The 72,089-nt window shown below is 43.3% G+C and overlaps 1 long non-coding RNA gene across 1 annotated transcript; it reads left to right on the plus strand.

The window, feature by feature from the left end:
* The first annotated feature begins 12,225 nt into the window (after positions 1-12,225).
* LOC114056827 lies at positions 12,226-57,344 on the plus strand. Its single transcript, XR_003571092.1, has 4 exons — positions 12,226-12,329; positions 12,640-12,688; positions 55,649-55,771; positions 57,255-57,344. It is a non-coding gene; the product is annotated as an uncharacterized LOC114056827 (long non-coding RNA).
* The last annotated feature ends 14,745 nt before the right edge of the window (positions 57,345-72,089 follow it).

Genomic DNA, 72,089 nt, shown 5'->3' on the forward strand with positions numbered 1-72,089 from the left:
TGTTTCGGTGAAGGCCAGGTGTGGCTTCAGATACAAGCTCTGCCCTGTTGCAGTCAGTGCTTACACCAGGCTAAAGCACCTTGTGGAGTTGCTGCTCCACGTTGATTACACAGGCAGGACTTTGTTGGCAAGGATGGGCTTGTTGTTATTAGTAATTCATTTTTAGGGAATGAAAAATGTAAATTTTTTCACAAATAGGTATCCTTCAAAAGGGATAATAAGCTATTTTATCACTCCTAGATAGTCTCAGGGGCTATACAACTATTTTGATAGCTGAACTTTTCTCCTGGTGTTTTTGCCTATGTCATTAATTTGCACAGATAGCATATGTGAAGGGTTATGCTCTTGTTTGTGATGCTCACATTGCTGCATCATTATTATACACTTTTAATGTAATAAGGAAAAATCTTTCAGCCATAAAAGAAAAAAAATCTTACAAAATGAGTTTGCCTTCCAGAGAAAAACATGCTGTTGGCAACATATTTAATGTAACATCTAGAGAGTTTGATAATCACTGTGTGTCTGTGATATTAGCATTCACATTGCTTATGGCATTTGCATCAACAACAGGGGAAAAACTATCTTTTCTCAGACTAAAAGTTTAAAGTCGTGGAGTTTTACTTAAAAGTAACGAAGTTGGGACTCCATGTTGAAGTGTCCTATGAGTGAGATTTTTGAGCTGTGTGTTGGCCTTGTAGCTCCTGAAGCGGCATGTGTTACGTGTTAGATTTTGAGTTATACTGCACAGGTAAGTATGGCAAATGGCCAGGTGGATTAACAAATGGAGGAACAAAACCTCCAGAGGAGAGGTGCAACCACTGTACTCTGTAAGGAGGAGATAGTATGGTTTAAAGAACAGGGATGCTTCTCTACTGATGCAGTGTTAGCAGCAAGCTCTAGCTCTTGGCTGTGAAGTTACAAAGGGATAACTGAATCCAGGGAAACTTTGCTGTTTTAAATAAAATGAGGATTTGACCTAAGAAACACAGCATGGTTTTCAAACAGTGTTGTTGTACTGAATTTGACTGGGATAGTTTTCTTCATAGTAGCTGGTCAGGGTTTGTGTTTTGGATTTCTGTTGAAAAAAGGGTTGATAACTCAGGGGTGGTTTTGTTACTGCTGGTTCAGGGCTTACAGAGTCGAGGCCTTTGCTGTTCCCCACCCCACCAGCGAGGGGTTTGGGGTGCATGAAGAGTTGGGAGGTGACACAGCTGGGACAGCTGATCCCAGCTGATCCAAGGGGTATCCCAGGCCACATGGCACTGTGCTCAGCATATAGGGCTGAGGGAAGAAGTAGGGGAGTGAGGTTTGGAGTGATGGCGTTTGCTTCCCTAGTCACCTTTACACATGACAGAGCAATGTTTTCCTGGGGATGGCTGAACACCTGCCTGCCCATGGAAAGTGGGTAATGAATGCCTTGTTCTGCTTTGCTTTTGTGCAGCATTGTTTGACCCATTAAACTGCCTTTATGTCAACACACTAGTTTTCCTACTCTTACCCTTCTCCCCCATCCCACTGAGGAGGAGTGAGTGGGCAGCTGTATGGGGCTGAGTTACTGGCTGGGATTAAACCACAATACCTGGTAGTGTGGAAGATGAAACATGTTTTGTTGTAGTTTGAAAATAAAATCCATCTTCACATCCTAAAGGATGATCCCATCAGATTTCATTTGCAAGCAGAGCCTGACTTAAAGGTTAGTGTGAAGACAGTGGTGAGCACCACACACCTGACAACTTGGTATAATGACATGTGACTTCAGCTTGTGTTTCTCTTTAGAAGATGACTAATGAGTCTTTGTCTCACAGAAGACATTAAAGTACAATTACATTATGTTAGATCAGCTCTCACAACTGCTGAATTGCAGAGTGGTAGGTAGTGGATTTTCTGCAGTGGATTCCAGTCAAACTCCTCCTGACGCAAATGTATGTGATAATTCACCATGTGGACAGAAATGTATGCGCTTTTGTATTTTACAAGGCAGATTTTTCTTATGTTTTTACAGGTTTTTCCAGCTCTGGTAAAGTCTCTAATGAAATTCCAGTCCAGTAGTTGACTCATTAAGGTTTCCCTCAATCCATCACTGTAAAACTGATTATCAAGATGTTGTCTTTTGGTGTTATCAATCTTGAGTGACTTTTTTGGAGATTGATGCACATCCGTTCTTATGACTGGCTCAGATGATATCTGCTATTTATCTTGATCTCCTTTTATTTAGTGTTTTAACTTAGAAGGTTATACTGCCTTTTTTGATTGAATTTTAATGATGAGGTCTTGACTACAAGACAGACCTTCCACAGCTTTCAGACACATTTTACAAAACAGTGTCCTCAGGCTTTCCTTGCTGACACATTTCCAGATTGTCTTTTTCATGCAGTCCCAGAGGGGGTTTACTCCACTCTGTGTGTGCTTCTACCTAGGTGGATGTGCTGCAGCAGTACAACCAGCTTTAAAGAAGATTGGGGATAGGGAAATATTCCACAGTATAAAACAATTATTTGCCAGCTTCCCAGCTGCTGCTAATGGGTCTGCAAGGGGCAAATTCAGGTGAAAAGGAGAGTAGAAGAATCAAGACATGGTTCTGTCAGCAATATAATTGTAAATAGACTGACACGTCAGTGAAATGCCAGGTCAGTTGTGGCCAGTTAAGTCATGATCTGGTTAAGCACAGACAAAACTAAGCAGAAAAAAGTGAGGGGAAAGAGAAATAAGGGAGAAAAAAAGCTTCAGAATGGTAGTGGCAGCAACATAAGGGTCCAGTGATGGGGTAGTTTAGGGCACAACTGAAGCCAGACCAGTTGGGAATGTTTTTGAGGATGGTCTCTGAAAACCTTTGGAAGGGCAGGACAGCAAAGCTTAGCATTAAGGGATGGAAGTGGCTTGTCCCTTAGTGTATTCTTCACCGTGTATATCTGACCTATTGCACATCTCTTTCAAGTCCATTAATTTTTAGGACCTATCTCTCTCTACCTCTCGTATTTGAGAGGACTGTAATCCAGTCTCTGCATTACAGGACTTAAGAACAGCTTTTTAATTGGAAGAAATAAAACTTTAATTTCATTTCCCCCCCCCTCTGCCCCTGGCTTTTTTTCCCCTTCCCCTTCAGTACCTTGCAATAAACTTACCAGCAGGTGTCTAGGACATTAACAGCATCTCAGGTAGCCTTTGTTAAGGATAAAGCTGGGACAAAACTGCCAGTCTCTTTCAGGAGAAACATACTGATGCAATCCTGGACTTCATGCTGGGTGTCTTCCACAAGCTACCACTATTTCTGCTAGCATGGGGGTAGATAACTGCTTGTCTTCGGTGCAGGGGAGCTGTGTCTAGCATATAGCAGTCTCAAGAGGTAACACTTTTGTCTGCATCATTCAGTCTCTTGCTGTGGGTTCCTGTTTATCCCCAGGGAGTCAGGCCACTCTATCAAGGGCCTGGGAAGTGTTCACTGCTTGTTTGTGCTGCAGGACACCATGAGAGCTGCATCTTCATAGATGGGCTCTTCTGCATTTATTCAGGCCTGTGGCAGAGCTCTTACAGTGGACAGAAAATAAGATGTGTTTAGGTCAGTATTTGACAAGCATTTTAAGTATGTACCCATATTTGCCCCCTGTCCCCCCAGTGGACACAGATACACGTGCAGTCATTTATAACATGCTTTCATGGTGCTGTATTCAGAGTTTCTGCCGGTTCCCAGCTGTACTTCAGTATCCAACAGGGATTGTAAATCAGATGATGCATTTTAATGTAGTATAATAGATTTCTGGTGAAGAGCTTTCTTCTCTGTGCCTCCTCAGTGGAGTTATTTGCATTTTTCCACTGTGTCTGCATGTGCACCAGTAGTTCTGGAGATTAACCCTAATCTCTGATTGAAAGCAAAGCAAAGTGACATTAGCTTGTAAAATGGATTCTGTGAGAGATACATGTAATGATTTTCTTTTTTTCCCTTTAGTAGTCAAAGGTAAACTGCTGCTAGCAATGTTATTGGACCTGGATTTCCTTGTTTTTTTCCCCTTCTTTTTTCTTTTTTGTCCCTCTTAAAAGCTTTACCATTCAAAGACATGAAGTTTTAGAGAGCTTCTGGGTCTAATTCACAGATGGTGCATAGTTCCCAAGTGCATCCTTTATGATAAGGAATCAGTGGTTTCTTTGACAGTATTTTCTCAATAAACAGGTTCAGTTGATTCTCTGTGGCTGCTGCCTGAGCTCAGCAACTACTTCTTGGAGATGAAGAAGAAGAAAACACGTAATTAAGAAGCTAGGTACTTTGTGACATCTGTTTGCCCAGAGATAGTAAGTTTCTTGGAAAGCCTCATATCTTACCAGGTCATAGCATTATGTAGCTGTTCTGGGTGATTCATGAAGTTCTTAACGTGTCTTTAGCTCTCAAAACAAGAATCATAATATTTCTTCAACTTTTTTTTTTTTTCTATGGATGTACAGCATTTGTGCCCTCTGTTAGTCTCTCTCCATCAGGCCTCTGGGACAAACTCCAATTATATTATAATATTTAATTCCAAAACATCAAAACAAGCCTCTGTATCACACAAACTTTCTGTTCTTGGCACCCCTCTGGAGCCTGCCCTGTTCTCATGATGGTCATCTCTGCAGGGCAGCTGGAGCATTAATTCTCAGTTTCTGGTTTTGCAGTGCTGTGAGAGCAGGAGCTAGACCTGATGGGTGAGAGGGGATCACTTGCCAAGCACAGACACACTCCAAAACAGAGTCTCAATGGGCAGGCAGTCACTCTGCAAGCTATCACAAAACACAATTTACAGTGGAAGTTATTTTTTCATGGCTCTGCTGAAGAAATAAAGCTCAAGGCGATGTTTAATCTGTCAAATACTTACTGGAGGGCCACTAGTTCATGCATATGTTATACTCTGGCAGTGCCCAGCTACAGGGGAAAGGCACCGACTTGAGCAGAGGTGGCAAGGGGGTGGTGTCCCCAGGGACTGTCCCCTTCTGCTGTGTGTTACCAAAGCACTAAGGTGGAGTGTTTTCAGGTTTTAGTGTGAATGAAAGGTCCTACCAAAATGTCTTGGCAGCAGGATTATCACTGCCCAGTCAGGAGCTCTTTCTTTTTGGAAGCTATTGGCAGTGCCTGGTCCCAAGAGGCATCTCAGCCATAAAGGTACTGGAGCAATTTGAGGAAAATTTGGGTTTTAATTTCCTGGTAATACTGACCCCATAGTCCAGGTAAATGCTTTGGGAGGCTGGAGTTGGTAGGACTGTGTTGTGTTTTTGTAACTGGCCTTTCTGGGATGGTGCAGTTCTGTTGTCAGCTGTAGCTCAGACTGCATTATACCCTGTTACAGTGGCATTCTGCTCTTACACTCATTCTGCTCTCCATATCTTGCTTTTCCATCCATTTTTCAGAAGTGTTTCTCCGTGACTTGCGACAAGGTTCAGAACATGAGGAAATTCTACTTTTAAGTTTTGCAGCCAGTCTGATATCTGTATTTTATAATTCCCTCTTTTTATTGTTGCCCACTTTCAAGTGTCATTGGAAACAGCCTTTAGTGCCTCTTTCCGTAGCCCACCCCTATAAAGATCTCCCATTAAATTTTGTGTCAGTTCAGCGGGAGAAAGGAATGTGGCTTTTCCTTAACCATATGCTATAAACATGTGCCTTGTGTGCCTGCTGCAGTTCACCTCCTTGGCCAGCCTGTGCTTTCTTTGGCTTTCCAGTTACTTAAATGAGTGTGGTTTGGGGACCTTGTGCTGCCCCGTGCTGGTTAATGTCGTGGTGAATTACACTGTGCACTACCGGTGACAGCCTCTGAGAGCCATCCCAGAGGTGCTGTTTGTCAGATGCTGTGGTGATGTGTCTGAGGAAAGGGCTGGCACTTGACAGAGCAGTTGCCTCCATCTCTTCCTCCAGCACAAATGCTTTGGAGCTGCAGAGCTCTCCGCAGCAGAGTGTGGCAGTGCCAGCTCCTGCCTGCTTCTGGGGATGTCTCCACTACTGCAGTAAACATTTCTTCTTCTCATTCCTTGTAAGGAATTCAGCTTTTTAGGGAAAATCCCCATTTTTTAGGGACCTTCCATCCTTCCTTTTCTTTTTTTCTCCTTTCCCCTTGCCCCAGCCTTTTATCTTCACTCTAGCTAAAGAAGTTCAGTGAGAAATTCATATCAATTACTTAATAATACTTTCAAGCTGACAGCATTAGAAAGCTCCTTCCCCTCTACTCACCCCAATATTTTCACAAGCACACACAACGCAGTGCTGCCTCTGAGCTGTGGAAGAGGGATCCAACTCTGATGTGCACGATCTCAGCTTCTTCCTGCTCAGTCTCTGGGTGCAGCAACCATTAGGGTTTACTAGACACCATTATGTGCAAAGCAGCTTGAAGTGCTCCAACTTTCCCTAGACTTGCAGTTTTGAGAGCAGTCGTGAAAGTTCCTATGCAGTTTTGTTTGATCTTGGAGAGAGACGAATGCTGTTCGTACGGGTTTACTTCCCCTAACGAATGGTTCATTGATCCATGCTGGAAACACTCAGCCTTGTTGACTACAGGGAGCAGAGTACAGATGGGGAGCTGTGTTTCCTTTTCTCTGTGAGCTGAATGGCATTGATTGCCTTAGAACCAATACATTTTCATTAGGCTCATTTTATTTCTCAGATTTATTTCTCAGATTTTCATAGTTCACAGTGTTTATGAAAGGAAGAAATTAATGGCCCTTGCTAAATAGCGCAGAGAAGAAGTGGGAAAGCTTCCCAGGGCTTTGGTCTGATCCTTACTTTCCTGCATCATGTCCTTGGGCTTTTGCATGGCTCCTTCTGGTAGCAAAGGCTGGAGACTGGTGTTGCTCATAGAGCCTGATTATGGGGCTCCTGCCCTCCCTCACTGTGCCATCCCCTGCTCCTGTGTGGGCTGGCGTGGGGAAGGGCTTCAGAGGACAGAAATACAAGAATTGTCCACTTCCAGGCATGATTCAGACACCAAGGATAAACATCCTGGGGGCACAGGGATGTGTGTGCTGTTGACACAAGTGGTCTCAGAGGGGATGCCAAGGCAATGCTGCCCTTCCCTGCTCTGATGCCACACTCTGCAGAGCACGAAGCTGCAAGGCTTGAGGTTAAAGGGTGCCACTGCTCCCAGCTAGAGTGGAGGGGCTGCCTGGGTCCTGGCCTCTCATGCATGGGGCTCTAGAGTCTCCTGCCCCTCAGGACAGTAAAGTTGCAGGGAGTGCAGGGGCTGGCCAGGGTCTGTCTATGGGGCTCTCTGAGAACCTGGCTTTGGTCAGGGTCTTGTGAGGATGGAAAGTTGGGGAAAACAAAACAAATCCAACAGGGTAATGTCAGTGTCCATGGGCAGGAGACTCTGCCTGGCTGCTTCACACTGTGCTCTGTTGTGGCTGCTGCAGAGTGAGTGAGTCCTCGCTCCTACCCCATGGCAATCCCTGCCTGCCTCAGTTTCTTTCCTGTTGCATTTCACTCACCATCTGTCAGCAGCAGTTTCCTCAGCAGCCCTTCACCATCCCACCTCTTGCACTCAGCAGCCCCAGAGGGAATCCAGCACCTCATACAGCACCCAGGGAATGTGGCTGCTGCCATGGAGGGGTGCGATGTCGGTGACCACTGCTTGGATCTTCCCCCTCTGCCTTCTGGCTTTGCAGCCAAGCAGAGGCTTAAAAGCAGAAAAGAAAACAAAGCTGTCAGAAAACCTGGTATTTGTGTTGTTTCCCTGAAGGCAGAGTGCCATAGCAGGAAGCAGTCGCTTTGGAGATCAGGATAGATGCTGTTTCTCTTGGAGGGGTCTGGATTTTATTATATACTTCTTATTCTGCAGGTTTGCTAGTCTAGATATATTTACTACATGGTTTCTTGGCTAATTATTTCTAGCGTGGCACTGATTGAGCTGTTAATAAAGTGTGAAGGTGCCTTGCAGGCACTTTTTGAGTCTTAAAGAAATAATCTACATCTAAATTGCAAATAGTAAAATTTCCTTACCCACCAATATTAAGGTGATAGCATCTCCACTATTGTAAAATTAATCAAACTTCTCTTACTGACAGAAATGTTAATTTAAATTTTTCGTCACAATTACAGAGAGAGTTATTGCAGCCTCTGACTTGTAATTAATTTCTCTTTCTTTTCATCACTGTGTTACAGTCCTTTGTAATAGTGATAAATGGAGTATCTACCTGACCTTTTTTATATATATATATATATATATAATATAAATTGCTTTTAGGTTTAAATAAAAATACTTCTGTTTAATCAGTGCTTTTCCATAAACAGGAGGATAGGAGAGAATGTTTGGGGGTTGTTTCACATAAGCATAACTAAAGTTAAGATGATATGCAGCAAGGGACAAGAGGCAGGAGTAGCAGGGACCAAATACAATGCTAGACACTGTCCCCATGTTGTTTGTTGTCCCAGTGCAACCACACGTGCAGAAAATGGACAATTAGGAGAGATTTGCTGCTGCCAAGGAAGGCTTTAAAATAGGATTGGCAGAGGATAGTAGTGCATCAAACCACTGGCAGGAGCGAGAACTGGGAGAGGTTGAGGCATAATTGCCACAAGAAGAAAATTAATGGGTCAGTCAGTCAAATGTTTAAGGTATGTCAGCACAAGGAATAAAAGGGAGGAACTTTATGTCTCATTTGTAATCAATGTTATAATTTAAATGCCATAGCAGAGGCTTGATAGAAAATGGCTGTGGCTGCCTGATAGAAGAGTGTACTGCTTGTTCAGGGAGGACTTGGCCATGGGGGAGAGGCTGATGCTCAGATTGGAGTCATGGTATGTCTGCTGCAGGGATCCTGGATCCTTTTGTGGGTTGTTGGGAACAGGCAGGCTGTCAGAGAAAATTGGCTGTGGATCACCAAAGAGAGGGAGGTGAGTGAGGCTGAGCACCTGGCAGATCAGATCCGATCCCTGATTGTGCAACATAGGATTTGGAAAGAGAGACACAGCAGGACAGGATACCATGCAGCTTCAGAGCTGGCTGGGCAGGAACAGATTTGAGGAAACAGGGATACTGTGGCAGAATGGGAAAAGATGAGAAGTGATAGTGGTGACAGTTATGAAAGGAAAGCTCATGATTCAAACCAAAGGCAATGTCCTTTAGGATTGACATAAAAGGTCAGTGGAACAGCAAGAAAGACCAGTAGTGCTGGACCCCTGAGCTTGCCTAGAGCCCTGGGGAGGAAATATCTCCCCTTTGTTCTCTGAGGCAGCAGCAGACACTTGAGATTTCCAATATTCTGCATCTCTTAGGCCATTGGGACAACCTGGATGTTCCCAGCTTTTGGAGCATTTTGAGAAGGGGCTGGAGCAGTTTTCAGGGCCTATTAGCAGTTATCGTCAAGAGCATGAGGAAGTCTAGGGAGGTTCTAGAAAAGATGCAGGTAGAATGTGCCTCTGAAAGAGAGGGAAAAGAACTGGGCAAGTCTGGACTGGTCTGTTTGAATTCACTGCTGGGGCAAGTGATCCGTGGTCTGTCCATATGCACTTGGAGCATTTCAGGTGATAAAGAACAGCCAGCACAATTGTCAGGGACACATCATGTCATCTTCACCTAGTTTCCCTCTGTGATAGCATGGCAGGGCAGAAGGAGGGCTGTCAGACAGCTTGACTGGGCTGCAGCTTTTCATGACATCTTGTGTCTGTCTCCGAAGCAGTTGAAGGAAATGGAGTCTTGAAGACAGGTTGTGAGTCACTGGCAAATTGTGTGCAGGGAGAGGTTATCAGTGTTTTGCTGTCACGCTGGAGAGGGCTTTATGTGAGATACCTTATGGTGCCTATCAGAGGTCTGGAACTATTCACTTGTGACTTTGCCAGTGAATTAGGAGTCCACAGGCAGGGCCTGGAGGTGACACCAACTTGAGAAAGGTGGCATCACCTTGGAGATCAGCACTAGAATTCAGTGGAACTGTGGAAAATTGGAGAAATTATTAGAAAGCAGTTGAGTAAAAAAGAAAATTAAATGTATATATGTGTATACACACACCACACCTGGCTTTAAGTTTTCAGTAGCAGAGGCACAAGCTGATAGTGTTGGACTAAGAAGGGCAGAAGAGGATGTGAAGGCTTATCAGGGATCAGAAACTGAATGGGTGAACAGCTGCATGTTCCTGTAGAAAAAACAAAACAGCCAAACCCAAGGTGTTTTATGGGTGAGGGGCAGGTGCCTTTTGCTTGCCCACACTGGCAGGGCAGAGGTTTGAGCAGAGTGTCTTGTTTGGGGAGTGCTGTGTGGAAGATGAGGAGCTGGAGGGATTTGCAAGACAACTGTAGGAGCTTCACAGTGTGGGTGGGTATTTCCATGTGGAAAGGCTGGGGGAGATGGGACTTGTTTAATTTGAGGTAATGGGAATCAGAATGGAATGAGGTGGAAGCTTTGAAACTTTTAGAATTATTGCAGTAAGAGAGAAAGTAAATGAACTATTCCCAAATCCTGGTGTGGTTTGGAAAAGGGAGGCTGACCATTCAAATGGTTTTGTTAGAAGCTTATCCAGGGATATGGTAAACTGTTTTAGTAAAATCACTTGGGTATCATATATCACAAGTGGCTGTTCGTCCAGCAGATGATAACATTAATCCCTAATTACAGGCTATCTTATCTGAATTGCTTTATGACATTCAGAGCTCTGTGTTACAGGGGAGAATAGAATAAATTATGAGAATACTGCCTCAGGCTGTACAATCTCATAGATCAGTAAATACCAAATTCCGTGTATATCTTTGATAAGCATCCACTTTTTTTGACGCATGTTTCCTTTTGGGTTAAGTTTCCCACCTGCAAAATTTGTGTGTCTGTGTTGCGGTCTTTGGGTTTCACCCAGACAAGTCTCCTGTTGGAGGCATTTGGACACCAACCAATTTGCCAGGCAAACTACATTTTTCACTCAAATGTAGTTAATGACCCAAACAAAATGAAATGCTTGTTACAGGTTGATTTAAACAATGTGGTCTAATGACAATGTTCTCTCCTTTCTGCCCACTCTCAATTACAATTCCACTTTATTTCAACTAGGCAAAAAGGAAACGAGCTTTTTAAACAAGGCTCAGAAACGTGTCTTTTGGCTGGAGAGAAGAGGAGGGGGGACCCATTTAGCTGGAGATTTTTACTTTGAAATTTCCTGACAAAAATTAATTAGAAGAATCATGTAATTACAATAAATGTATCTCATTGGTCCCCAGTGGCTTGTTTCTAAACACTGAAGGATTATTTAGGCATTCGTGACAGCAACAAAAAGTAACAAATAAATGTAATGGGTTCTTTTTATATACAATAAAAATGACATAGAGTAGCTGCATGTTTTACTAATTTTGCTACAGGATCTTAAAGAGGTGGATATGGTTGTGCAATTTGAATTTTTGCTGTGGATGCAGAGGCTGGGATTGTACTTGTGAGGGCTGAGGTGCTGACTGGTGTTCCTGCTGGTGTTCCACCAGATATTCGGGAAGATAAATACCCCAGCACCCACAAATGTTGCTATCTCCACTTCCTGTTGCCCAAATTGCATGTTCCTTCCATGAAATGGGACATGTAAATATTCCTGCAAGGCAGAGAAAGGCTGATAAATAACTGGAGGGGCTGTTTGGAGCAGCCCGTGCCAGCCAAGGATAAAGCTCCATTGCCTGTGGTGGATGCCACAGCCCCCATTGGGAAGAGGTGGGTGCTTCTTTCACTGCCCACTATTCTGCACTGACACAACTGCTCTGTCCCTCTGCTATCTTTAAGGTGGCTCTCTGAGCATGCATTTGGGGTGCCTTTAGGTTCTGCCATGGCACAGGTTTCTGCTCCCTCAAATCCAGTTAATGCCAAGACCCCTACTGAATCCTCCAAGGGAGGAATTGCAGTTTGGAGGAAATGTTGTAAAAGCTGCTGTATATCCTTCCTCTTCCCATTAGTAGAGCAGCCAGGGCAGCATTTTGGGTGATGGAAGGCAGTGGTGTGTGTACAGCTGCCCCCCTGCCTTCCCTGGCCAGGCCCAGCTGGACTTGTCTCCACTGTGCTGAGAGCAGGGCTGGAAAATCACAGTGGTGTGAAGGCAGAGGTGTCACTGCAACTGAAGCTGAGCTCAGTGGTGGCTGTGATACAAGGTGGCTCGATTTTTGTCATGCCTGTGATGAACTCTTGTTGCTGTGTCAAAAGGTTAAACCTTTCCTGGGGCACTACTACCCCAAAGCTCAGTGAGGCAGGAGTAGTGCACATGTGGAGTCAGAGAACGACTGGGATTGATCCACCTCCTCTGCTTTTCTCTGCTTGTTATAGGGCTTGCATCTGCAGAAAGCTGAGAATTGTGATGTGATTTCATCTCATAAATGTTTCAAGTTCAGGTCTTTTCACTTATTTCTGTTTCATTGTGTCTCCAGGGTAAGTGAAGCTTGAAGGGAAAATCTCATTAATAATCATACAAATTGGATTAAATCAGTTATAAACATTTACATAGGGTGGACATGTGCCATCTTAATACACTTACCAGTCCTCCTTCCCCTTCTAAATTACGTTGCTTACAGGGTAGAGGTCTCTCTAGCGTGGATAAGTCTATCCTGTTGCACTGAACATAGCATAGTCAGATAAGTATGTAACTTAATTTTGGTTTGGATTCATCAAGTAGATGGCTGAGCTAGTTGGAAAGACTCATGATTTGGACATGGCTCTTCTTTTTTCTTGTTTTCTCTAGAAAAAGAACCTATATAGCAAAGCTGGCCTAGCTTTGGGATGTTGGTCAGGTGAGGTGAATCCCACTCCGTTTGGATCTTAAAAGGTTGTGCATAAGAGCCATTGGTGGAGACATATAAACACTAAATCTTTTTATTGCATGTACCAACCATAAAGAGAAGTGATCTTCAAATGACATCATCAACACAAAGGGCACTAGGAGAAGTTCCAATTTATGACACAATAAATCAGCAAGTAGTCTAGTAATGGACATTGAGCCTAGACAGTTTTGCAAAGTGAGTTCCCATATAAAATGGTATTGTGCATTGAAATGTGGGCTCCAAACCTGCTTAGCTAGTACCACTTAAGCTGCTTTAGTGAGACCATTTTGGATTTCCACAGTCGACCAATCTTCCCAAATTGCTCAGTGTCTAATGTAATCCCAGATGTATTTACCATACTTCATTGTATTTATAGAGGTGGCTAGGCCATGAAGACATGGCTTATTTCCAGGGACAAGAAGTCCGGGTTCTTCAGTGCATTTCTTTCCCCTAAAAGCAATGCTGTGGCGCTCTCGGAGTTTGCGGTGCACACATTTGTCTTTGCTCAGTGACGATGGTTGATCATTAGCAAAATGTATTCTGGTATTTATGGTTACAGGCGTATTGACCTTAGTGCTCCGTACAGCACTGATGGGAGCACAGCCAGCCAGCATGGGGGGAGGTGCACAGCTTTTCTGAGCAAAGAAAAGGCCTCCAAGGCATGGCAGCTGTGAAGGGCAGCATGTGAAACGAGCAAGTCCTTGGTTCAAGTATGATAAACTGGCTGCTACAGTCTCGTTCCTTTTCCTACCACTGTTTCTTGTCCTCATTTAGCACATGGGCACTGTTAAACCACATGCCTCTCTGGAGCTTTTCTTCAGAGCTGCCCTGCAGTAAAGGGATTACACTAATCGGTACCAGTGTGAGGATGTGGCCCACAGACATGTTTACTGCTGATGCTGCCAGAACTTGTGCTTCAGAGGTGTTCTTCTCCAGCACAGTAGTGTCCAACTGTATGTAGTTTTGTCACTTCACTACCAGTGTATGTACATTTGCAATCCATGTTGCTTTCTTCTCAGAAGTGCCTAAATTTAGGTTAGGTTTACAAGACAAATGTATGATGTCCTGAAGGATAATTTATATTTTGCTGTAGCTTTAGTGTGATTCCTGGCAGCAGAAGGGTCTGATCAAAGCCAGGCAAAAGGCATATTTTTCTGTTGAGCAACATGACAGTCTTGTGACATAATGAATTACACACAGCTGGTTTTTCTCTGGTTAGGAATTTTGTTTTATTATTACCGTATCTGTGCAATTTCTTAATATTCTTGAATCTCGACTCTGCTTACAGGCATATCAGATTATTCATATGCTACAGTGCAATATGATATACAGAAGAGCATAGACTGTGCTTTATTTGTGGGTAACTGCTTAGGTAATGGTGTATAAAGACTCAGGAGCTGGTACTTAGCTGCAGTGTCTCTTCTGCTTTCTCATTCATCACCCAGCTAATGTGTAGAGATTGTTTGTAAGCCTTCTCTCCTACACTGCTTCTCTTCTCCACCTCACCTTCCTAAGATAACAGCCTCTTAGACAGTTAACAGTGGTAATTAAATAAAACAGACTTCCAGGGGATGGCTGACACGCCTTGTGTTCAGCTGTATAGTGTTAACAAGGCTGGGCCTTTGGGCTTCGAGCTACGACCTCCTAGAGAATTTGTGGGACCTATTGCATTCCCATCGACTGCAGAAGAAATTGAGAAGGTGTTTAGCATAGGAAAGGGCTGGGGAGACTGCTTCTCCTGGCCTGCACTGGGAAGAAATGGAGGCTCTTGGAAGGGAAATCTCAGAGGACGGGAGCATCAGTACTTACTCCCCAAATGGGACACAGGAGTTAGGGTTATACAGGGGACAGATTTAGGATCTTCCTCTATGCCTCAAATTAAGGCCTCAGATATCAGATTTTTACCTGTGAGGCTGAGTTACTCATAAGTGCAATATTAGGCTTATGGAAAAAAATCTGAACTGAAAGTCTCCCTTACCTATGGTGAAATAGGTATGTATGACTATGTATATGCATGTATTATGAAATACCTTGTCAGAAAGTGTAAGTTAGTCTGTTTTGTAAGTGTATTAGTACTGATCACTTCTGACTCTCCATCTTCTTAATGAAGAGCATGAGGAGCAATGACTTATCTCTTTGGGTGCTTCCACTGGTCAATCACATTCCATAATTGTATTCCTAATTATGTGAAATGCCAATTCCTAATTGCCAATTTTCTAAGTGTTATTTTATTGATGCAACTGCATCTTGCTTTACCTTAAGATTTTACTACATCTTCACCAGGAGTGATGAGCAATTTCCTTTTGTGTTTTGTTAGTGTGTCTGTCCACCTCTTATAAGTGGCGTATATCTCAATATATTAAAATACAATGCAGTTTATTACCAAATCCGATGTGCCTACAGGTTTCCTTTTAGGTAATCGTGTATGCCCAGCTTGGCTGCTTATAGGTGGAGTGTTTGATTGTTCCTTCTTGCTATGAGCTCAGTCTGGGATAGATTTCTCAGGAGAGCAGCTTTGTGATTTAATAGCTGGTCTGCAGTTCCATGAATTGCATCCAGGGAATTGTTCAAGATGGATGATAACACAAATGGGTTACTTGGGCTAACTCAAGCCATTCTGTTGAGCGTACTAGGTCAATTTTCTAATTGATCAAAGTGGGTGTGTTTTGGAAAACTGCTGGCACACATGTACGTACACTCCCATGCTGCATCGTGTAGATTAAGATAATTCCAAATTCTGTTCTATTTCAGTCTGTTCACGTCATACCTATTTGAGGCCTTTGAAACTGAATGAGGCATTGGAGATGGTGCAAAACAGAGTGATCTGGGACTGGTGAGCCAGTGATCTAAATGTTCCCTTCCTACCTCTTCAGCGTTGTGAAATTTAAATACTGGGGATACTGGTGAAACAGTCCCTTGATTGAATTTGCAACCTTTGCTGCCCTCCAGCCTGGTCCATACCAAGCAATGAAAATGCATGCAGTCAGATGTCTGGATATTTACCCTAAGCCTTTCTTCTTTGGCATCCTTTTCTTCTACTTGAGTCGAAGTTGGGGAAGAGCCATGGCATGAATCCACAGTTTGCTATCAAATGAGGCTAAAGCAAAACTTCCCCTTATTGCATGATTTGGTAATTTTTTCATCCGTTTACTAAGTACATCTTGCTTGTGTAAATTCAAACATGTCCCTGAGACCTGTGGACACTGACATCTGGAGATGGAGCAGAGTCAAAACCTATGGAGGGACATTGGTTTTACGTGCTCGTCCATTTAAGTGCACAAGAATCTGGTGGGTGTTTTGTGCCTAAACCTCTGTAGGTGAAAGGCAAGGGAGGCATTTCCTGGAAAGGCATTAGCTAGAGCTTGCTCTTTGCATGTTAAGGCAGTGGTTCTGAAGTCAGTTCATCTGACAGTCCTCATCATCTGCTCTTCAGTAACTGGACATGTTACACCTGATGTTCTGCTGGTGCTCAGTAGAACAGCAGACCTGGCACACTGATCTGTTGTCATCGATTTTGTACAGATGTGCAAGGGGTGTGTGATTTCCTTGAAAAACACCAAGAGAGGTACAGACTGTTGATGTAATGAAACTTTCCTGTGGTAGACACTCAGAGATTGCCCTTCCTTTGCAGTCAGTAGACATAACTGGATTTTATTGCATGGGAAAGAAGTTGCTTTCTTTTTTTCTACCCCATAATAGGAAATCTGGAAGGGAAGGACTCCACTTGGAACTTTATTTCTAATTAATTACAACATAGGAGAAGGAGATGTAAAAAGTTGTTATTATGGCACCTCAGTTAAAAATAAATTCATTTTTGTTTGTTTTTGTTTGCGTTTTGTGGTGGTGTGTTTTTGTTTTGTTTTCGGGTTTTTGTTTGTTTATTTTTTACTATGAATAACTTGCTGAATTAATGTTGAGGTTTTTTGGTTTTAGTACTGGGATTTTTTTGTCAGGTTACATGGCGGCTTATTAATGACTGTGACATAAAGTTGCTTATGTTTGTGGCCAAAACCTGCAGTATGCTGCTCCTCTGCCCAGGTTGGGGTTGTTGTGCAGACTATTCACTTGACATCAGAGACAGGATAAGCCATAAAAAGATACCCAGTCTCTGGCTATTTTGGTGTAAAGGGATGATACCTCTCAAACTCTCTTCCTCTTTGAGAAGCAAAGTATCACAGGAAGTTGATAAAGTTGCTGGTGAAAGCTTCCTAGTCTTTTGATGTAATCACTGAGATGGGGGCGATACAAAGGAGGTGACACCAGGGGCACTTATGTTTCAAGTGAAGTCTGGGGATGGAAGAGTGTCCTGGGTTGATTTCTGTGCAACTTCAGGAGTGTTGAGTGAAGCTGGCTTACATGTTTGATATGGCATTCTACTTTATTTTACTTATTATTATTTTGCATAACTAGTTTAGTTGACAGCCTACTGGTTTTGCTCCTTTGATCTCTGCTCAGTTTGACTGTATTTTCAATAACTACTTAGTATAAAAATAAAACGCGCAGGCCACATCAAATAAACTAATTAAAGATTAGAATGAAGAAGTGTCAAAATCCGAGACCTCGCTGAGGCAGATTAGTCACTGCATATGAGACACGATCTAATAACTAATGGGTTGCTGTAGTAACAGGGGAATCGATACCCCTCAGCTGGTTGGGGAGCTGACAGTAATTTCTGCTGGGTCATAGATTCTGGAAAATGAAGTGCCTCCTACTACAGCACAAGTAATCTCTGTGGACTTTTTGACAACAGAGCATCTTACAAAGTTTATATCAAAGAAAATATTAATCTCTCAAGTTTGCTTGTTTACCTCTGCAGGGGTTATCTGATATTGTAACAGCCACAGACAATTAAGTTTAGTCTCCTATGTGGGCTCTCGATGGGTTAGCTCTGGAAACAAGCCTTTGGTTTTGGTTCCTAAATGAGGGTTTTTAGGATGTGCCAGTACCAGGATGTCCAGTCTGCTATGCCAAATCACCTCCTCTTACTTGAAGAACTCCTACTGAAGTCAAGAGGAGTTCAGCTTGAGTAGAAAGGAGGAGATACACTTGGGTACTTAAAAGAAAAAGGTAGTTTGTAACTGAGCTGTAAATCCAGGCTTGCTGTAGGCTGTGTGTGTTTGTGCCTCAGTACCCAGAATTTCCAAGACCATTATTATCCTTCCTTGATTTCTCTGAACTGATTGCAAACTGCCTGGGATGGGATCACTCTCACCTGTCTGAGCAGCACCTAGAGCAGTGTCAGCTGGGTACCCTGACTGCTGATGAGTGGCAGAATGGGACTTGACTGTATACTGGGACAGGCACCACAGCTCTTCATCCAGGACTGGGAGCTACAACTACCAAGTGCAGAAATTTAAGATGGAAAGCAGGAAGTGGAGGGGACTCCAGCATGTATTTTTCAGCTGCAGGCAGGGAGAGGAGAGCCCTGTGAAGCATAAGGCTTCACAGGAGTCAAGTTAGCCAAAGAGCTATGGGGAGGATAATAAGGACCTCTTCCAAACATTTTCAGAGGTATGGTAGTGCTGGAGAGAAAGTAGGCCACTCCCTAATGAGGGGAGTGGTGGTGTTAATTACATCTGGAAATTGCCTGAAATACTGAGCTCCTGAAATTCATCTACAGAAAACCATCAGGAAAATAAGTTCAGGCAATTAGGAAATGGGGGGAGAAACTGTGTAAAAATAGCCTGGATAATTAAGAGAAGATAAGGGACCATGTAAGAACTGGCAAACAGTGCAAAGAGAGGCTCGTGCTTTTGCTGAGCTCTGCTATGCTGATCTCCCAGGCCACTTGCTGGTACAGAGGATGCAAAGGGGCAGTTCCTCAGCCCCAGTGCTGCCTCTGCTGCTGGCTTAGCTGTGTGAGGGCTGCTGGGTGGCAAGAGCATGTCTCATTCCTTGCATCATGCTCAGGGCAGTGCCGGTGACACCGCTGTGCAGCACAATCCCTGGGAAATTGGGTAGGGCAGATCTTGGCTGTGGGTGCGAGAGGGGGATTGACATGGAGCAATTACAGGCGCAGACCTGCGAGAGTGGCAACCAGCCACGGGGTCAGTGGGGAGCAAATGCAGCCTTGAATCTTTTAGATGGGCTGTGTTGTGGAGAGGCACAGCTGTTTTCTACTCACGGCAGCCTCGTGCTGTGCTATCGGCTGTGACAGTGCACGTGTCCTGCTTGGCACAGGGAAGGAATGGGGAGCTGCTCCCTGTGCAGCTTCTCCCCCATTTTATGGGACCAGTGTGTGGCAGGGAAAAGCCCAGTGCTAACTCTGATGTTCAGCAACAGCTCTGCAGCTGCTGCTGGCGTTCATGGTGGTTAGTACATAATGTTAGTGAATAATAATACCTGACCTAGTAGAACAAGAACTCTTTTATCAAACACATTTAAAGAAAAATGACAGTCCATGTAGCATGTAATGGAATGGATGATAAATCACAAAACGGGGAAAAACAATTGTTACTCCTGCTGGTATGAGTTCCTGTTCAGAAGGTCCATAAGTTATGTTTTTTGATGACATAAATTTAATGAAATTCTCTGGAAATGCTGACCAGAAGTCAATATACAACTCAGTCCCAAGAAGTTTCCTAATATCTTTGTTTGTTTTAGGTAATAGATCTGTTCATGTGTGTCCCTCCTATTAAGTGCTGTGATAGGATGCTATAATGAAATTACAATATGGAATGGTAGCTCGACTAAAACAGCATTATCAGAAATGTCACCCCCTAACAAATTAGCAGTTGTGATATTTGCCCTCTGGTTACAAAACCTTGTTCTTTTTGTCTTTTGCTATAACTTATAATAACAAAGCCTGTGATGTAAATGTCTGCAGGGTGTGTTTCCAGTAGCGAAGTGTGAAACATGTTTCAGTGGGGATATGGGGGAAAAAACAGACTTTTTTTTAAAATTCAAGACAAAGGATTTTTTGCCTTGGGCATTTCAGCTGCAGCTGATGTCAAGATAGGGGAGATGGAACTGTTTTTCTAATATGTTTTCTGTTTTTTTTTTTTTTTTTTTTTTTTTTTTTTTTTTGGGAAAAAAAAAAAAAAGGGTTACCCACATATCTGGTTGTGTAATCCACAATCTTTAAAATGGACCAACAGAACAAAGAAATCCCTCACAGAAAAATAGTTACTAATTTCTCTGGAGATTGGTTTATGATGGAGAGGTTGCAGATTTCAAATGAGTGAGGTGTAGTTTGTATTTACAGTTTCAGAGCCTGGGGATCAAGCAAGAAAATGGAATGAGGTTTGGAGTGTTGTTTTTTTTTTTTTTTTTTTTTTTTTTTTTTTTTTTTTTTTTTTTTTTTTTTTTTTTTTTTTTTTTTTTTTTTTTTTTTTTTTTTTTTTTTTTTTTTTTTTTTTTTTTTTTTTTTTTTTTTTTTTTTTTTTTTTTTTTTTTTTTTTTTTTTTTTTTTTTTTGTTTTGTTTTGGGTTTTTTTCTGTTTTTAAGCTGAGAATAGATATTCACCTGTGTTACTCCAAAGCCAGTGCAAAGACCTCCATTGGGTCCTATGTTTTTCATTTAATAGGGCATAGGAAGAATTGCAATTTTTAGATAAAAATTTAAAAAACCCCCAGCCCTCAAAGCCATGACTAATCCCAGCCTTGCCTGTGTTGGAGCAGGTCTAGGGGGACCTCCTGTCTATGGCTCGTCTGGGGAGGCAGATTTCTGAGAAGCTGTCCCAAAACCTCTGCTAGTGACAGCAGGACATGCAGTGTCTCGCTGGAAAGCCCACCTGGCTCTCTTGCCCTTGCTGGGCTGCTTTGTGCAGGTGGGAGAAGATCTGGATGGAAACTTCTCCTCCTTTTCCTTTGCCAGTGGTCCCCAAAAGCGGTCAGTAAAGGGTCACAAGCCAGTGTGTGTGTGCAGGACTTTGGGAAGGGGCCTAGGGAGGCTGCAATGCGTGCAGTACATGAGAGGGGATGAAACCTGGATATCCAGGAGCAGATGGAAAAAGAGACAGTGGGTTTGGTTGGCATGCTGAGCCAACCTGCATCAACACCTGCATGAGTCAGCATGTGCACTTTTGCAAACCCACTGCGTGACAAGGGTCTGGAGCTGGTTTTCTGTGCCAAGGGTTTCTGTTTTACCAGTCCAGAGCATTCATGGTTAATAATCTTTGCAATCACCCTTTCTGGGAATCAAAGAATGAGCTAAGTTGTGCTGCTCAGGAGTGGTACCTGTTTTCATTTCAACAAAGGAGTCAGAGCCAGTTTTCAGTTAGATATAACTAAATGTTGGTTATTATTTTTAAGATGCCACAGAGAAAACTTACAGAAGCTTAATCCAGAATGGTGACACATCAGTTATCCAAGCAACTGGGAAGAGCTTAAATACTGAAACCTGTGGCTTAATTATTTACCTGTGGCTTAATTGGATGTAATTTTACTGAAGAGACTGTTTATTTTCCTATGGAGAGGCTCTAAGATGCCTCTAAATGAAAATGTTACTGGTCTCTACCTGTGTGCCACTTGAATTCAGTAGCACAGAGCTCAATTATACCTGCAGAAACCTGTAAAAAACACGTTTTCTCTGGTGCAATCAGCCTGTGGTTTCCTACCAGCTGGAAATGTGTATTGGGAGGTAAGAAAACGCCTCCCATATTTCTGCACACATCGCTCTGCTTTAAGCTGGCTTAGAAGTGCTCAGCAGAGCAAGGCAACACAAGAGCTATTGCTGGTGCTGTGCTGGGGAAAGTCTCCCCAGAGAGGAAAGAAAATACTAGAACCCCTCAAACTGTCCCTGGGGTGATCCCACAGCGACACCCTTCACCTGCACACAAAAGTCTTAGGAGCAAGAATCAAGATGGGCTTTGGGAGGCTTGTGCTCTTCTCTTGTTTGTTGGGACCTCACATGGTTTTCATCCTCTGCAAACTCTATGCTGGTAATTGTTTCTGTCCCAGAGATGGGAAGGATCATTTTTGCAGGATCAGATATTCAAAGTTATGCTCATATCACAGTGTGTCTGTGGGTATTTGCTGTTTACATTCCAGACACAAATCCCCAGTGAATAAAGGCAGAGCAGGGGCTGTAGCCTGGCCAGTTATCCTTATTTAGATGACCCTTTTGACTTCAGAGTGTTATTCCTGCATACCTACGAATAGTCTTCCTGTGTGAGAGGTTAAAGGATTGAATACCAAGGCTTTCCATTTACATACCCTGGTTAGAGGCTAAACTGGTGCTTATATCCAAGGGTGAGGAAAATCTTTTCCTACTGTTCCGCCAGCGTAAAGTGCAATGAAAAGATTTTTATCTTGAATATCCATTTAATTCAAACCAAATGTGCTCGGATACATTCTGACTAGGTTTTCACTTCAGAAAGCTGACTTTTCTTCTCCCCATTCCCCCTCCTCCCCAGCACAGAGGCTCATACCAGGAACCTCCTTTTGAATATATGTAGGCAATTTCCTATTAGTACTTGGACCTCCAAGCTTCATTGGACTTCTACAACAACAGAAGCCTTATATCATTGGTTTTTCACCCCAAAATGCTTAGTTTCTATTAACAACCTTACAAAAGGGCAGTGTATTACTACTTGGTGATCCCAATGATAAATGAAGCACATTATATGTGAAGTAAAGGCTCTATTTATCCTTGCTCTTTTTTTTTTTTTTTTTTAAAGTCCCAGCAGGTTTAATGTGAGTAGCTCTCGATGACCTTCATAACAAATCAAGACTAAACCTCAGTGCATTTTCATGAAGGTGGACAGCATTACAGACATTTTTTAATTGAAATAACTATAACAGCAACAAGCTCTATTAGTAGTATTTGATAATGCAAAAAAAGTTAATGTTCATTGAAAGCCAGGTGCCAGCACTATTTGATTGTTTACCAACACAGTCATGAAGAAACAGAGTTATTAAAGGATCTGAAATCACTCAGTAATTCAGCTGCTGACGTTGATGGATGGAACTTGGCTGTTCCTCTTTGCTAAAGCTGCTGACTGGATAAATGTTTTATTCATGAAGCCTAGGGCAGGAAGGGATGCCAAAGGTTTAAGAATATTTTAAGAAACTCTTTGAGATGTCAAGCAAGTTAGCAGGTGTTGTTAAGCAAAGGAGCTGAAGTACTACATTTAAACACAACTGAGCTCTCAACATATACAACAACAATACATCAAAAGCAAGGATGTGGTTCTTGTCTCAAGCCATATATGGAATGATGAGTTGGGAATACAAGGCCTTTTGTTTCCTGTACCTTTGTACCTTCAGCCATCTTGCAGCCTTGTCTCTTTGAGCATTGTTATACCCAAAGGGAATTTTCACACTTTACACTGTAAACTTAGACTTAGAAACAAATAAATATTTAGATACTGAACCCTTCAGGGTCACATATTTATATCAAAGCTGAAATAAATTGTATGATAAAAATGCTTGTGGAAATCGCTGCCAGGAACGAATAACTTGGATCAGAATAAGTGGATTTTGACTGACCGCTCAGTGGGAGATGTTGTTCAAAATGGTAATTATTGAAAGAGGCTGTTATCAACATACAGAATAATGAGGAATTTCCCTCTATCCTCTTCACCCTGCACCTGCCTTTTCTTTGTCTAAGGGTGATGTCTGCCAATAGCAAGCCTAGAGCTCCTCACCTATTTGGTGCAGCTTTGCAGCAATGAAGGCCCAGCTTGTAATTTAAGTGATTCTTTCAAAAAATGTCTTGATTTTGCTCTATGAGAATTCAGATCTGGATCCTTTGTTGATTTTTTTTTAATTTTATTTTTTTTATTTATTTTTTTATGGTAAGATGTGTTTGTGTAAAGAATTTTAATGAAGAGATCCTTAGCCTCACAAGCTCCTGCATGGGCAAGTGTTTGGGTATTTAAAAATCAACATTAATAACTTCTTTTAAGTTTCTGCAGTCTCGTAAGAGCAGAACAAATGAGCTCTTGATGCAACTGAACTGTCAGTCTGAACACTGTGACTTTAGAAAATAGCTCCTTTCCAAGTGTAGCTGTATGAAATGTCCCTTCTTGCCAAGGGAGCAGCAAAGTATAGTTTAAATGTGCCTTATTATGACATCTCAAGAGTATAAAAATTGGGAAGGGTATTAAAAAGGAATAATTAAAACTGAAGACTGGTAGAAAATGGCAAATAAAAAGCAGGTAAGTACTGTACTCCCACTGCCCTTCTGATTTGCAGAGATTCAGTGCTAAAGACCAAAAGCATATTTCTCACAGGCCCCAGTTAAAATTCAAATCCAATAGACTGACAGTGAAAAATACTGTCAAAAAGACCCCTGTCAAGTTGTATCAAAACAAGTCACTATATTACCTCTCTTTATCTGTCAAAGGCATTGATAATTTTCAATACAGGAGCCCTCTGACAGTTGTTGAAACTGAAGAATCCCATGTTGAAACATTTTGGTTGATGCATGTCACTATTTCTTAAACAGATAAGTCAAATATGCTATTTTTGACTCTCTCTGTAGGAGCATTTGTGTTTATGTAGTACTTTATGAAAGATAAATAATGCAGAAGGAAAGGAACATCCATTAGCACTGCATTTTCTCGGCTATTTGTATCAGTGGGTTTTTTGTTGCATCTTTCAAAAATGTTCTTTGCATAAAATCATGTGTTCCTTTGGTAGCTGTGATACATTGCAGGGATTTGCTAAGATACCCTGAAGTAATTCAGATAATCAGTGAACCATATTGGTGCTATTCTTGATTGCAGCTGTCAGTTTACTGTTGACTACACTAAACTTCTGTTTTCCACCAGCCACACATCCATAGCAGCGATACAGACATTCACGCTCTGCCAAATGCCCGCTCATACTGCAGATGGACAAACCGAGAAGGGCAAAATAAGGACTACATCCTGGACTTGCTGCCAGTTTTTGGAGTGAAACCGGGGCCGAACCTCTTCCCAAACTCTTTCTGTGACCATCAGTTTTCAGATGGTGGATTTGGACAACCCTGGTGTCTAGATGCTGGCTTTGCCATCCTGCAGGGCATCTTTGGCAGAGAAGAAAGTCTCTTTTTCAGCTCAGTTCTGTAGTGGTTGGAAGTAGGGACCTCTTTCCAGCTGAAACCTTAGAAAATAGATAATGTTTGCAATATGCCCCCGTAGGAGGAGGCTAGTGAGTGGCAGAGCCCTTGTGACTTGCTAACCCTATTAAGAAGGTGAGAACTGCTGGCTCAAGCAGCAGCAGCAGTCAGAGACAGGTTAATACCCTTGTAGACAGTCTTTATTATTCATTAGCACATATTGTGCTTCCTCATAAATATAATTCAGGCTACACTTGTATCACATTAAGATAACACTAAATCTTTCTGTAATTTGAAGGAAATACTGCTCCCAGCTGTTGTTGCAGGAGTGAACTAAACAAAATCCGAAGAGGTGCTAAAGGAACAACTATAAAACTCCAACTGCATTTGGCACACATCTCCTTTGGTGCTGTTTATCACAGAATTGGTTGTGAGCAAACCTCTGTGTTTGTGAACATGATGACTCTGTGCTCCTGGCATCTCACACCTTGGGAATTACACTGCCAAAATGAAACAAGCATCTAAATCCCTCAGGTACTTGAACACTTTGCTGCTTTGGGGGGAGTTGGGTACTTCAGTGACTGATGAATTTGGACAATCAAGATCCTGGAGCAGGTTGTCATGAGGGACCCAACAGTCCCTCTACTGTTTTCACTAACGGTGAAAATAAGGTGCACAGAGGCTGAAAGCCTGTACTTCAAAGACATCTGAGTGCCTAATTCTGTCTCAGTGTAACAGAAGTGGGGCCCTAAACTGTTGTGATGACCTGACCAGCGCAGCATGTCTCTGTCTACACTGAATCAACCTGAATCAAGTCCAGCATTTAAACAGCTTCTCTGTTGCAAGCTTTTCCTGAGGCTGTAAGCTCTTGTCATTTTGGTTTGTGTTTGTACAGCACTTAGTGGAGTAGGGTTCTTACCCATGTGGCTGCTCAGGGACTGTCAAGATGAATTAATATTAATGGTAACAATAATAAAAATAAACATGTGTAAATAGGGATAGCGACAGGCTCAGAGTTCTGACAGACCTGGAAAGCTTTGATCTTGCATTGGTAGAGATCAGGATGTGCCGCCTCCCCAGATGACAGGCTTGGATGGAGGAAAGAAGAAAGAGCTATAAACACCTCCTGTAAATTGTGCCTCCATCATCCCCCTTGGACTCCCTCCCCCATTAGCTCTGATGATTTACTAAGCGAGTGTGTCTATGCACCAGCAGGAAAACAACTGAGAAATTAACACCAGCAAACCTAGCAATCTCATGCCTGACCCCAGAAGTGTTCAGTGTTGGTCATCCAAGGCGTAATGGCTCGGCATAAAGGCAGAGGAGAAATGTGCCATTAAAAGGGAGTGAGCTGCCGAATGGGGACAGCTGTTAAAAGATACAAACCAACACGGGGTTCTGACAGCATATTGTTTTCAGGAGTCAGAGAGGCAGAGAGGAGAAAAAGGAAAACAAATGTGGTTGCTCTGTACATAGGGCCAAAAGGGAATTGCAGAATAAGCCAGAAATCACAGTGTATGGATGGACTCCGTGCTGGGGAGAAAGGCACCAGCCTTTGGGGTCTGGCCCTGGCCGAAAGGATAAAGCCTCCTGGATAAAGTGCTGAAGGAGGTTTGGGGGAGCGCCTGTCCAGCAGCAGGCCAGCAGGTGCTACCCATTGTTGGTGGGAATGAACTGAGGACAGAGAAGGAGCATGATTTAGGGGTAAGTGGAAGACTGATTTTTGTCTGAGTGCAGATTTGGTTTCTGAGAAAATCAGATTTATGCTTCTTTCAAACAATTTTGCTAATAAGCCAATGACTCAGAGCCCGCAGCAGATGGGATTCTTAAACTGAGGTAGAAACTATTGCTTTTGTCCCAAAAAGAAAGTAGCTATTTTTCTTTTCTAGAAAACTGATCTCTGGAAAATGTGATGATTTTTCCTTCCCAGCAGAAACACAGCTTTTTCACATAATACTCAGCAATGCTTCTGGACTCTTACCTAATATGCAGAAATTCTCATTAGAAATAAGTAACTTGTGACAGCTTAGTATGTCATATGCTGGGGAAAATATTCTTTTTAAATCAACTCCTGTAATTAATAATATCCCAGAAGCCATTGCCAGCAACCACAGCACTAAATAGTGATTTGTGGTGAGCTCTTCAGCTATCTGTATGGCAAAATGCCTCTTGTCCTTGGCTGTTGCCAGTATTTCTGTTCTCGAGAAATATTGGGAATATTTCTCTGCTAGGAGCATGGCTTTCCCTCTATGGAAATGGCTTGGTCAATGGCTCTGGTCAATGGCTTGATACCCAAGTGGAGACCAATGATGAGTGGCCTTCCTTGGGTGTTGATATTGAGACCACTACTGTTTAATATTCTTGTTGGCTGCAGGGATCAAGGGATTGAGGGCAGCCTCAGCCAGTCTGCCAATGACACCAAACTGTGTGGTGTGGTCAACACGCTGGAGGGAAGGGATGCCATCCAGAGGGATTTGGACAGGCATGAGAGGCTTTCCTGTGCAAACCTCACGAAGTTGAACAAGGCCAAGTGCACAGTCCTCCACCTGGGGCAGGGCAGTTCCAGGCACAAGCATAGGCGGGGTGGAGAGTGGATTGACAGCAGCCCTGAGGAGAAGGACTTGAGGGTGTTTGTTTGATGAGAAGTTCAACATGACCTGGCAATGTGCACTTGCAGCCCAGAAAGCCAACCATGTCCTGGGATGCAACCACAGCAGCGTGGCCTTCGTGTTGAGAGGTGATTCTCCCCCTCCACTCTTGTAAGACCCCACCTGCAGTGCTGCATCCGCTTCTGTGGTCCTCAGCACAAAAAAGATATGGAGTGAGTCCAGAGGAGGCCACAAAGATGATCAGAGGGCTGGAACACCTCTCTTATGAAGGCAGGTTGAGAAAGCTGCGATTGCTCATCATGGAGAACAGAAGGTTTTGGGAAGATCTTACAGTACTGAAAGGGACTTCAAGAGAGCTGAAGAGGGACTTTCTACAAAGATATGTAGTGGTAGCACAAAAAGGAATGGATTTAAACTGAAAGAGAGTAGTTTGAATTAGATATTAGGAAGAAATTCTTTCCTGTGAGGATGGTGAGGCACTGGCATGGATTTCCCAGAGAAGCAGAGGCTGCCCCATCCCTGGAAGAATTCAAGACTTGTTTGGACAGGTGGAAGGTGTTTCTGCCCATGGCAGGGGGTTTTGATTTTTAAGGTCCTTTCACACAGAAATCCTTCGATGATTCTATGAATAAATCCTTGGAAAGGGACATCTATCTAGATGTGAAACTGCTGACAATTCCCTTCACCTCTTTATATCTACAGTGGGAACACTGTAGATATTCAGAAACTTGATTCCCTCTGAAGTAATTCAGTGCATTTTTTTTGTGTGAGAGAAGCATCCACTCCTTAGGAAGTTTCTGAAGGATGGCAGTGAGCATGAATATATCATTATAAAAAGACATTCTGAATTCAAAAACCTTATGTGGTCTGAATTTCACTGAGATGGGTATTTCTCTTCACAGGCTATAGAAGTGTGTGGTACATAGGGTGATGAAGCCTTTCCTGACATTGTTTTGTTTAAAATCCCTTTGAAGGCTGTCATGTTCACCTTTCTTGAAAATTGTGTTACAGCAGCCGGAGGAGGTGGGTTTGTGTGGTTTGGTGATGTGCATGTGAATGCACCCTGGGAAGTGACAGAGGCCACTTCACTCCTTCTCTCTTTTAGACTTGTGATGCAGGTGCAGAAAGTTTATGTTTGAGATTTGAAAATGCTTTAAAGATAAATTAGGCTTTTATTTATGTTATGATACATGAATTTTTTGAAAATCATCTCTCTGTGGAGTGCTTCAGTAATTATATATACAGGCATTTGCATGGTAGGCACCCCTTGAGCTTGTACTCAGTATTTTATGATAATCTGAAAAAGACTAAGTAGCAAATTGCTGAAATTTGATGCTCCAAAATTTAATCAAATCTAAAAGTGATTAAGAATTTCCCTTGAATTTACCAAAGCTATATTAATCAAAATACTGATAGTAAAATGCAATGTGAGGAAAAGGAAGTTACTACTAATTGGATGGAACAGCTGATTGTATAATGGGGTGAGCTTCAAAACAAAAATGTATCTCAAAGAACTCAATGGAAAACATCTGCTGAGGTCTGAGCGGTGATCAGGAAAGCATAAATATGAAATGGCATGACATTAATTTGCTGAATAGAGGACAACACTGAAAATATGACAGTGTTGTTCTGGAGATGGTGATGTGGCCTCACCTTGAGAGGCATGTTTGGTTTGGTTACCCTAATTAAAAAATGATAGAGCAGGAAATAGAAGAGGTTCAGTGAAGGGCAACAAACCTAATCAGAAGCATAGAAAATACTTTACTGAGAAGATTTGCATGCAGCAGAGACTGCAAAGGTTAGGTCTGTTTATTTTAGGGAGGACAATACGTGGGATGTGCCACTGAGAGACAGGCTGTGATGGATATAAATAAAACACCAATGCCGTGACTTTTTCTTCTGTTGGATAAGAAAGAGAGACATAATATTAAATTTGAAGTCAATGCATTGAATAGCTTTAATAGGAAGCATTTAACCTAAGTTTTAATTAGCCTGTGGTACTCACTGCCACAAGGTAGGATATTGAGACTGACAGATTTGCATCGTTTGTATGATTAGCAATATCATCTGCAGTGAGGTGGGATGGAGTTTCATCCTTTGTACTTCTGGCCACATGCTAAACGCGGCTTATCCCTCAGGCATACTGGTGTGTAATTCTCCATTATGGGATTTTACGGGGCCTTTTGAAGCAGCTGGCACAGGTTGGTCTCTAGGCCATTGCTTGACTCCAGCACTTTGAATTCTGTGTTAGTGGCAAGGGCTGGGCAATAATTCCTAGATTAAAAAGTCCAGAAATTTGGATTGTTGTTGTTTTCCCCTACTCCGTCTTTATGGACTTCCCTGTGAGTTGACTGTGAGTACATCAGCTTGGAGGAGAGGTTTTGGCTTCCCATGGAAGATGTCCATTTGCCCATTCTGGACAGATTTGTTTTACTTTCTTTGTCCTCTTAATAGCTTGCATCCTTTACAGTCTTTAATTATTGCAAATTTTGGACTTTTTCACTCCAAACCAGCTGCCATCAATAAATTGGTCCAGTAATTATTTCTCTGGCTTCAGAAGATGGCTCTTGTGAAGTCAGTGGCAGTAGGAACAGGTGGACTGCAGAATGCCTGTTTGATTTGGTAAACAGCATTAAAAAATTGGCACTTTGACTTAGTCCCTGTAATGGACTAGTTCTACAGCTTTCGTTAATAGCATGATGCACGTTTTCCAATGTCGCAGCATACGTTCTTTGTCATTGCAAGATATTAATTGCTCTTCTTTTTCTTTTGAAAATGTAGGAAGTTAAAAGCACCTATGAAATACCCACACGATGGAAATCCTTCCAAAATGTGCAGTGGTGTTTGGTCTGGGAGAGCCCTTTGGGAAAAGGGGAGGGTACAGATGGACGGGCAAAGTCAGAGCAGGCTGAGCACGGGGTACAGCACAGGCACAGATGCTCTGCTCTGTGCAGTTCCTACTCTGTGCCCAAAAACTGTGCTCTGAGGCACTTTATGCTTGTAGGGCAGTTTAGCCTAATGTAGAGCTGGTAACTTGGCGTGCAGGAGTCCTGTGATCTGTGCTTGGCTCTGCTCAGATCTCCCGGGTGAGCTTGGGGAAGTCACTGCAGAAACCTCAGTTCTCTGCAAAATGGGGACTGTGAACCTCCAGCCCCACGTACAGGCTCTGTGAGCTGCTGGGGAGCAGCATTGCTAACTGGGGGGTGAGATGTTACTGCCCCTCCCGAGGATGGGGCTGGGTATGGGGCCAGGTTAGGGTGCAGTCACCCCCCAGAACTGTCAGCTGCTGGATCTCCTGCCCCTCATGGCATCATAACGCAGCTTCAGTACCAAATAACGCATCTGGGTTTCCCTATTCATTTGTTCTTGTAGTCTCAGGTATTATCCCATGTTCCCCTCAACAGTTGCTGTCATTTGCTGTTTTCCACTGAGGCTCTCTGTAACCAGGTCCTGCAGGAAGGCTTTGTGAGGCAGGCAGGGGCTCAGATGAGGCCATGAGTAATGAGAGAAACAGTCCTGACCCTTATACCTTCCCCAGGACAAACAGTGCCAGAAAAGATCTAGGGGACTTGAGTTCACTTGCTGTCCTCTCCACATTGCCTGAAGAGGTAACTCCATCCCTTTGGGAGAGGAGACACCAGCTGCTCCTCCTGAGAGCACTGTGCAAAATTCAAGCTCTATTGCAGGTCACAAAGGAGCAAGTAAATAGTTTCTTCTCTTACTGCCTCCCCCAGAGTGGTTGAAAAATGGCAAAAATGGATTTCTCCTCCCTCCTGCCACTGCTTAGCATTAGGGCACACATGTGGGGACCCTGTGCCATGAAGGATAAAGTAGGGGAGGGACAAACTGGTGGGGGGTTAAGGGGGTTCCTGCTACCTGCAAATAAGAGATTTGCTTCTTCATGTTAGTAGCTCTTCCTAGTACAGCAATCTGGTGATTCTTCATCTTAAGGGCAAGTGACAAAAAGTGACAAAAGTTGGCTGATACCAGCTTCGTGTGAAACCTGGTGGATTTAAAACAGGAGAGAGCAGTGCCCCTGCACACACTGACATCTAAGAAGCCTGTTGTTCTGCTCCCTGTGCTTGCAGTGCAGCTGTTAAAGCTCTGGAACATTTTTGGACAAAGAGTACAATGTTCCTGTGAGACTTTAAAAATGAATTAATAGAACCTTGATTTAACTTACTGGCTTTTTGCAACGCCTTTGTTTCCAGGCAGTAAAAGTCTGCTTGCCAGTTGTCCAGCCAGAAGCCAGTATCTATAAAAACCTGCCCCAGGCAGTTTGTGAAGGGCCTTAGTTAATTATGATATGCATTATCATCTCTGGTTTGGGCTGCTTGTGAGAGAATGTAAAAAGCACAACTAGACAACTGTCTTTTTCGCCTGTTTTGAGACTCATTCTTGATCCCACTGTGATTGCCAGCAGCAGGCAAGGAACAGAGCCAGAAGAGTGAAAATTAATAGTGGTGGCAACTGAAATCTCCATCCGTGAGCTTAAAAACATGCCTGCTTTACACTGGGACTTTATTTCCAGGGGGGAACAACTCATTCCCCTGGTCTGAGTGCTGGAAAATTTAAAAATAGAGTGTAAAGACCCCTGCTGCCATTCTGCACATGGCTTCAGACAGCACATGGACTTCTTTGTGATCAAAAGGGATATGTCCTGTTGTCTGTATAACTGTGTCTATTGAAGCATACACATTTTACAAAGTGGCTGTGTTCTTAATAGTAAAGGGTACAGTGATATCCCTGAGGAGTTTCTCCTCAAATATTAAAGAATTTTATTCTTGACGTATGGTTTCAGTGAATGAGAAAGAAGCAGTGCTTTGTCTTCAGAGTCTCCATCTTCCCCTTTGCCACCTTCCTTTTTGCCCAGGAATTCTGCTGCCCTCCCTCTGGCTAATTTCCCACAGGGACTTCCCCTGACTGCATACCTTTTCTGCTGCCCTCCCCAAAGCAGAGAGTGCCTAGGAAAGCCCCAGTGTGCAAGTTTTACATTCTTCATAAATTTTGCGAAAGTACCGGAACCCCCGGCCTGGGAACACAGCAAGCTCCAGGCATCTGCACATCAGGTGAGCTCTTTGACAATGGATGTATCAGGAAAGGTCTCTTCTTGGTTATGGGCACATTGTTGCAGAAGGGTGCTCACTACCTCTTGCCTAGACCATCAAAAGTTTGTCTGGTTTCTTCAGCCTGCTATGGTTGAGTTGATTTGACCTAAAAGGAGGTGGGGGGAGCCTGTGGAAGCAGGCAGCAACTTCCAGAGTCAGCTATTCCCCAGGGAAGAAGGAAAGCTCCTAAGCCCAAGATAAAACACTCATCATTTAGACAAATGTGCAGAGATCCTCAAATCCTCCCTAGAAATAGGGGATTGCAATATTAAACATAATTATGAAATGTCTATAGAGCTGCAGCTACAGATGGAGCTTTACGACTGGTTTGAAGTAATGCTGCACCGGCATCAATTATCCCCAGCAACTGCACAAAGATATTTTTAGGGCGATATTTTCATTTTACAGCAGCATTTGGTCACTTGCAGCCACCAGCCAGGTGCCATCTCCCCATTTGCACCCCAAGCATGCAGTGATCTCTCAGCAATGCGTGGCCTGTCCTGCCCTCTTGCCTCTATAATCAACAGCTCAGATGAACATTTTACCCTGTGTTGGCATCTCTGCTGTCAAAATTGCTGTGAATGAGGGAGCCTGCCTCTCTGCTCCTGCAGCTGTGAATATTAGCTACAGAGTAGCACTAAATCTTGTTTAAGCTACAGTAATTCCACCCAGTGATGAATGTCACTACCTGAATAATTTGGGTAATTTCCTGCAGCTCTAGTGTACTAGCAGAGAAATGAATGTTAATTTACTGCTAATTTAGTATACTAACCCTTAATTAGCAATGAGCAAGCTCTGAAATATTGGATTCTGAAAGCCCATCAAACTTTTACCAAAAAAAAAAATCACCCCTCCCAGCTGAACTCTTCACTCTATTTGAGGTTATTAGCAAAATGCTATGGGAGTGTCGTTCATTACCTTTCACTAGGATGTATGTAGCTGGAAACACCCGTTTTCCACTCTTACTGCAGAAATCCATTAAGAAGATTCTTGCTCTTATGCAATATATTCAGCTGTTGTGTGGAATTGCAATCTGCAGATATGATGTGGCTGTAGTGACAGGCAGGATTAATCATAGAATCATTTAGGTTGGAAAAGACCTTTAAGATCATTGAGTCCAACCATAAGCCTAACACTAATTGCACAGATTATCAATGACTGGTGTCTAAAAAGGTGAAAGAAAGGCTTAGTGTGTCTAATGGGCTGGGTTGTTGCTACAGGAGGCAGCACATGGCTGTGTAGAAAAGCTGGATGTGACATGACAAGATTATCTCCCACTTTATTCCCTGGACTGTTTTGCTCTTTTCCAGTCAGGTTCTAGTGTATCTTGCTCAATAGTTCTATTGATTTTTATTTTATTGTTTATGGGTGATAACTGGCAGAGTGAGGCACAACACAGCCTGAACAGGGGCCTGTGTGACCTGAGCAGGCGATCACATGCAGCACTGCCTGTGAATGGAGAGTGGTGATGGAAAGCAGTGGGGCAGGAGGGGAAGGGACTCTGGGGAAATGGAGGGCTGAGGAAAAGAAATCAAAGAGAGATGTGTGTGTCAGCTGAACTGCTGAAGCCAAACCAAGCGCTAAGCTGGGCAATGGGCCAGTACATGACTTATCCCTGCCTCTGGGTTGGTACTGGAGTATTTTTGCAGAGAAAAGAGCAAACTGTCAGATGAAACTTCATTTTGTTGGAGATGAAGTTAAACAAAGCCCCGTAATTCTGGGGTGCTCTGCTAATTGTTTGGCAGCAATTTCCCCTGCTGGGCAGGATTATTTAGGTGTCATCTGGCCCGACAGATCAGTGGTGAGTAGAAGAGCTTTCAATGATGAAGAAAGACTGTATGCCTTTCCTGTTCCCAAAAAAGATGGAACTGCCTCAGAGAGGAGAGAGGGTGGGAACTGCTCATAGTGTGTGGTCATGCCCTGACTGGGGACAGGTTACCCAGCACCCATCCCTGCAACTATATCAAAAAATGGGCTTTCCTGTTTTGATCTGTGCAGACTTCTCCTTCCTAAGTGCACTTTGAGTGTGATTTGCTTTTGTGTTTCTTTCTGGGACCCCAGTATTTACCTGATATCTGTCAGTCCCCCTTATTCTACTTTCCCTTCTGCCTCGTAAGCTCCTTTTCTGGCTTCCCATCGGTCATGCGGTTGAGTGACAAGACTCAATTGCTAGAGCTAGAGATACCAAACATGTCCTTTGTAATACAGGATTCACTGAACAGCTTCAGTCAAATCTTTCAAAAAGTTAATTGGAAGGTCTTTTCCTGGAAATAACCAATGCTGTACATTCAGAGAAGTGGCCATTGCAGATAAGCTCCAATGTGCCCAGGCTTGCTAACTGTGAGGTTGTGTGAGTGCAAACTGAAGCTTGTCCAGCTCTATTCCAGGACTGCTACAGCTCCAGATGGGCCAAAGATACCAAACTATAGTGTTTCACAGCCTTGTCCCACTGCCAGTGCCTGGACAGCCCCTGGCAGCACACAGCTCCTTGCCCTGTATCCATATTGCCATGTTCTGTGTTTTCCCTGCTGCCATGAGACCAGCTCCAGCTTAGAGAGGTTCCTCAAGAGGATTTCACAGTCAGACAAGTGGAAAAGAGCTGTGCTGAGAAAAGAGTCCTTTCTAAGATGAGTGAAACAGTAGGACGACAAGCTGATTTAAAATCTAGTCCATCCCTCTACTGGCCACACTGTTCTTCCCTTCTCTCCCTCTGTTCCCCACTGTGTCTGTTGTCCCTCCTCAGGTCTCACCAATCTCTCTGCAGCTGATGAACAACACAGTAGAAACTCCAGTACATTTCTTCCTTATGCAAATGCCCCTTTTCAGTGCCAAACCTGGCACCAGTGCGTGGAGGACTCTCTCTCTCTCAGTCCTACATGGAAATGCATGTTCAGGGGCTGAGACATGCAAATTCTACCTCTTTCTCACAGCAGCTTTTACCAGTTTCTCTGCAGCTTCTGTAGTGTGCCTGGCAGGGTAAGAAACCAGATGCCTGGTGTAGTCTGTCAGCATGGCAGGCAGGCTGCAGCACAGCTCTTCCATTTGATTTTTCTGAGAAGTTCTTTGTTTTTAGGAGATCAGCATTCCTTTGCTGGTTGCTCCTCTCCTCCTGCCAGGAGGAGTGGGGAACTGTTGTATTTGCACATTAGAAAAAGCAGATGAAAAATGGCTGTGCGTGCTTTCCATTCAGCTTTCTCTTTAAAACTTTTTGAAGATTTGTTGAGCTCTTCTTCCATGGAATATGGTTTTCTTGAGGAAAGTTTTGTCATTGCCAAATGAGCCATTCCACAAAATAAAGAAGTGTTGCTAGACTGTGATCTACTTCTGCCTTTCTAGGCAGAAAGGGACTGCGATCTCCACCCACATTTTTTGGTGCTAACCGTGTTGGAGAAGGGAACAGCCTCTTCTTGGGAGGGACAGATTCCACCCAACTATTTTCCACAAGTGTTGAGCTGGGAGAACTTACTCCCTCTTGTCTTGTTACGCACATGTAAGAGCAGAATCTAACATCAAAATTAGCACTTAAAATCCATTATTTAAAGAAGTATGCACTTCCATATTTATGTGCTGGGTGTTTTACTACTAGAGCACTTTAATAAGGTCATGCATATTATATTATATTTATCTGCAGTGTATTATTTAGAATGAAAGGGTAAGATTCACCTAACCTGATGTAGATATGTTCATCTTAGTTTGGACACATGCAGCTTCTACTACAGTCAGTGAAAGGAAACTGGTACTTTACAGATGTCATTCATTGTTCAAAAAATATTTGTGTAAGAGAGGTAGGATGAAATGAACCCTAAAAGCAGCTTTTTCTCCCTGTTGATCACAAAGGACATTTTGGGAGAGTCAAGCCTGCACTAAGGTGAGTTCTGCTCCACACCAAAGTCTTCTGCAGAGCTTCGTGAAAGAGTGAGCTCTGGTGAATGCTGAAGAAGACTGAAGTTCAGTATGTGAAAACGTGTGTGTGCTTTCTTAGGTGCTGTTTCATATAACAGGTACCTTGAGGATCTGTTTTACTACAGACAAACAGGGATCAGTAGTCAGGTCTACACAGTGAGATTTGCTAACCTTAGAAAGAGTGATTAAAGTAAGACTTGGAGCACAGTTTGGATAATCTGTATGGTGGGAGAAAGTCTAATGCAATGTTGTGGTCAGACATTACAGAGCAGATTTTAACAGTACTCTCAGGAAGATACTTCTCCTCTTATATCTGTCACTGGGTGCAACTACTGGGTCCTGAGCTTGAGAAGGATACTAAGAACTGAAATAGTCTCAGAGGACTATGAGAAAGCTCAAGGCCTGTTTCTTTCCCATTTAACTGAGAAAGTCTGGAAGATCACAGCCCTGGTAATGAAAACTCAGTTGCCATCTGTAAGTGCTTTTACAGTGAGCAAGGGCTTGCCAAATTGCCCTTCATCCTAGCAGAAGAGAAGGCCAGCAGTGGGCAAAGAATAGAACTGAATAAATTGGTGGTAGAAAGGAGCAGGGGCTTCAGTGGGACCTGGCCCCCGGTACAGCACACCACGGTGACACTGGCTTCTGCTTCACTGCCAATTCTATAATCAGAATGGGGTGTTTTTCTAACAGAGCTGCTGTAGTTCAAAGAGGGATTAATTCAGGGAAGTTTGTGCCGTGCAGTAGGTCAATATAGCTGATCACAACAGACTCTACAGGAAAAAAGACTACCTCTCCATAAATCAAGGCTATGGTTTTGTCCAAATGGTTTGGAAGCAGGCTCTTGTTTACTAATCTGTAAAGTCTTTAAGCAGAAATTTAAATTTTCTTTCTGGAAGCTCTTTAAAATTGATTCCCACAGTAAATCCAGCTTCAGGAAATCCAGGACAATGCCAGTTAATTAATTAAGGCGATTAACAAGTAAACTGGTGCTTCCTTTCACTGTGGGCGAGCAGTTGGCATTTTAGCAAACTTTGCCTCATAATAATAGTAATACTTCTTGGGGCTGTCACACTGTCTTCCCCCACCTCCACCCTTACCCAATTATAATTCTCTTCTTTTGATCTTGGAAAATTTTTTTTTATTATTATTATTTTTTTTAATCTAAAATATACTGCTTGGAGATGACATTTTATGAAATGTTCATTTTAATTATACAGGGATGGTTATCACTGCAGGGATGTTGGCACTGGCTTTCAATGCAAAATCCTCCTTTTCTGCTGATTATATCGAGAAAATCTCTCTGAGCCTTAGGCACCTGAAAATTGTAATGCATCATTGTTCGCTGCTGCGAACAGCAGGGAACAGAAATTAAAGCTGAAGTGAGAGGGCAATGTGGTGGCATCTAAAGTCAGCAGTCTGTGAGGACAGTGGGGAAGCTGGCATGCAGGTGTGCTGCTCCTGGCCCCAGCCAGGGACCAGGACTGCACCCCGTGTGTATACAGGGTGATGGTAGAGCCCACCCCTGGAGGCCAGAGCCATGTGTCCCTCTTCCTTTGTTGGCTGCTAAAAGTGACAGAGGAGAGTGGAGTCATGAAGGTTTTCCATCTGGAGAAGCATGGACACTGGCCAGTGGACTAGCTATCAGCTCATGGCTGTCAATGGCACGGGTGTTTTTGGATGGCCAAGCCTTCAGTGTGCGGTCTAGCAAAGCCTTCATGTGTAGCACCAGCTCCCCACACAGCTGCAGGGCAGTGCAGGACTCTGACTTCTGCTTGGTGCTGACAGCAGCCCCACCAACATGCTCTGGCAGAGATTTGCCTTGCCAGCAGCAGGTTGGTACAGGCCAGATCTGATGCTGGCTAATAGAGTTACTGTCTCAGGTCCAGCAATGAAGGTTTCCTCTTCAAAAGACACACTTGTGACAGAGGTGTTTACGCTGGGCCAGGCTCCTCCCTCCTGCACCTCTAATATGTTTTGAGGCTTTTATCCGTCTCAGTGGGACTGCTGGATAGGAAAGTGCTCCTTGTGCTGTGCCCAGGGCAGATGTGTGAGACCTGCCCCAAGGCACGGGCAGGCAGCTGCAGCTTCCACCTGTCCTGCTGGATGCAAAACATGACCTGTGGTCACTCCTTGGCATAACTTTACTACTACCACCTTATTGAGATTCCCTGTGTCTTAAAATGAACTTTCTCGGTTTCATTCCCTGGGTTTAGATTCGGCCCAGGGTACCCACATTAACATTTCTGCTTTAGTGTACAGCCTCTCTAATAAATCCCACAGCCACAGGGTGTTGTCCTCACACACACTGCAATACGGTCTCACAGTGAACTGAGATTTGAACTTCATGCTGAACAAACATGTGACTAATGGCAGGTCCTTCCCTCAGGACCTTACATTAAATAGATTCCTCTTCAGATTATTAAAACTTCTGGTTTGCAGCTTAGGTGAAGATAGAGCTGAGTAAATTGTGAATGTTTTGAATTTGTAGTAAAGATGAAAAATTGCCTAGGTGGAATGAGCAGTCATAGTTTAGTGGCCAAAAAGAAGTACTCTTTACTCTGAAAAAGTACTTATTTTAGTTCTCGGTGCTTTAATTTTTAAAACTGTCCTGTCTTTTGAAAACCTAGCTCAATATTTAATTTCAAAATGGCATTTTAAAAATTAATGGTGCTGACAGTTTGTTTCCTCTTCAGGGCTAGATGAAAAGGAAAGGGATTGGCAGAAACAACCGATTACAAGTCTTTTTGTCCTTTCATTTCTGCTTTTCAAGAAATTTCATATCCAGAAAAATTAATAGATCTCCACTGAAATAATAACATAAAATGAGGCCTGTCTGTCTAATGCCACCCTGCTGTTTTACTACCATGGAAAAGAAATAATGAATTTCATTCATAAATGCAAGAAGTGAATGTAAGTGCTGGGTATAAGCTGCTGCTTTTGCATCAGGCAACACAGGCAAGCTCAGCTATTAACTGAGCTAAAACTGCACCAAAGGAAGGGATCATTAGAAGATTAGCTGAGACTATTTTATTATTAATGAAAACTAGTTCTAAGTGTTAAAAGGCTCCAAATATCTTCCAAAAAATGGAGCAAGTACCACTTGCCCAGAAGGGAAAAGATCAACTTTAAAACCTTTTTGTCGCAACACAAAAGAACCCTCAATTTCTTGTGCAATAGAATGTTTGGCTAATTGATATATTCAAAGGGCGGGAGGGAGATGGGTAGTGAGGAAGCTGCCTCTGGACCTGAAAGAAGTGAGTGGGGAGCTCATGGCATTGCTGCAGGAGGGAGCTGTCCCAGGCAGGGTGTGGAGCTGGGCCACGGCTCTCAGCCCTCCGGCTCCCACCTGGCAGCTCCTGACACCTTCCCCATCCCAACACACTTTGTGGGGCTCACAGGAGAAACAGGTCTGCAAAAAGGTCCAGTGTGGCAGAGTGCAGCTCCACAGGTCTGAGCGTGAAGGGCAGCAGGGGAGGATGCTGCTGCCCTAAGCAGGGGATTACAGGATCCTTTTATGCTTTCAGGGCAGCATAAGGGGATTGCGTGGGAAGAAGAGCTCTTGCAGTTCAGGATCTCATCCCAAAGCCCTCTGCTGTCAGTAGGAGCATGCAGAAGAGGGGCATAGCTGCCCAACAGCCTTTTCCTCATGCAGTGTGCCCTTTCCTGCAGCTCCACAGCTCCTACAATTCTGGTTTGTTAGAAAACTGAAAAGAACTATTAGCTAACTACCTAGAAAACTAATTAGCCTATTGCGGCACAAATCCTGGCTTTACTGTTAATCTCATTCAAGGAGTCCTCCTGTCCTGGTTTGGCCTGGAGCTTAACACCAGGAGCAGCATGAGCTGGAAGTGTTCAGCACCTTTGAAAAAGAGACCACATGCAGGTAGCCTGCATTAAGGGATCCTGGAAAATAATCCCCTGGCACATTAGCTCATGGATGTGTATGTTGGCAGAGATCAAATCAGCGGTTCATGCTGAGCATCTGAATTCACAACAAAACCCAACTTCTGTGAAATAATGCTGGCTTTTTTAATCCATATTTATTTCCTGCTTTCAGGCGCTTACGTAGGTATTGATCTGATCAATGCGAGTAACTTTTTGGACAAACAGGCTTCTTAAAATGCCTTAAAAGCTTCATTATTAGGATAATGGAACCAAAGTTAAAAACAAATCAAACAATGCACATGTAAAAGGTTTCCCCCAGACAGCTTGAAAATAAATTGAAAACAAATTCAATTAAAATAACAATCAACCTTTTTGTTCCTTCAGCGGTATGATTTCTCTGAGGCAGGTACACAATGATAAGAGATTTCTTTGAAATGCTCAAGATAGCACACCCATAGGCAGTGCTATGACAGATCAAAGCAGTATTTTTGCTAAAGAACAGCATACTACTATTAAGTTTCCACTTTAAGGTCTGAAATGTTTCTTTTTTTTTTTTTTTTTAACTTTTCAGTCCCAGATGCTTTTGCATCTGTTACTGCTCTTTTCTCATGCCTTTTACTCCACTAAGCCAGGCCCCAGATCTTGACCCGAAGGAAATATCTTATCAAAACTTCTTTTTGCATGTAGCATTGTACTTTCCCTGCTCTATATAACTGGTAGTTTTCTTTTTCTCTGCTTACTCTGATACTTTTAGCCTGAAATTTCTTTCTGCCATTAGTCTTTTACACCCCAGCTGTAATGGAACTGTGGTCGTGCTTGGAGCAGCGTGGGGAAGCAGCACAGTCAGAGGCTGGTCTGCCCAACAGGGACTGGTCCTGCCTGGCCAAGGAGCAGTGTGCCAGCAGCACTGGGGCACTGAACAAGCTGCCAGCTCCTATCATGGTCCCCTTGAGGATGTTTTGTCATTGCAAATGGAATTACAAATGGGTTGAGGGTTTCGCTTCTCTGTTATTTGGCATCGTGCTGGTGACCCCACATCTGCAGCATTGTGTGCAAAGGTAAAAATAATGAAGGCAGCTACTGATGAGCTGTTTTTTTTGCAAATGATTGTGCTGTATTTGCTCATAGCAGTAAGGACATCCAGTTTCTTACTGTTTTGTTTGTGCTACAAAGCACTTTGGCCTTGCAGCTACTCTGAAAAAAAAGACACATTTTCTGTTTTAACCAATACCTGGCACTGCAAGAACTATCCTTCTATTATCCATTGATGAGGTGCCCCTTGGGGTTGCATGTGTAGTGTATCCTTGTGAAATAGGAGCCTCTCAGTCAGGCTAGTGATGCTTTGGGTAAATTACAGTGCTATCTATGGAGAGCACATGATACTGTTTGTGGAAGAAACTTGCTGCTTTGGTTCACGCTTTTTGTTGCAAATTTGCTTGATGGCTACTCTTCTCTGCCAAAGTACCTTTTACTCTTGAAGAAGCTGATGGGCTTTCTGTTTTGAAGATCCACTAAAATGAGGTATGAAATACTCCTCTGTCATCTAGGGTGTGTTGGGACATCGTGTTCCCAGTGCTGTAACTGGAATTGACTTGGACTGGTACACTGCATGAGGTGAGTGTTCAGTTCCCTCGATTGTCAGTGCATTGATACGAGAGTATGGACTTACTGTGCTATTTTAGCAGAAGTAAACAGAGGATTAGAGGGATTGGGGACTATATCCTCATCTCCTTGTTCATGCAGAATGATAACATGCTCCAAGAGCACTGTCTCAGACCTTGCCAGGAAAGTGCTATCTGGGACAGTCTTGGATGCTAAGGTAGAGCTCCAGTAGTTTCATGAAAACCAGGCAAGGAGTTGCTGTTTCAGCACTGATTTCAGCATGCAGTTTTGCTTCTTCAGGAATGGTGTTTCACCTGGTGGATCCTGTAGTGGCTGGGTTCGGAGCTACCTCTTGTTTGGCTTGAAATGACAGGGTGGTGGTCAAAGGAAGAATTGATCTTGTTCTGAAAGCAAAGTGTATTCCTTATTATTCCAAGCACAGTCACTTCCACAATCACAGATTGCCTTTTGAGTCATCAGAATTGATTTTCATGCCCACTAATTATTGTCATGTCTGTTCCTTGGAAACCATGAGCAGCGAAGGCGCAGTTCATGGGCATTGAGCTAGTACAGTTTATTCTGAGCTGAGTTAATATCTGGAAGAATATTTGATGTTAAATAGCTGTAGAGGTCTTGCAATGTTGCTTGCTGCTTTGGAAAATAATATGGTTGCAGTTACCATTCTGCTGTTACTTTCCTCTTCACTACGTGATCCAATCAAACTGCAAATCAGCTGGCACCATTTTATACAAGCTCTGTGTTTTATTACTTTTATTGAGGAATACCAATAAAGTGGTAGTTTTAGGATAATTTTGGAAGGTGTTTCCTTTCTGTCAGTTATTGTCAGCATCCTTGTCAGAATAAGAATGTAAGTCTGGGCTGGTGATGGATTTAGAGCTACGTTTGGATATATCAAAGAAGAGCCAGAATATGGCACTGGCAGTGGTAAAAAAGGTCACTGTGCTGCCTTATTCTGTAAAAGCAACCATGTCTGCAGGATATTCTAATCTGGGAGTACCTAGCTACCAGAATAAGTTCTGGTAATGGGAAGATCCTGGTAATTAACCTGGTTGCACTGGTTGAGAATCCAATGGGGATATCATAGTGATAAGTTACATGTAATGTCTGTTTCATAGCAGCAAAGCCAAGGGAAGAAAGACAGTTCTTGTGTTTATTTATCTTTCAGACAAATACAATTTTTTTTCTAAGAGTTTATTTCCACACCTTCGGGAACATTATGCTACTTTCAGTGATTACCAGGCCTTGCTTTTTGAACATGCAGAACACAGGTTTATATGAAATTGATGGGAGCTACAGCTTTGAGCTCTTGTGATTAAAAGATAAACCCAGGCAAGCCAGCTCTTATCAGGATCTTTTCTTTGGATAACCCAAACCTTTGGACAGGTTTGAAAGCTGAACCTGAATCTAAATTTCACAAATAACCTTTACTTTTTCAAGTGCCTGAACCAATGTTCCGGGTCCTGCAAGCCCTGGCTCTGAATATCGTAGTTTCACCCAATCTATGATGATGGGAAAGAATCAGTTTATCTCTACAGAGTCATTCCTGAGTGAAATGGCTGGAAGTTCTTTTTAGCAACATAAAGCACAATTTTAGGTAGGAGACCAAATTATTTCCACAGCCTACTCTGAAAATAATTAACAGAAACAAGGCGTAAATACCGGCTTCTGTGCTCTCTGAAGTAAACAAAATAAGAATTTATGCTATTGACCTTGTGAAGTAACTAACATTTTTCCTGCTCTGCATTAGCTTTTGCTTTCTCCCACAGTTCAACCCCCCCGAGCCTGAGGCCGCATGCAACACCAAAATGTTCAATCTCACATTTGAATAAGCTGAATAAATCCAACCATACTGCTAAACATATGGTAAGTAATAGCATCATTAACAATAGCATAGTGCACATTTGACAACTGAAGGGATTTGGCTGCTTTGTGCCAGAGGAGTGACAGCAGAGAAGCAGGCCTGGCTGCTCCTGCCATCCTGTCCTGTCTTTCACCCTTCCTCTGCCCCTACCTTGATCTTCTTGAAAATTTGAAAGGCTGCCCACCTTCCTGCCTGTGACTTGGGCTCCTTTCCTATACTGCCAGCTCTGAGAGGCTCCATTTCACCTTTAAACGTTGCTGTTTATTCTGCTCGGGGTGACTGCAAAGGTGGGGATGAGAGAGTGGAGAGGAACAAATGCCCTCAGCATCTGTCCAGATCACTCCAGGGTATGCCTTCATCCTGACCCTGTCCATCCATGGCTGAGCACTTCTTGTGGCATTTGAAGCAGACTGTGGGACATACAAGGGATGCCAGAAAGTCCCGGCTCCTGCAGCATGGTCAGGAGCACAGAGAACTGGCACATGATGTGTCCACCACTCCGAAACTAAGAGACCAGCAGCCTGGGGCACGTGGAGGGAATTGTTGGAGTGGTGTATGTTAGTTCTGAACTTGTTCAGAGAAAATCACGTCACTCTGCCTCCACATCCTCCCTGACCTAATCCTGAAGGCACAGGGGCTTTTATGGCAGTCCAGCCCCAGAGGACATGCACAAGATCCTGCCTCTCCTCTGCAAAAAGTGCTCCTGGTGCCATGCTGCTGTAGGATGCAGCCTTGCTGAAGGGTTTGTGGAGTGCCTTGCCCCCAGCACCTCGTTCCTCAGATGTTAGTAGGGATTGGCAGCCACTCTTTGGTTGGATTCTTTCTGCTCTTGCTGCAGTCACTGGCAGAACCTCTTAACACCTCCCCTGCCTTCCCTGCTGCTCTTCTTTCCTGCCCTGCTCCATCTTTGCTTCCCCTCCAAGTTCTCCTTGACTTGCTGTTTCTCATTTCTCTCTCTCTCTTTACCAGATTTGAAATCCATAAATGCATAAATCCCAACCCCTGCCCATCTGAGAGCTAGAGCCACTAGGAGTTACCCCAGTTCTCCCAGAAAGATCAGACTCTTTCCTTCTGCCCCTCCAAGGGCTTCTGACACAGGCAAATGTCACTCCCCATCACCCCAAGGCCTCAGTAGCAGGGTGCCTTGTGCATTTTTTTCTGAAATGGTTTTATTTTGTATCTTTGTGTTGTTGCTGGTCTGGTGCCTCATGAAAACACCCACAGCCATATAAAACTCTTTTTGATATTCAGCTTTTCAAATTCTTTTAGACTCCTACCCATGGAAACAGCAGATGGCTTCTGACCAAAAAGTCACTCCATCAATATAATGCTTAATGCTAGGGGATAAGTGTTAAGACTGCTGCTTTACTATGCATCCTGGATACATAAAAACAGTTCACTTTATCATCTCTGAGCTCCCTTCACTTGCCACCTGTTATTCTCCTCCTGTGGATCAGCGCGCTCCCAGATAATATCTTTCTCCCAGTGGTGTGATGGGCAGTGCTTGCTGCTCACCCACTGCCTGAGCTGGCTTTAAGCTGAGCAGCAGAGGCTTCTGCCAATGCTTCCTACAGCAAGAAGTTCTCCCCAAAAATTTGTCTGGCAATATTCATATCCCAAACTTCTGGTTTAAAAACCATCCGTGAGTGTTATAAATGCATCACCAGCTCACACTGTCCCTCTGTTTTGGCGCTGTTCTCAACCTCTGCTAGCTGCTGGGTTAATAAAAACACCTCCATAAATGACATTCTTTCACTTCTTTATTTTCAGTAGGAATGCTTTTTACATAAATGAGCGTCCCACTGCTGCATTTGCAATCCAGATGTTGGTGCTTTATGTCAATGAAAAAGGACCTCAAAGTGAATTGCCTATAAGGTGATGATATGTTAAAAAGTATAAACAAACCCAGGAAGTCAGTTCCTGTATTTTGCACTGCCTGAGCTCTTAGAAATGCAGGAAGAGAATAAAGCATAATAAAAAGAGAAGTTAAATGCAAATGTGTAATGGATTTTTTTTGCTTGAATCATTGAATATGCTTTGAATAATAATTAAGACCAGGACTTTTTCTTATTTTTCCAAAGTTAGAGGTTTTAAACAGATTGTTTCAATGCAAATCCATGTCATGCTGCTGGGGAAAGATGCAATATATTTTATCCATCTAACTCCCCCTTGTTTTTAAAGGAGTATGAGTGTGTAAGGAGCAGGGAGACATACTACCCACCTACACTGGGAAAACCAGGCACTGGAAGATGTGTTTGGATGTGCCTCAGGTCTGTTTTGACCATATAGTCTACCGTGAGTATATATGAGAAGCCAGAGAAAAGAGAAGGTAGTGGAAGAAAGTTACTACAGCAGCTAAGAAGTACTGATGCTGTGGGCTGAAAATAAAACCAAGATTTATCTGCCAACAAGAAACAATGCTTTAACCAAAGGGGACAGTCGGAACATGGGTTGTTGTGGTAGGGTTGTGATTTTCAGGGAGTGAGGAAGCGCTGACTGCACTTCGGGAGCATCAGCAGAGGTGTGTGCACTTGCACAGGAGCTGTGAAAAATGGTGTGTGCAAGGAGGGTTTGTGTGCAGTCCCTTCTGTCTGTGAAGCCGCAGTTTGAATCCCAGTGCTGCCAGAAGGATAGCGCTTGTTTTAGGAAGACACACCACTTGCTCCCTGCGCTTGGCTTTGGCTGACTTGATGGATTTAATGCCCGAGTGCCAGGCGTCAGGATGCCTCCAATTTATTGCTCACACTGAATGTTCTTCAGCCCTCACCCTGCCCTTGTCCCTTGTGCGGGAGCCCAGCAGATGGAGCAGTGCTCCTGCTCAGAGGATGCTGGAGGGGGGGGGTGTGTTTCGGTGCGGGGGGAGCGGGGCCGGATCCGGAGCAGCGCTATGAAAGTCAATGGAGTTGAGCCGATCGGCCCCTGTGCATCTATAAAAGAACAGAATAAAAGCTTCAGTATAAAAAAATATATGTGAGATTCCCATTTTCCATGAGGGGAGTGCTCCGTAATGTATATGTCTGATTAACTGAACAGTTTATATAGAAATACCTTATATTTTCCAAACTTTATGTGCTCTACAGTAGATTGTTTTTACCTGAGCTTTAATTTACAGTTAAAACTGAGAGAAGGGCATAACAGAATAATCCTTTTGATCACATTGCTATTTTATGATAACTATATACTTTATTATTTTTAATAAAACACTAGTAGCTGCTGTTAGCAGTATTCCCACAGCAGCAGCCATGAGTGATGGCACAAACAAGAACAGAGAACCCTTTTCCATCTCTTTTTTTTTTCTTTCTTAATAAATAATTGAAGGAGAAAACGAGAAAAATATGGTGTAGGATCCAAACAATAAACAAAAATCAGGGTCATAAAGCAGGGCACATGCTTTCTTCTCCTTTAAACCTAGCTACCCATATTTTTTTCTTGCTGTGACAGGAAAATGTACTCAACTCTTTTTGTAGTGAATTGTATCTTCGAAAAACATTTTTATATATGGCAGTGCTGAGCGGAGTAACATGTTTAATGGCATATTTTCATCTGTGTTACTAAGACAGCTCTCCTGCCATGCAAAGCACAGCCCTGCTCCAATTATGTGCTCATGGCTGTGCCTGCCCTGAACTACCTGCTGCTCATCGGAATGGTTTTTGCACCCAGGTAAGTCTGGAATAAAGGAGATAAGCATTTGACCCCTGCAAACTAATGGGAATCTAGCCCTTGGTAGGTTTTCTCGTCTCTCTCTTAACTTCACAGGTGGGTTAATAGCATCATCTTCCAGATGACTCTGGACACTGTGCCTTGCTGTATCTGTGCATCTTCTCACTTCACAGGCTTCCTCTTTCTGATACCTGTCCTTTGGACATCTAATTTTCCCCTCTGACTCTGCACTGCTGTGATCTCCCTCTGCGGCGTCTTGCTGTCAGTTTGTCTGTCTCTGGGTACAAGACACCCCGTGTTCAATGGTAGCATTGCTGGCTTTCAAAAGCATTAGAGGTTTTTAGCTGCAAAGCAGACCTAATGGGAATGTAAATAGCTTCCCCTGAACACAGGTATTTTACATTAGTGAGGCATGTCTGTTTGGCAGGTTTCCCTCCATTACAGGAGGACTGAATTTGGCTTCTGTTCAACCATCCTACCTCGTTACACAAGGTAAGCAGTAGAATTGAGCTTTGGGTTGCTGTGTTAACCATCCTTTATGTGCTTCATTCACTTGGTGTCTGCATTTCTAGTTTTGTGCCTGGAGCAGGTAAAAACAGTGGCCACTATCACATCATTTCAACTCTATTTAAAAACTAATGGGAACTGCTACAAAATCTTAGCTAACAAATAGATTTAAACTTCAGTTTGACCTCCTTAGCCAAGAAAAACAAAAGAAGGGATTAGTTTTCTTTCTGTGAGCACATCAAGGGGCAAAAGCACAGGCGGGTGGGGAAGAGCTGTTTCAGCTGAGGATAATGCTAGCAGGAGAACAAAGAGATCTAGATTAGTCATGAATTAATTTAGGATGCCAGAAGCTTCTTCATGTCTGGTCAGGGCAATTCTGGGACAATGGAGCAGTAGGAGCATTAGCAAAACCCAAAGCTGGCTTTTCAAAGGAACATCCTCAGGGTGTGAGAGAGATTATGGGGGTGAGTCCTGCAGGAGCCTGGACTCGATGCCCAAGGAGTCCTTCACAGTCCACTCTTGCTTATTCCTGTGTTAAAACCATTTAATGCTCCAGTTGGAATTTCTCTGAGGTGCAGAAAAAAGCATTTCTTGTGGTTGCATTGCTTGGGAAGAGCTACTGCTGAGCTGGGAGGAGTAACTTGCAGGCTCTCTGCCTGTTGCTGTTTCAAGGCTCTTGGCAGCTGGGTTGAGCTCATGTCTCTGCTGCATCTGGTTCCACCACTGCCTGCTTTGAACCCTTTTTTGCCTTTCTGTCAGGCCTCTGTTCCTGATTTTGAAAGGCACTTTTTATCTGTCCTAGCCTCTCTCAGTGAAAACCTTACCCTATATCCTTCTGCTCTCCAGTCCCTTAGCTCCATCCACACGCTCATCTGCCATTCACCTTCCCAGGACCATCTCTATCTGTAACCTCCAGGCATCTCATTTGGACCCAGAGCTCCACTCTTTAACAGCTGCTCCTCTTCAGAGTTTCACCTGAGTCTGAGCACAGGACACACAGCTGGAGTGACTCCAGTTGCCTTCCTCCCCCTGTGCTCTGTGCCCCAGGCTCTGCATCTCCTTTCCCACTGCTTGGACATCTTATGCCTGCTCTCAGCAGGATTTTGTGGAGGTTAGAGCCAAACTTCCAAATGTGCCTGGTGGACTGTAGCATTTTGACGTGGTTTACCACTTGGGTCAGTGCTGGTGGCACTTGCACTGAGTGCAGTGGGATTCTGGGTGTTTTGTTCAGAGCAGTTCTCTGTAGTGTGCTGTGGGGTCGGAGTTCGGTGCTCAGGTGAAAGGGACACTTCTTACAGATTTCCTGTGACTGTGCCAGTGTGGCTCACTGCAGAGAGAGGCTGTCATGCCCGTCAGGGTGAACATATCTGTGGAAGTCTGTGGGCCTGCAATACCCTGGGACACATTCTCACCAGCCCAGGGAACAGTGATGGCACTATGCAAGGCAAACAGGGGCTGTATGCTGTAAGTCATGCAGCAGTTCAGCATGCATTGTGGCACTGTATTCCAGCTTTGTGCTCCTAAATGGGGGGCTAATCTATCTGATCCATGTGCTGTCAAATTGAAGTCCAAAGCTGCCTTTTGGATTCAGGTCTTTCACAAGGAGCAGCCTGAGTGACAGCTAGAGGAAAGAATACAGAGATGTGAATTTCCTACACTATAACTCTTAAAGACTAAAATAGTTGGTATTCATAGTTTAGCTCAGCTTTTGGCAGGGCACTCTGAAATCAAAAGTTGCACAAAGGAGAAACCATGTGTGCTCAGATACACTAGGTCTTTTTTTATTGTTATTGTACTAACTCTTCATTTCTAAGTAGCTCCATGCCAGATGCATGCCGTTTCTATCCTACCTGACAACAGAATTTTAAATTATGAAAACACTTTTTGTCTGAACCCTGGCTAAAGGACATCTAAAGCTCTGTGAATATTGCTGGTCTCCCAGAAACATAGTCAATAAACTTCTGGCATTTTGCAAGTACCACAAGATAATATTTTACTTGATTATGAAGTTTATGCACCTTGCATTTAGTACTAATACCTCAGAGGAAAAAAAAGTACATTTTTAGCATTTCGTTTACATAATGGCTGAAGTGAGAATTTGTTCCTTGTTGAATAGGTACCCTGAGGGTCCTTTGATTTGCTGTGGAGCTCTGTATGGCAAGGAGTTATGGAACTTGGTTATTTTCTGGCTTGTCACTCAAACCCCATTGACTTGGCACCTGCAGATTAGGAGGCCTCATGCATTTGACTGTAGTGTTGCTGATTAGCCAACCATGAAGCACAGAGAGGAACTTGTGACTTCAAGGTGAGTTTAAAGGAAGGCTGTGGACAACAGTGCATTTGGGAGAGGGATGCTGGTGCATTCTGCCTCTGCCAGGAGCAGAGGGGGACAGCTGGCATGACCTGCCCTGTGTTGACGTGGGGATGCTCTGTGTGTGCCCAGGCTCCTGCTGCCCTCTGGGCATCACTGAAATATTCTGAGCCCACAAAATGGGGTGGGCACTGAGCAGGTGAAAATAAGTGTTTCCTGATCTTGTCTTAGAGCACAGGGAGGGAGTTTCTCCACCATACAAGGCAGCACAGCAAGCCTGTGAGCCCTGGAGCCAGAAGCCGTTTAGTGCAGCAGCTGTCAGTGCAAGATCCCAGCAAGGTTGATGTTGATGGCCAGGGCATGTTCCTCAGCTATCACATACCCACTGGGGCTGTCCAGTGTGGCAGAGGGAGCTCTTGTTGGAAATGTAAATCTCAAAACACTGTCTTCTACTGCTTGGTGCAATAAGCTGATCACAAAACCATCCTTACCCTACAACTTGCATCAACAACTACTTCCAGCAAGGGAACAGTGGGCCCAATTTGTTAACCCATGTGCAAAGAAACATTCCCATACATTTATTCAAGAATTTTTGCTATGTAAAGGAATGCAATATCTGAATAATTAATTTTTAGTATTACACTCACAGTTTGACACTTGCAAGCCTAAAGAAGGGGGAACATGTGTTGTGGTGACATAAAGGGTAAGAAATGAAAATTAAGTAGATACATACATTTCAAGAGAGTTTGTTAAACTGCGTTTAACCTAAGTGTGAACAATCATTCAGAATTAGCAAACTCTTCATTTGCTATAATTTACTTTGAAAGTGGATTAAGGTAAATTGAATTAAGGCCTCTTTAATTTTAAATAGAAACATCTACATAGTGATGCAATTCAACTAATAAGTTCTGAGAGTATATTTGAATAACATATCCGGACCGAAGAAAAGGGCTATGGGGCAATTGCTTAATTTGAGGAATCCTCTTAAGGTGGGCACTTGAAAGTATTAGCTCATTTCAGAGATGCAGGAAAATGTTTTTGGAACAGCTTCCCGCTGTCCTGAGCCGTGCAAGGGCTCTCAGACACCATCTGCAAAACCTTTCCGACCAGCTCATGCTCCTCCAGCTGTGGATCTCTGCAGCTTTCTGAGCTGCTTGGCTCTCTGATCCTTTCCTTAGTGAGGACTAATGCACCAAGTGCTGTCAGTTCATGGGGCTCTAACATGAAAAGCAGATAGAAACTCAGAGAAGTTTGATAAGAAGGCTGGTAAGAAATATTTTAAACCTCCACCAAATTCTGTATGACTGAAAATGTCAGGTGATTATCGTTAACCCTCTCTGGTTCCAGAGGACAGAGTAGATGATTGCTTCTTTTAGTTAAAACTTTCTGTGCATTCCAGCCCAAGAAGGAACATACAGGTGCAGTGTCTCTACTGCTGTAAACTGGTATATTCTTCCCTCCCCCTCCCCAAAGACTACACTTGTCTTAATTTCCTCTCAATTACACGCAGGCATTAACTAATACAGACTAACTACGGTCGGAAATAATTATTGCTATCTGTTCCCTTTGTAAATATAACTCCAGCATTGAGTTAGAAGAATAATGGCATATTTACAGAAGGCAGCTAATTAAATCGAGCTTCAATTGCTTTCAGTTTGCCAGAAGGAGCCATTTTCACAGCAAAAAATGTGTGCAAGCCTGCATGCTTACCAGGAACAACTTGGTATAACATAATTCAGAGTTCCCAAGACAAAAATTCAGTTCAAGACAAATTTACACTGGCAATAAAAATCTCATTAAGGAAGATATGAAGATGTCTCTACTACACCACGACAGTTAAAAGAGGTTATCATTTTTTCAGTTTATTTAAGGAACAGTATATATTTCATTGTTCCAGAGCAGCTGTAATTGCAAGTGTCTTTCAAACACTGCTTGCAGTGATGCATTTGTCTTATGACTGTAACTTCAGAACCACCATTAGGACAGGAGAAGACGCTGGAGTTTCAAAGCTTTTCAGTGCTCTAGTTCAGTTTTTCCCTATTTCTCCAACTCTACCTCCTGGGAAGTCTCTCTCCCCACTATTATTCAGCCACCTGCAAAAATTCATGGTCACAACTTGTCTCCAAGTGTTTGCACCCTCTTTTGTTCCTTTGAGATGTTTAGCTAAAACCATTCATGATAATTACAGAGCAGCAGTCCTTCAGCAAATCAGAGTTTGAAAGACCCATTCTTGTTGAAGCCAGTTGTTACCAGTCCCCAGGGCCTTTTCTGTTCTGCAAAAACAAAAACAAGGGGATTGTTTCAGAGTGGTTTTTTCCTCCACAACAAAGAATGTGTCTGTATTGTTCCACTGTTCGGATGGAGAAGCCTGGCCCACTGATTGTTATTTACAGTTTTCCTTGCAATAGTTCACTGCATTGCAGGATGGAAAGCTAATTTTTCTCTCCTGTCTGCATATCATTCCTGAATTTGTTTTTATCTGTTGGAAGTAACGATTTGGCAGATATCAGCACTTTTCCATGTTTAATTAATTCATTTAATTTTGTAGTAAATGACAATAATGGGGCTTAATTTTGCTATTTATGTATTGATTGGTAATTATGGAGATAGCAGGAGATTTGGCTATACAAAGCAAAATTAAGTGACCTCTCCATGAGGATGGCTTGGCATGTCTCCTTCACTTGTATGGAAGTGGAGATGGCATGGAAGCAAAGGTTGCTGAGCTGTGTTTAGGTCACAGGAAGGTAAAATGTGGAAATTTGTCATGTAAAACTGTATTATATGAATAGAAACTAGTACCGAGAGTGAAACAAAACCTGCTCTGCAAAGACTGTTCTGACCAACTCATTTCCTGATACAATAGTGCTTTATTTAATAGGAGTTGGGTACTGTGAAGTTTCAAATGGCTGAGGAGCATGGGGGAATTCAGATAAATGGATTATAGGGAGTGTCTGAGCTTGAAGTTGGGGCTGAGGATGCCTGGCTTTAATTTCTGTTTCTGCCACAGAAGACTTCTGTGCACTTCAGCAAGTTTCTTGGTTTTTTTTCCCACTGTACCATTAAATTTATAATATTTTTGATCTACTTTGCCTAGTTTGAGTGCCAATGATTTGTGAAAGGATTTATCATTGAAAGGGTGTAACAAGGCAGGTCTGGCTCCTGTTGGAGCTTCTGAAACTGAGGTGGCAAATAAAACACAAGACATGCACCAGCAGCTGGGGCTCATGGTTGTCTCTAGTGATCCAGGACCTGGTGGGCCAGAGATGCTGTGGGTGAGCTCTCCCCATCCTGGCTCTGCTGGTGAGTTGGCTTTGAAAAAATCTGGACTGAATGAGCAACGTGGGCTGAGCTGCACCTTCCTCTTGGAGTGGCTCTGCTATCACTGCTGTGAGTTTGCAGTGCTGGTTTGGCCTCCCCTGGCTGATGCTGATGCCAGTCCCCCACACAGATGTTTGGTTGGGTGCCTTCAATTGGGCCAGGGCTCTGGGATGAGACACAGTGGGCTGAACCCAGCAAGAGAAAAGAGCTTTTGTTACCCTCTGTCAGAAGCCCTGCATGTGTTTCCAGGGAGTGGGACAAGCTACACCAACTTCTTTGAATTTAGCCTGAAAATCTAATTTCAAAGGCAACCGCTTGCAAATTTCCAACTATCTTTTAGTCTTAGTGTTGAAAGCCCCTTGCATTCCCCCAGTGGCAATGCTCAGCAGCCCTTGAAATTATTTCCAGCATGTATTTTAAGTTTCCAAAGAAGAAAGCACAGGGAAAAAAACCCCAGAATCTAGATTCTCCTCAGTGATGTTGCATCAATACTTGGCTGATCTGTATAATGCGAAGCACAGCGGAGCAGAGCTGAGCTACCAGTTGCTAGCTAACAAGAGGATTAGATTCGCCTGCAGATGGGCTGGCATAACTTAAGCAAGAGGGCAAATGTGTAGTAAAGTCAAACTCGGACTCTGGGTGAAGGTGGTACAGGTTTTTCTCCTAAGAGCATCTGCCTCACAAACAGTGGGCAGGAAAGCAAAGTAAAAGCAGTTTGGCTGGGGCTTGAGGAGCGTTTTGCAGTGAGTCGGTGCACTTTGCTTGGTGTTTGTTGCTGCAACTAATTGTATTTACGTTCCTGGCCAGCCCAAGTGCGGTGGGGTTTAAATGTGATAAACAATTCAAATCAAAATATAGTCACAAACTCTCAAGTACGGTCTGTTTAACAAATAGCGTCCTCCAAGGTGGGCTGGAGAACAGGGAAACCAAACAAATTGACAGCAAAGAGTTTTCAAAGCCAAGAAATAGCATAGCAGTGCTTTTCCCCATTGGTCTGGGGAGGGGTAGAGATGAGAACCCAGCCTCTGGGTGTGGGGAGGTAAGTGCTGTGGTCACCCAGGGAAACCTCAGCAGTACTGGTGTGGTCCTGAATTTCTTGAAGTTCCTTTGAGGCTTTCTCATTAAGTAAAGATGATTTGAAAAGAATGTAGCTGTTTCAGAGAGATCTTTGTCAATGGTTTTGATAGGCTGGAGAACAAATTATCCAATCATACTTTTAAATGTTTACATTTAATGGCAGTTTAAAATCTGTTACTGTTGGAATAAAAAGTGTTGGCATGCCACTGTAAAAGATTAACAAATTTTCCATCATTTTAAATACAGAACAGAAATGTTTGCTGTTTATTTCTGAATTTCCTGCAAGATGTCTGACAATTTTTCCATCCTCGTGGAATTTGCAACCTAGGGTTTAATACCATGTTATTATATTAAATTTCCATATTTTTATTATTCTACAAGTCTTAGAATTTACATTGATAATTTTAAGTTCCTTTTTCATATTGTCTATTCTTCCTTGCTGGTAATATCTGTTCCTTGTTATCATAGCTATGAATCTTCTATTTGTGATTGAATTTTAAAAATTATTTTAACAGCTCTCATTTTAATTGGATATTTTTCCTTTTTAACTAAAGAAACATTCTTTCGTGGTTGAAGGGGATTTTGTTTGGTTTTTTTGTTTGTTTGTTTTCCTTATCTCCTGATTATTATTCACTGACATTTTATTTTCCTCAAAAGCATTTTCAGTTTCTGTTTTGGCTTGATGGTTTTCCACAGTACCAGCAGTCAGCATTAATGGTCAAGCTTGTATCTGCAGAGAAGGATGAAATGTGGTCATGATTACTAGTAGTGAATCCATCATGAATATTTAGGTTGGTGATTCGTTCTCTTTATCTATTTTTTCATCCAGGGAGATTGACTGCTGAACCACCTCAATGCAACTGGTGTATTTTTTTTCTGTTAGAAAAATATCAGTTTCTAAAGTATTTCCTGAAGTTGAGCCCCTGTGGTAATGTAACTTCTTCCACATATCACAGTTGATGTATTTCAGTAGGTCTGGAGGGGTCTCAGAGTGACAGCTCTTGATGCACCATGGTAGCATCCCATACTAACTGGGTCTTAAATTTATAGAAAAGTCTCTAATTCTGTTTTCTTCATGTTTAGGAAACAAATACAGCAGCTGGAGTCAGGACAGAGCAGGAATTACAGCCATGGGTGGTGCAAAGTCAGTAAAGGAGCAGTGAAAGCTGCTGACTTGGGAAGGGCCAGCTCTACAGGAACACAAAGGTGCTTGAGCTAATTTCTGCTGTGTGGGCAAATCACCCTCATGGGTTGGCAGGTGGAAGATGGACATCTCAGACCATCAGCCCTCCTAGAGGAATGAGCAGAGGCTGAAGCTTCAAGTACCCAAACATATTAAGCTGAGATTAAGGACATTGCTACTTAATGGGGTCAGATTTTGGGTGTGGGGAGCACAGGGGACAGTTCAGTGCTGCTGTGTTGCAACACCCGTGATTTAAGGAGCTGCTTCCTGGAGCTGTGTAAACTGGTTTAAACGGGGGGGGATTGGTCAACTGTAAGAGCTCGTGGTGGTAGAAATGAGAGAGGAAATCATAATTGCAAATAGCAGGTGAAAGCAATTGAAATTAATTAGTACTGCAGTGTGAGGTGAAGTTGCAGAAAGCTGCACACAGTGCTGTGTGAAACTACCTGCTGATTATCACAATGTCTTTGTTCGCCCACAATTCCTTGAGGCAAACTGTGGCACCTTCACTTGAGGAGTGGAAGGAACAATTGGATTTTGGCCTCAGAGAGAAATCCTTGTTACTTGAGCAAGTAAAACATCCATGCTACTTATTCTATGCTTTTCATGTGCTTATTGGCTGTTACTTTAGCATTTTACAAGTGAGGCCAAAAAGATATGACATTATTTTTTCTTTTCACATTTTTTTCCTATAAATTTATTCTTCGTGTCCCTGCAGAAACCAAGTTTCCCCCCTATTGTTCTTGTTACTGGCATTATACATAGATAAAGCAATTTAAGGGAGTATTTCTCCTAGTTAGGCAGAGCAGACATACAATATACCATAGGCACATCTGTCAACACGATGCCCCTGCCTGTCTTTATTTTCTCAGTTTGCTTGTGGTCCATTTAAAATTAGATTACGACTGATTGGTTCCTGCATTCAAACGACTTTGCACAATGCTCCATCCATGGGCATATAAAACAAAGCTGAGGCGACTGGAAAGCCTGAGGGATCAATTCCAAATATCACTCTGTAATAAAAACTGTATTTCCTTAATTTTTTTATTGATTCAGCACTCATTCTCCTGTAATGCTGCTGTGGTAATATTAAAACTCAGTGACTGACAGTGGCATCCCATAGAAGTAATTTGAATAGCAGTACCAGGGAAGAGGGAGGGCTTTGCTTTTGCAACAATTTTCCTCAAACTGGCCCAGAGGAACTCCCTTGCAGGGAATAGACTGTGCACCTTCTTCCCTTTGAAATATATCATCTGTATTCCTCCCAGCCCTGCACCATACCTGCTGTTGGCACTGCTGGGTGCAAGCCTTTAAAAGCAAGTATGAATATTTGGGTTGTAGGTGGGAACAGCTTATTTGTGTACAGCACAGAACTGATGTTTGTTCTAATGCAAACCCCAGACTATTCTTCTTGTAATCCATGATACAAAACAAATGAAAAGCGCATTCCTGTGAAATTGAAGACATTTGGCTAATTAATAGTCACAAAATGTGTGCCTCTTTCAGCTGGAAGTTAGACAGGACCTCATGAGGTTTACATTCACAGAGCCAGTCAGTGAAGTGTGAGCAGGGCATGTGAGTCTCAGAAAATGCCAGGGAGTCCTTGCTTGCCCATGGAAAATAGGATGGAGATTTTGCTACATGCTGTGAACCTCCAAGGTCTGGAGCACTGTGCTAATGAGAGGTGTTTCTCAGTCTCCACCATAGTTGGGGAAGCAAGGTATTCACAGCACTCCAGCTTGGGTTTCTGCTTCCTGCTGGCACTCACAAATAAAGGAGAATGCTCAAAATTAAATGACACTTGAAAATAGATATATAGGAACTCCAGAGGTTGCTGGATGGTTTCTGTGTCAAGACAAGTTAGTTCCCAATCTGCTCTCATAAGCATCACAGAGCCATACAAAAGACATGCCCAGAGGCTGTTTCTGGACTGGGGATATTTTAATGGAAATAGTCTCCTGTAGGAGATCCCCAAGGTCTGGCAGAGACAATATTTCGTGTTGGGATAGGCATAATCTCCAAGATGTTTGTGGCCCAAAACTTGGAATTGAAAAACCAGGGAAAGTATGATCAAAACTATCCCAGTTGAGATGGGCTAACCAGAATGATTCACAGAAGCAAAACTGAGTAATGGAATGCTTGAAGCAACCTAAAACTGGTGGCAATTTGTGAAAGAGGACTGTGGCTAAGCTTTTGTGGGACTGGGTGCTAGGAGCAAAGCCAAAGGCCTTCTCCCTTGGCTTAGCCAGATTAAAAAGCAAATTGAACCCACCCCTGAACAAAGAATCATAGAAGAAGCTGAGGTCTGCTCCAAACCCAGCACCTCTGCACCCAAGAGATTAAGTGACACCCTCTTTGACATTAAGTGGTTGTTTCATTGCTCTGCAAACTCTGTGCTTGTTGTTGATATCAGATTCTAATTAAAAGAGTGGAAAAAAGGTGGCTCAGACCTCAACTGAGTGGCACGAATATCCACTTGAGCTGTGGAGAAACACAGGTATGTTTGCTTTGAGGCAGGGTAAGTGGGAGTGAACAGTGCCACAGGCTCAGCCTGGAGCAGCACCTGGAGGGGAGCACAGCTCGCTCCACCTTCTGTCACACCAGGCAAGTCTCTCACCCTGGCCCAGTGAGGGGTGGTCTGTCCCGTCATTGCTTCCCAAAGTAGGGGGCTGTTTCCTCTGGTCTTGTTTTCTGTTGACTGAAGTCAGGCAGTGGTTTTGTTTGGGTGTGATGCTGAATGAATATCGAGTGTGCCTCTAAGATAAAGTCATTATTTAGGAGCTCATTAAAGTGCTGGCCTTGAAAAAATTTCCCACTGCTAATATCCTCTTCCATCACTGTGTCAGGGATTGGAGCTGCTTTAGAGAAAGAGCTGTGTTCTCCACAGCCATTTCCCCCCTCTTACCTGGGGGGCCACTGGGACCAGGGCTGGAATAAAACTTTTAAGCCTAGAGCTAAGAAAGGGCCAGGTTTTAACACAAGATTAAAGTGCTAAGTAACCCCAACGAAACCCCCCAACACCTTAATTTTTAGAAAAGATCCTTAGGCTGTTTTCTCTCTAGTCTTCCCTTTAGTGGGCTTGGGTATTGCTCCCTGCTGTGAAAGCACACTCCTCCCTCTTTCTTGTCTCTTTTCACTTTCTCTCCTCATGCTCCTGAGATTCACCTCTTGCTGTGCCTGCAGGTTTTGCAATGGGGAGGGAGAAAGCGGCACTGCCATTCCCACACCTTGCTGTGTGCTGGGAGAGGGATGGAGCCCCAGGACACACCATGGGGTCCATGGGATCCCATCTGAGCCTGCAGCTTGGGAAGCAGATAGGGCTGCCTGCTTTCAGCTGCTTGAAGGTAACTTCAAAAAGGTCAGAAGGGATTTGCTGGACTTTTGAATCAAGAAATCCCTTCCTTGCAGCCCCGTTGTGGTTTTCTAGGTGGACCCTGTCAGCATTAGTGCTCTGTTGGCGGGTCCCAACCTGCTGCTGTGGGATTCAGGACAGCAAGTGCCTGTGCTGGAGAGCCTGTCCACAGTCCACCTTTCCTCCAGACGGTGTGCAAAGGCCTGCTGGAGCTTAAATAAATACTAATTTGCAGTAATGACATTTAATCCTCTTCAAACCATAACTTACAGTATCAGATTATTATCACAATATCTTATCTGCAGTTCTTAATGCTTTATTGTTATCCCATTACAGGGAGTTCTGCTGCCATTGCATATTGTCTACTTCTCTTACAAATGTTCTACAGAAACCTTATTAATTATTAGTCTCATAAAACACCTGTTAATGTTACCATTTTAATAAATCTCCTCCTTAATTAAATTAGGTCATTCTGATAGTAATCCTCTAATGTCCACTGCCTTTCTGTTCTCATCACAGTCTGATTGTAGAGTGGGAAGCAGCGTTCAATTATAATTGATGTAGGGCATAATTCAGAACCAAATTATAACATATAAAGCCATATGATCATTGAGGAATATAATAGATCTCCACACTAAAGTGTCATTTGGATTGATTAGTGCTGTTTCTAGAGCTTGTTAGAGGTGACAAAAGGCTTAATTCAAATGGATTTTTTTTTTTTTGCTTTGCTTTTTCTCTCTTTTTTTTCTTGAATTCATGTACTCTATTTTTTCCTTGATAGGCAGCATCTACTCTGGTTACTTTGGTACAGCGTTCACAACAACTACTTTCCCATTCCTTCCCACCGTTGTTTCAGTTCTACAGCTGTCCCTTTTAAAATTATTTTGTAAAGACAGACTACATGATGGTTTTATGTAATGATTTAATAAAACCTTTCCTCCTGAGATAGATGCAAGAAATCTTGCTGGTGTATTACTGCTGCTACCCAGGCATGGAAGTGCAGTTATGTATGATACAGCAATGCTAAAGCTATAGGGAAAAAATTAAAAGTATATCAGAATGAGGATCTTACCCTAGCTGGAAAGTTGATTAGCACCAGGAAGGTTTCCCACACTGGGGCAAACATGCTGCTCACTTGGATCCAGGTCAGTTCCTCTCTGCTAGGGAATGTCTCAGGAGAAACCTGTCCTGGACCTTTGCTGGTGCTCACCCAGGTCCTGTTTGCATGTGCTTGCACTCTCAGCCTTGACTGCTTCTTTTCAGTTTTCTGAGCAGAGACAAGACATATTTTATGGGATTAGTGGTGATCTCTTCTCTTGTAGGAAACTCTAGAGCAAAAAGCAGAATTTTCCTCAGACTGTGGTCAGAACCTGACACTCAGCTCTGCAGATCTTTGCTGCTGCTGGGAAAAACTGCTGTTTTACATTGCTTCACTGTTTGCCTCCCCTCCCATCATGCTCATTTGCTTTCCTCATGACAGCTGCATTTATTGCCCTAGAAAGCAATGTAGTAAAATGTTATCTGTTATTTTAATTGATTTTAATATAATTTAGAAGCTCATGTTGTAACAGTTGCTTTTCAGGGTCTCCCCCTTGCCCTGTGCATGCCTGCTTCCTCCCTGCCAGTCTGCCTGCTCTTCTGTGGGCTTTGGTATTCCAGCCCCTGTGGATATTATTGAATGCCCTCCTCAGTAGGATATTGGGTTCTCCTTGCCCCATTTCATGAGTTGGATCCCATCTCTCCCCAGTAATCCTCGTTTTTCAAAGAGGATCCCAGGGCTGTAATTTCTGAATCATTTGTGAATCACCCAAAGGATGCTGTAGCTACTTTGTATGGGACCTAATCCTTAAAAAAAAAATAATTTGCATTCCTACTTTTAAAACTGAATTACATACCAAAAAAGTTTTGGAGAGAAAAAGCTGCAAGCTTTATTTGGATGATATTGTAATGAAGTATTTTGACTTTTTAAAAATGAAACATTTGGGTGTGTTTGGATTATTTGCCTCATGTTTCCCAACAGTGGAAGTATTGTATTATTTTTTTTTCCCCCACATTTGCTCATAACTTGCTGAAATTGTGTTATTTTGATTCCTTCTGCAGTATTAGCTGTGGTTGCTCATTTGCTCAGTTCCAGATCCATCAGATTGGGGGTTTCCATTTCTACCCCATGTTTTATCCACACTATTTATGATATGGATACAGACAAGGAGCACTACAATCTCAAGCCATTTGAAACAAAAAAATAAGTGGGAATCTGTGGAAAGGAGCTGTGGAATTTGGACTCTGACTGAATTGCAACTCATCCTCTAGCATTTTTCTACCTCCTGAACTGCAGCTGTTGTTTGTTGTGGGCCTGCAGGAATTTTTAAGGAGCAGATTCTGCAACCGAGGCTTGAAATGAGGCATTGGCTCCTGGTGCACACGGTGGATCTTCCTGTGGGAAAGGATGAGGCCTGTTCCTCTGTCCCCTCCCGGGCACCCAGGCGGAAGATGCCCCATTCACTTGTGCACAATGTGATAATTGAGAGGGAGTTTCCTGGAGCTGAATGGTGCCTGCCCAGGGTCAGCAGCTGCTCTTCCATCTTGCCTTCCTCTGACGTCCCATATGAACTCCTGGCATCGGATGTTCGAGGGAGTCCTCCAAGATGATGAGCCTTTTCGTTGCTAAGAGATGACTTCTGGAGGAGCAACAGTCATTAATTTGTTGGGAGTGTATGCGGAAATGTGAGGTAAGGTAGTTTGAAAATATTTCTGCTTTTTTTTTTTTGCATTAGCTACAGAGGGAAATTATCCTGAAATCTGTTATCCTTGGATCTTGGTTGTTCCAATGAATTGCTCAGATGTTTCACTGCAACTGTGCATAAGTATTGGCGTCCTCTCTCTCTCTCTTTTGGGGTGCATTTAACCCATACAAAGTGTGGCAGAGCCCAGCATCTGCTCAGTGCTGTCTCTGCTCTCCACTCGTCATACAGAGACACGCAGAGACTATTAGCCGGGTCAGTGTGGTGATGCTCAGAAGCAGTGTGTGGCCCAGCCTTACTGAACTCTGGTAGATGAAGCGTGGCTGTTGAGTTATAGTCCTACTTGAGAGAGATTCATTGCTCCTACTAGGAGATAATGTGTTTCAGGGTATTTTTTTTGGAATGTCAAACACCTCTGCTGGGAGAGGGGAGGCAGGGCATGGAGTCACTTGGCCCACGCGCACTGCCCTTTACAACTCACCCTCCCTGGAGAATTCTTTGCACCATTTAACATCCAAAAAAAATCAGCCTGTGGGTCCTTTGCAAAAGACAGCATGGGATTTGTGCTTTGTGGGGCCTGATCATATCCAGGAACACCTTCCTGGCCAGTAGGAAGCGCCTTGGTCAGTGCAGTTTATTCTCTCTGCCTTTATCCTCAGGGTGTTCAGCAGTTGAGTCAGTTCCCCATTGCTGCTTTGAAGGTTTGGGGTGGAGAGTGTGTGTGTGTGTAGCTGTCTCCAAATTGCCAGGGGGGGCAGCATTATCATCCTTTCTGCCCTGCCCAGGGCAGCAAAGAACGCAGCTGTGCTGTGCAGGGAAGCTCCTTTCCTGCATCCTGCACACAGACAGTCACTTACTGCACATTAGCAGGATCCAGTGGAAAATTTATGTTTTATTTCTCTGCATTCAGAATAAACAGAAATACCATTCTGTGAGAGAAGTGGGCCTCAGCAGAGCTGAATGGCTCAAAGAATGGGTCCTATCAAGGCTTATAATCTTCCCTAGCGATAACGCAGTGGATTATACAGCGATTGGATGTTGAGAGTACACTGACCTTAATCTCCCTTAACTTTGGTTTTCTTTCCCATCTGATAATAATGGAGAAAGTACAACATGTGCCATGGAAGATTACACACATCCTGCCACACTTTGCAGATGGCTGATACAAAAATCAGAGACAATGCTAAAATAATCAAAATGCCCACCAAAAAAAAAAAAAAAAAAAAAACACCAAAACAAACCCAGTGTATTCAGCTCCTTTTGTGAGGCTGTGGCTAAGAAAACTGAGCCAGCCAGCCTGAAATGCACAATATAAATGTAAGTAGATCTTATTAAAATTCTGTGTGGCTGTTAAAGCATCCTCAGCCATTCCTTCAAGCTTAACATCACTGCTAATGGTGAGGAGAGGGAGAGATTAGTTTGAGACACCACAGATATACATGGGAGGCATCTCTGTTGCTTGAACTTGTATTTCACTGGCCTGCTATATGACTAGTGGAGTGCCAAAAACACAGAGGAGTTGGCACATAAAATCCATGTCTACTCTACCTACTCTGTCAAGGCTAAAAAAAAAAGTCCTGAATGAGCCTTGGAGAGTCAACAATTCACTAAAACAGCAGCTAAAAGAGGAAGTTCAGCACAAGTTCAAGTCATTAAAATTCCCTCTAATGTATGCTCTCGCAGACCAGTGGGCTGAGCGTGATCCTGGCGAGCGGAAGGATGTGTGTGGACTTGTGTGCAAGTAGAAAATGGACAAGGTTGATGTTACTGAGCTTCAGCAATTAAGTCTGACTGTTTCTGTTATTTGAGATGGCTATGTGGGAAGAAAAGGTCAGTGGCACAGCTCGGAGCTGGAGATGGTGAGAAATCAGCTTTTGCACAGCTTTCTTGGGCAAATCCCCCCGCCATGGGCAGAGCAGTGGGGCCTGTTTATGCCTTGGACTTTTGCTGGTAGTACCATGAGGTCTCAAAGGGAAAGGCAGCTGTGGGTGGTGTGGCTGTGGGGGAGTGTAAACAGAGATTGTTCATTTAGGAAAGACCCTTTCCTAATGGCAATATTTGGCTAAAGAACAGACATGGCCTATGAACTGTGAATGTTCTTTTTATGTTATTCCACATAAGCAGTGTGGGAAAAAGGGATACTTAAACCTGCATTGCCCATGTTACTCACATTTCTCATTGGCTGCAATGGGAGTTTTGTTTAGGAAGTGAAAAGCAGACCTGGTAAATATATTTCCATTCATTCAATAGTTCTGAGATTGAAAAAGATAGAGACTGGGCAAAAGAAATACCAAGGGCATCTCATATCCATGTGTCGCTTCATTAAACATCTGAAAATGGCAATGAAAGAGCAGAGATTGCAGAATAAGATTCCCAGACAGCAGGATGATGATAACATAAAAGCCTCTGTCCTCTGCTTATACAATACACATGTGGTCAGAAAAATAAAGGCAGCAAACTATCTTACTACATAATAGACAAGGATTTTCATAGCTGTTATTTGGGATGCATGGGAAGTAGAAAATGGCTTTACACAAGAGAGTCACTTGTTAACTTTGGATATGTGATATGTGAATGTATAACTGAGATAAAAAAATCATCTGGTTTCATCCTTCATCTTGTCAGGAAATATTTGCATTCAGAAGCTCCAGAAGTAACATTGAGTAGCTAAGGAATATATGACAAAATATTATAAAGCTAACTGACATCATGCGCAAGAAAATTAGTTTCCTTTTATTGCTCTTTTAAATAGAAGAGATTTGATCAGTCTTGGCCCCCTCAATGGAGGAAAAAAAGTGACTAGACCACAAATTCTTGCAAAGCTGCCTGAAGGCATGACAGCTGCTGAAGAAAGGGTCACTCTTTTAACTGGCACAGGTGTCAGGTAGCCCACCTCTGCCACAGGAGAACAACGTGCAAGCAGCAGTCAGTTGGGACCTTGCTGTAAGAACTGGGGTGTAAATCATCTGCCCATCATCCTTGCCATTCCAGTGCTGGCATCATCCCTGGAGCATGAATCCCTGGCATAGCTTGTTCCCCTGCCTCTCACTGGCAAACTCCCATGAAGATCTGAAAGCTGCATCACCTCTTGGGAGCAGAGGTGAGAGCAAGTGTTGGACCATGATGTGCAGGCTGGGGTGGAAGGGACCTCTCAGCCCTGCCTGTGTGTGGGTGACTTGTCCTCTGGCTTAGCTCAACCTTCCAGCCCCCAGCATTGCCCTGATGGTTCCTAAACTCAGCCCTGCTGCAGTGGAGATCCTGACATTTCTGTCACGGGAAAATTGGAACATAAATTCCTACTTAATCACCACTTTTTTTTTTTTTTAATTTTTATTTTAGATTTGTCCGTTTCTTAAGAACTAAGGGATTTATGCTTTGGCTTGTGCTTGTTTGTGCCATTTGGTCCTGAGGCAGGCACAGAAAGCTGTAATTCCAGCTGTGCCCACACATCAGGCCAGCTGCTGGATGCCTGCTTGGTGGCCTTTCATGCTGCTGTGATCTGCTGCCATCCAGCCACCTCACCACCCTGGTACCAAATCTCCTGAGGCAAATCACATCCTTAACTCGCTGGGGACAGGCTGACCCTGAGATCCTGCCACCCTTTTGTGTTCCCCTGACTGGGATGTCAGGTTTTTGATCACCCAAGTCTCACCTGCTGTCCAGGTGGGCTGCTAGTGTTGTGGCTTGTCCTCATTAGTTCCTGTGTGCTCTCTGCTAATTGTCATCAAGGGCTTTGCCTTTTCTTTTTGACTGTTTAAAGGGCCTTTTTAATTAGGTTTCTGATGCATTTCTGTCTGCACAGCACTTCACAAGTTATGTGGCTCCCTTGCACACCTTTGGGTTTTTTTGACTGTAATTGCAGTCATGGAGAGGGATTCCCCAGGAGCTGCCAATGTGTCCCTGTTGGTGGCACCAGGCTGTGAGTTCTAAACACATGGTGTCACGGGGTGAGAGCGGGAAGGTGACGATGAACATTTCAATCCTTGCACCAGCATCCAACCTAAAAGCCCACTGGCAAGCAGCACATATTCCAATGACAGTGAAGCCTACAGCCTCTGGAGTCTGGATGCATTAGAGCCTAAAAAGAGCTGAGCTCCCTAATGGACACATGCCATGTTTTTGAGCATCCGTGCATCTTTTCCTGATTGTCTGCTGTCGAGCCCTCATTTCAAGCAGTGCTGGGCTTTCCGCTGCACACCAGCAATGGCTCTTCCAAACTTCCTTGATTGTGTCTGTGCCTGTTGCTCGGTGCTTGAGTGATGAAATGGAAGGCAGCAAGAGTGACAAAGATTAAATGAGCAGCGAGAGGAACACGAGCTGAATTTTGGGAGGGTAATTAGCGGTGCCAGTGGCTCCAAGCAGAGTGAGGGCGTTTGCTTTCTACTATTATCCATGTGGCACTGGGGAAACGTCAGGCAACTCCCTCTTGATTCTTCTTCTCTAATTAAAAGGTTTTTCTTTGTAAGGACTGGTATATGTGAGGAAGTGATAAATTAAACGCCGTGAGTTCCCAGCTCTGTGCTCATGCTGCAGCAGGAAATAGATTCTTCATCTCACAGTGAGGCCAGCAAAGAAACTGCTTCTTTCCCATTGCAAACAGGAGCTTGCAGCACTTCCAGCAGCAGCCAGGGTCCCTTGGCAGGTGGGGAGCCAGCCTGCCGGGTTTTCCATGCCTGGTGACAGTGCCTGGCATCAGCAAACTGGCCATGGGACATAGGAGCCATCCCCTAAGCAAAGGCAGAGTAAATGCTCTGTGTGTGGTAGAGCTCTGCTGGCACGAATCCAGGACAGGAAAGCAAAGGAATCACCTTCTTCCAGCAGTGAAAAAGCAATAGTAGAGCTGCTTAAAGGAGTTGCTGCAGCCCCTGGGCTGCACTGGCCTCTTTCCCAGGACACAGGAAAATGCAGCTGTTCTGCTGAACTGCAGCAGCTCCGGATTCCTCCTGCTTATCCTGGCTTATCCTGTGTCCCTCTCACGGCAGGCTGGGGAGCAGGGAGGAGACTGGCAGCCCAGAAGGGGGAACCAGGAAGAAATGGCATCCATCAGCCCCCCTGGGGTACAACAGCCCTGATGGGACAACTACAGGAGACCATCCAGGGGCTGTGACCAGGAGATACCACTCTCTGCTCCCAGCTGACCTCCTGAGCACTGGGAAAATAACTGATGCACTAAAGCAAATCACACACAGACAAAAAAAAGAAAAGGAAATGGTTCAAGTTGATCCTAAGGAATTTTTTGGAAGTTTTCTCTGAAACATGGAGTTTTTAAAATTTTTTTTTTAAAGGCTTGGTTAGATCGAAAGGGGAAAGGGGTGTTGTTTGCCTGTGGCCTGGTGTCAGAGTCTAAAAAATGTAGTTGTAAGTGAAAAATAATTTCAAAATAAAATTAAAATCTGCTCCTTAATGGCAAAAGAATGCTAAAATGGAATTTTTTAGGTTTAAAGATCAGGTTTTGAACCTGACCAAAACAACTCAACTGCTCAGTAGCATTTGGAAGTATTTGAGGGGATCCAAATCTCTGTGTTCTAGAGAAAAAACCTTTTTTCCAAAAAAATTCAGTAAGCTCTTCATAGGCGTAACCTCCTGGTCTGTCCTTGCACCAGAAGAGATGGTTTGTTACCATCTTTCTGAAAAAATTGTTTGATTTCAATAGGCAAAACTCATGCATAGTGTAAACACACCAAAAAGAACATGCCCTGTTGAATTTTCAGAGATAAGTATTTTAAATCCAGCCTTTTCCAAAACTCCACACATGCATTATTTACACTGGAGAATAATAATGTAACAAAGCTGTATTACATTAAAATTGTTCCATAAAATATTATGATTATCATTTTTTGTAGCTTGACTTAAGGTGCACAATTTATATAAAAATATGAATTATTTTGTTACAAAAAATTATTCAGTGTGGGCTCTGTGTATTACAGTTATTAATCTTTCTATTTAAATGCAAATTTTTCCTTTCAACTGAGAGCTAAAGATACTTTTTATACAACTAATAAAACACAAGTCTGATCTTCTGATCCCTCATCAGGGAGATGGCTTTCTTAGTTGTGTTTGGGATATCTCTGCTGGAACACAGTGTTCCTTTACAGCAAGGATGGACTCTTCATAAATACACTAAGAATTATCTCCTGGTAAAAATGAAATATTCATTTGTACAGCAAGGTGTGACTTGGGCAATACTTAGCTGCTTTGTTTTTGTAATGAGAGAAGAGAGCTAAGAAGGGCAGTGTCCTTTGCATGGCCATGTGTGGGGCTTGCAACGTAGGAGGGTCATTTATCCTCAGAAAATCTTGCTTTGCATCCTAGTGGATTTGCTGCCATGAGAAACCTTTAAATTAGAGATTTCTTTGAGCAGGCTGGTGTCAGTTCAGGTGGGAGCTGATAGGGTGACTCTGTGAGAGGGGAGTTGGAAGGGATGGTCAGAAGTGTTTCATTCCACTGCGAAGCAATTATTGCAGATATGCCAGGCATTGCAATTGCCACAGTGTCTGTGCTGTTAAGAAATTTCAGAAAGCTTTATGTCACCCCCAGAATACCAAATACTCCCAATATTACCACAAACTTCAGGGGCATGGGAGCCATTTGCACTGCATAAGCCTTGAGACTCTGCCTAAAGACTCACTCTTCCCATATGCAGGAGTGGAAGCTGGCCCGTTGGACTAGAAGAGTTCCAGTGTCTGATCCTTGGGAGCTGCCATCAGCTGGTGTTTTTGCTGGTCTTGCCATATATGTAAGAATGTGACAAGGAGAGGGGTAAGTCCTCCCTATCTGGCAGCTTGTGTCCTTGTGAAACAGAATTCAAAGCTGTTTACGTTATTTCAGGGTAATTTCTGCCAATTTTTGTTCTGACACAGTGCTGCTATTACCCTGAGCAGCTCCAAGCACAGCTTCCATAATAATGTTTATTGTGTTGAATTTCTTACCAGTATTAGCAAAGGAAGTTGAAACCCACCCTGCAAATCCATCTTTCCTGGTTGCAGGATTACAAACTTCCACCTTCCGAGGACTGCTGCCTCCTGCTGGTGGAAAGATTTCTGATGGTTTTCCAGGTCCTGCATGGTCCAGCAGAGCGTGTTGTCCTCTGGCCACCCTTTGGTCTCCCTTGTTACTGGTGCTCTGACGAACCCTGGGTGGGAACTTGGCTGTTTCAGTGGTGGAAACACAGGTAATTGGAAAGGCTAAAGTAGTGAGTGGTGTTATAATTAACTGGCCGTATTAGGCATTTTACAATTCTGACACCTCGCAAGAGTGGAAGTTTAATGAGAATGGAGAGAGGCTCCAAAGCAATCCATTTTCCCAGTAAAGATTGTAATGAAGGTATGAAATGATGCACAGCTAACTAAACCTGTCTGTAATAGCCTCTCTGTTATAATGTAGTGATCTGACAGACTTCAGAAAAGCGATGCAGTGCATATGTATGCACAGATATAATATATGTATATATATCTTTCCTTGCAGTGCTAATGTAATGTATAGTGCAGCTTGACTGGATGTGCCATGTGTAGGTCAGGTGCCAAACTTGTTGAAAGGAAAGCCCCTTTGCGATGTAAAGATAAGTGCACCCCAAGGAATTAAAAGTGTCCCAGAGACGACATTCAAGTGGAGCACGAGGGGCTGTGAACACCCATGCCAGGGCCAGCTGTGACACAGCACAAGGTACTTCTGCAACCCAATTGCACCAGCACAGCCTTCTCACTATGGTCCTGTGATGAATTCCTTGCAGATTTGCCATGGAGGGACAGAAAGCTGGCTTAAAGGCATCTTCTTACTATTGCTTCTGAAGAGGCTGAGTCTCTTATTATTAATTTAAAATCCAGCAGCAGCAGCTGTAAACAGAGTGCACTTTCCACAGTGAAACCCTGTAGTCTTTCACTGCCATTGCATCTCTTGTCTTTGTTTGCAAGGAATGGGTCAGATTAGGGTGGGTGTGGACTGGAATGAGGGTGGCGCATACCACGTGGGCTTCTGCTGGCACTTGGGAGTGAGTGGCCCTCTGAGGATATTTTTGAAAATGAATGCTTTCCTGTGGGATCTTCTGTTCCCAGGCTTCATCTTCATAGGTTTTTATCTCCCATCCCTGTGGGGTTTTACTCTCAGCTGGTGAGGAGCTGGGTTGCTGTTGAACCTCATGCCCCTCAGGACCATGTACACAGTGCCCCTCTGCAGCACCCTGACAGTGTGTTGTGTGGTTAGAAGGTTGTTTCTGCCCACAAAATGTCCCAGAGCTGTCCCCAGCACAGGGCACTGAGGGCTGCTCCAGATGTCTTGCATTCACAGGGCAGGTTTTGTTTTGAGTGGGTAAGTTTGTCTCCCTGGGAGCCCTTTGCCACCTGTTGTCACCTTTGTTGTGAGTCAGGAGCCCACTGTCAGCTATCAGCTATCCTCACCTGGTGGGAACATGAGTCTTCTGCCACCTCTGAATTTCCAGCCAGGCTGAGGGGGATCGAGGACCTGGGTGCTCAGAGGTCTGATGTTTCCCATGCTGGGGCCTAAATGCATCGGTGTGGTTTATGGCAGACAGGCATGAAGGACAGTTTCCATTCTGTGCAGCTCCTGTTCCAGTTTGATCCCAAAGAGAGCTTTTCCCGACTGACTTGAATTACCTTTTCCTTTTCTGACTGATAGAAATGTCAAGCACATTGATGAAGAACAAAAATGGGGATAAACACCTTGTTAATAGTAATCATTACATGAATACCTGAGCCCATGAATTTCAACTCACATAATTAGTTTTACAGTTTCCTTTATTTGTCAGGACTGGCGTAAATATGGCTGAGGTTTCTCACAGCTGCTCCCAGGATAGAGCCTTGATTGCCAAGCTTCATGTGTTTTGTGTGTGGCATATGGTGAGGGCTCATGAAACATAATTGCAGAACATTAATGTTCAGCTCTCCTGCTGGGAGTATCACATCCCGAAGGGTGACTTCTTTCAGTAACATCAAGATCCTATGGGAAGGGGGCTTCTTTTTAAGATCTCAGCCATATGATTTATGGTAAATAACACTTGTATTCCCACAGTATGTGTTTCTGCTCTAGAGGCTTGCCCTTGTTGGTGCTCAAATTTGTTTTTGTTTAGCACGTCGCAGGACTTGGAGCGATACAGTTTTGGCAAAATGTGTGGGATGGCTATGTAAACAACATCCAGGCTTCCTATATACTCTGTGCATCCTCTCCAGTATGTTTAAATGATCCAGCTATGCACTTAAAGTACACCCACTAATACAAGTTAATACAAAACCATGGTTATTTAACGGGAGCACTTAAGTTTCATTTTATGAAGAGAACAAGAGGATCCCCTGGGACTTTGTTGTGCAAATAACAAATGACAGAAGCTCAATTAGTGAAAGCATAGAAGTGAAAAGTGAGACAAAAATCATGCAGAGTCAAATTCAGTAGGTATATTAGTTTGTGTAATATACTGCTTCTTATACATTAAAAAGCTGCATTGAGGAATGAATTACCTGCTTTCTCTATGACAGTTTTCTAAACCGAGGTTGTCAGAATTTTTTTGCAGCGTTCTGACTCAAGATAGGAAAAGTCAATTCCTTAATTCTAATAGATGGAGGTGTCACTTTGATACTTCCATTTACTTTTTTCATTACAGGAAGAGCAGAAATTGTCCAGAATTATTTTTTCATTCTGTGTTCCCCTGAGACTCCAACAAGAACCAGCGATAGGGGTTTTTTGTCCGTATTATTTTAGATTAATGTTTTCCAAGCAGCAATATATAGAAGCACGAGCCTCAACAGTTGGCCAGCAAGTAAAGCAGGAAAGAATTGAGTTTACGGAAATAAACTGAATCCCCATTCTTTTTCCTCAGAAGCTGACAGCGTGTTTCCAACAAGGTGAGGCTACATAACAAAATGCTGCACTCTGGCCCGTGCATGCAGAGCTCTTTGGTAATGTGACTTCTGAAGTCCTTTATGCCTTTCCTAGAACAAAGTCATGGTTTCTTTTCTGATCTCCTAAGAGAGCCCAGGGGCCAGCAGGGCTGCTTGCAGCATGTGCAATATGCAGTTTGCACTGAGTGCAGGCACTCCAGAGCCTGATTTCATGCAGCTTCACATGCTTTTAATCCAGCTCTCATGGTACTTCTCTGTCTGGGACTGCCAAGTGTTCATACCAGCCAGTGGTCTCATGGGGAAAGGTCATCTGTACAGAATCCTGGGAATAATCCCCTGGAAAAATGGCTGCTAAGAAAAAAAAATAAATTATCAGTGTGTATGTCATTCCATCAAAAGA

Source organism: Empidonax traillii, unplaced genomic scaffold, assembly GCF_003031625.1.
Source record: "Empidonax traillii isolate 1590-97213 ecotype Southwest subspecies unplaced genomic scaffold, ASM303162v1 scaffold104:size2570737, whole genome shotgun sequence".
NCBI classification, from domain to species: domain Eukaryota; kingdom Metazoa; phylum Chordata; class Aves; order Passeriformes; family Tyrannidae; genus Empidonax; species Empidonax traillii.